This window comes from Caretta caretta, chromosome 10 (genome assembly GCF_965140235.1).
Source record: "Caretta caretta isolate rCarCar2 chromosome 10, rCarCar1.hap1, whole genome shotgun sequence".
Classification (NCBI taxonomy): Eukaryota; Metazoa; Chordata; order Testudines; family Cheloniidae; genus Caretta; species Caretta caretta.
Window position 1 is genome coordinate 69,515,824 of NC_134215.1, and position 72,089 is coordinate 69,587,912.

General features: G+C 42.6%; 2 protein-coding genes across 3 annotated transcripts; both read left to right on the plus strand.

Moving 5' to 3' along the window:
* The first annotated feature begins 6,408 nt into the window (after nt 1–6,408).
* Nucleotides 6,409–9,579, plus strand: BCL2A1 (BCL2 related protein A1). The gene is made up of 2 exons (XM_048867026.2): nt 6,409–6,900; nt 8,742–9,579. Exons 1-2 carry the CDS (start codon nt 6,481–6,483, stop codon nt 8,847–8,849), a joined length of 528 nt encoding a protein of 175 aa, XP_048722983.1. The 5' UTR covers nt 6,409–6,480; the 3' UTR covers nt 8,850–9,579.
* Nucleotides 9,580–20,599: 11,020 nt separating this feature from the next.
* MTHFS (methenyltetrahydrofolate synthetase) lies at nt 20,600–50,917 on the plus strand. Of its 2 annotated transcripts, none has more exons than XM_048867534.2 (3): nt 20,600–20,780; nt 25,075–25,336; nt 50,430–50,917. In XM_048867534.2, the coding sequence occupies exons 1-3, from the start codon at nt 20,667–20,669 to the stop codon at nt 50,651–50,653; spliced, it is 600 nt and encodes a 199-aa protein (XP_048723491.1). In that variant the 5' UTR covers nt 20,600–20,666; the 3' UTR covers nt 50,654–50,917. The 2 variants fall into 2 exon arrangements, with proteins under 2 accessions (XP_048723491.1, XP_074989266.1); XM_075133165.1 differs by lacking the exon at nt 20,600–20,780 and adding an exon at nt 20,834–20,892.
* The last annotated feature ends 21,172 nt before the right edge of the window (nt 50,918–72,089 follow it).

Genomic DNA, 72,089 nt, shown 5'->3' on the forward strand with positions numbered 1-72,089 from the left:
TATATGCTATGGTTAAAGAATACCCATTAGTTTGTTTCAGAGTAACAGCCGTGTTAGTCTGTATTCGCAAAAAGAAAAGGAGTACTTGTGGCACCTTAGAGACTAACCAATTTATTTGAGCATAAGCTTTCATGAGCTACAGCTCACTTCATCGGATGCATACTGTGGAAACTGCAGAAGACATTATATACATAGAGACCGTGAAACAATACCTCCTCCCACCCCACTCTCCTGCTGGTAATAGCGAAGCGTCAAGCACCAGTTTTGCTTCACTCTTGTTTTATGGGATACCTTTTACTTTTATAAAGTTGAGAGTATTACTATGTGCTCAATAACACAGTGATGAGTTAGGGGACGAGAACTGAGGAAGCGTTGTTCTAAGTCAGCCATAAAAATGTTGGCATACTGTGGGGCCATGCAGGTACCCATAGCAGTGCCGCTGACTTGAAGGTATGTATTGTCCCCAAATGTGAAATAGTTATGGGTGAGGACAAAGTCACAAAGTTCAGCCGCCAGGTTTGCCGTGACATTATTGGGGATACTGTTCCTGACAGCTTGTAGTCCATCTTTGTGTGGAATGTTTATGCGAGGCTGGTGCAGAGATCATTTCTGCAACACGCAAGGGCACAGAGGCAAACTGGTATGGCTGCTCAGGGGACAGACTGCCCCACGTGTTTTTTCTGCACAGAACCCAAACCAGATCATGAGTTGTTCTGTGGATTTCATCCTGCTTATACAGAGCCTCAATTCTCAGACTGTATGTGGGTAGAGTGAATTTCACCTCAGACGCTTTGAGACCCTGGGAAGAAAGGGGTTACAGAAATTGAAAGTGCAAAGTAGTGTCACGTGTTTCTGATCTATTGGGTAGATTACAGGGTTTTGAAAAGAGCATGTAAATGTTCAAGATTAGCATCTTGATATTTTCATGAAAGGATACATATAGGAAGGCAATCACATTCCTGAAAAATTTCTGAGTTAGGGTTTGTGAATATAAGTTTAATATGCTACATGCTTTATTTATTTATTTATTTTCAACATACCAAAATTAGTAAAACCACATTCTAGATTTATCTCTTTAAACATAATTTAAATTCAAAACAGATTTGGATGGATTAAAGAGTAAGAAGTATCTCTAAATAGTAGATTTGAATTTTTCTGTGCTTTAGTAACTCAGAATAGTTCAAGATAATTTAAAACAAATGTGCTCCTGGACTGAAACTCTGAATATAAAGTTTTTCCCACAAGCAAACTTTAAGGATGAGCTACGAACCTCTATCAATACTGATTTATAATGGAAGTACCGGTATTGATACAGCTCTCTTTATAGTGTTGTGAACAGAAATGATATTATAGAAGAGTGATGAAGGACTGGATTTGGTAAAAGAATATATTTTCTATCTTCTAAAGGAAGATATTTGATTTCTGAATCACTAGCTGTGTGATAGGGTGTACAACCCCCACTCTGGGGAACAAGGAGCAGCTCTGGTCATAAGAGGCTCTGCCCAGCCGTGCCTGCTGAGTGTGCTCTCTATCGACGTGGAGCTTAAAAGGGTGTGGCACAGCTCAGTCTGGGTGGTCAGTGGAAAGGAGCGGACTTTCCTGGTAGTTCCTGCTAGAATACAGCAGGAGCCCCATGCTGTACCATGCTGCCCCAAAGAAGTCCTCAACTCAGAACTGCAACCCATTGCAAAAGAGAGTGGAACTTCTACTTGTGAGTTGGGGAAGGAACCTCCTAACCCTCTTTCTGGTGGAATATGTTGTGGACCAATGGCCAGGCCTTCACCAGGACTCTGGAGAGGCATGAATACAGTTGGAAGTGACCGGGGGAGTAGGCTGGATGGTACCCTTACATAGGTTGCACACATGAACTGCCTGCCTCAGGGCCCTGAGTTGGAACCCAGCGAAGCATGAGGGCCTTGGTTCCCTTACTGCCAACCCTGGACTTGAACCACTAGGGGATGTGTTCCATCACAAGCAGTTACCACTTATATATAAACTTTTAGTATGAAATAAAATAAAATTTCAAACTCACTTACGTTTTTAGCATTGGCTATTTAAACCTGTCCTAAAAAAATAGAAATAGTATCTTAGGCCCAGTTCAGCAAGATACTCAAGCACATGCCTTACTTTAAATATGTCACTAGTCCCACTGAAGTCAGTGGCTGGGACTCTTAAAGAAACTTAAGGAAGTTAGGCACTCAAATTTCATTGAAAATCCTTGGGAATTTTGCACCTACTTCCCCTTTGTGCCTTTGAAAAATCTCACCCAATGCTTAAAGGTAAGCATGTGCTTAAGTAATTTGCTGAAATGGGGCTCACATGTGGCAAGAGTTATCTATTGACAAATCACCATGTAAAGTACCTTTGTGCTCATGCACACAGCCCAGCTCTAAAGCATTTCCGACTGCAATAACACTCTCTCTCTCTCCCCCCTGCTGGCATTATAGTTAGATGTAGCCCTGAACCAATGCTATTGATCCACTTGCAAGTGAACTCTGCAGGTGTCCAAATTTCCCTTGTTTTATAATAGGCCAAACCCAAACTCAAGATCTGAGAACCTTAACACTTCGAGGTGTTTGAAAATTTTGCTCTTGGATCTAATGCTGCAACATAATGACATTGATTCCTGCAGGTCTTTTCCTTTGCCATGTAGTACCATGTTGAGATGGATATTTAGAATACCAGAATGAATTTGGCTGGAGCCTCAAATTTACCAGTGACACATGAAGTCTTTGTGGAGAGTTTGTAGGGCTCTAACAGGGCTTCACTTAGAATCATACTCCACTGCAAGAGAGACTTGAAGAGACATGTATATTGTTTGTTTCACCATTGGTAAAATATAGGGATCATTCAAACTGGCTCAGTGCTGGGTAAAAATCTGGAAAGGAAGATGAGGGAGGGCTCGAACAAAACCACACATAGAGGAACACTCCAGAACAGTGTCCCCTGGTTACCAACCACTCCAAGCTCCATCTCTGTATCTTAATGATGAATTTTGGTTCTGGGACCCAGTATGTTGCCATGCCTCACCTCATGATTACGAGGCTGGGTTTGGAGAAAGCTGAGTTTTATTGTGGGTGAGGCTATGTACTGTTTAGTGGGAGGTGGCAGGCAATGAGTAGTAGAGCCAGCCCCAGCCCCTGCTATGGCCTCTTTATGCCATTCTAGTGGAGGAGAGAGGTTGCAAAAGGGACCTGCATGAGAATTCTTTCTGTGCAGGGGCAGAACAGGAGCAGCATGTAGCCTTCCACTGGGCATCCTTAGTCTCTGGTGTCTGGGCATGCTGAGAGCAGATGGATTGTTTCAGGGACGGGAGGGGGAATGGCTAGAGTGCTCAACACCTGGCAACGGTGGGCTCCACTGCAGCCCAATGGCAGCTGGGCAGAAGCTGCTGTAAATCAGAGGAGCCCCTCTGGCTCCTCTAATTCATGCTGGGATCCACATTGGCCTGCACATTATCCCAGAATATGTAAGGGGCAAGAGGAGCTTGTCTCACCCACCCCTAGGGCTGTGCTACCTGGGCTGCATCTCCTGAGAGGTGCAGCACAGATTCTGGCCCCTGCCCACAGTCTGGTGAACTGGTTCAATTGTCTTAAGAAGCTGAGAACTGCTACCCTACTGCAGCTATTTCCTCTTCCATTTCTCTGTCACATAAAGATTAGGAGAAGAGAAATCTTTTACACTGAACTGGATGCACATCTCTATTTAAGGAGATGAGCATCCCAAAACTTTGGAAATGAACTATTTAGTGTGTCTAGATTGACTGAATACCTCAAGAGATGCAAAAAATAAAAATAAAAAATCATCTAATCATTTATAGTGAGAGGCAGTGGGTCAGCACAAATACCATTGTGTTGCTGTTCCTCGCTGTGCACACAGACAGACACAATACACAGAACCCCTGAACAGATAACTGCTGTGACATTATTTCCTATATGGCTGGAACATTTCTGGTCATGCAGAAATGCTTGCTGCAGGCAGGTGGCAGCACACCACTGAGCAAACCAAACCATATTTTGCTTGACAATAACATAAATTAACCATTTGTGCTGTCAGAAAGGTTGCTTCTGATGTATTAATCATTTTCATTAATTTAGGAGGGGAAGTCACTTAGACCTCGCAAAGGACCACAGGTCGCCTCTGCTTCAAGATCTTTTTGAGGGGTAACAGCTAATTTAGACCCCATCATTTTGTATGTATAGTTGGGATTATGTTTCCCAGTGTGCATTACTTTGCATTTATCAACATTGAATTTCGTCTGCCAGTTAGTTGCCCAGTCAGCCAGTTTAGTGAGATCTCTTTGTGACTCTCTGCAGTCAGCTTTGGACTTAACTATTTTGAGTAATTTTTTATTGTCTGCAAATTTTGCCACCTCCTTTTCCAGATCACTTACGAATATGCTGAACAGCACAGATCCCCTGCAGACTCTTGGCAGTGGCGTAGCCAGGTGGAGAAAACGGGGGGGGGGGGATTAAAAAAAGGTGCCACCCGGCGGCGCTCAGGGTCTTCAGCAGCACTTCGGCGTCGGGTCCTTTACTCGCTCAGGTCTTCGGCGGCACTGAAGGACCCCCCCCCCCCCCGCCACTGCAATGCCGCTGAAGACCAGAGCAAGTGAAGGACCCAACGCTGAAGTGCTGCTGGAGACCCGGGGCGCCGCCTGACCCATTGCCGAAGACCCAGAGCGCCGCCGGGTGAGTAAAAATTAAAAAGGCACCAAAGAATTTAAAAGGGGCCACTTCTGCTCAGTGGGGGAGCGGCCGCTGCCCCGCTCCTCCCCTAGCTACGCTACTGATTCTTGGGGGACCCTGCTATTGACCTCTCTCCATCGTGAAAACTGACCATTTATTCCTCCCCTTTGTTTCTTAACTTTTAACCAGTTACTGATCCATGAGAGGCCCTTCCCTTTTACCCCATGACAGCTTACTCTGCTTAAGAGCCTTTGGTGAGGGACCTTGTCAAAGGCTTTCTGAAAGTTCAAGTACACTATATCCACTGGATCCCCCTTGCCACATGGTTACTGGCCTGCTGTAATTGTCAGGAACTCCTCTGGAGCCTTTTTAGAACTAGGCGTTGCATTAGCCACTCTACAGTCACTGGGTACAGAAGCCGATTTAAATGACAGATTTCATACTACAGTTAATAGTTCTGAAATGTCATGAGTTCCTTCGGAACTAATTTATCAGTTGTTTCACAACGTCCTCTCCTGACACCACAATCTGGGAGAGTTCCTCAGATTTGTCATCTGAAACGAATCACTCAGGTGTGGGGATCTGCCCCACATCCTCCGCAGTGAAGACGGATGCAAAGATTCATTTAGCTTCTGTGCAATGGCCTTCTCTTGCTTGAGTGCTCCTTTGGCATCTCGATTGTCCAGTGGTCTCCCCGACTGTTGGGCAGGCTTTCTGCTTCTGATGTACTTACATTTTGTTGCTGTTAGTTTTTGTATCCTTAGCTAGTTGCTCTTCAGATTCTTTCTTGGCCTGCCTTATACTTTTATACTTGATTTGCCAGAGTTTATGCTCTTTTCTATTTTCCTCACTAGGATTTGGCTTCCAATTTTTGAAGGATATCTTTTTGGACAAGTCAGAGTTAGAGGAAGGCATGGTTGTTGGCCCCTACCATCCAGAGACCCTGCTCTTCTCTTCTGCTTCCCAAGAACCCTGTTGACACTGGGAGTACCAATATCTTTCTCAGCTGCTGCCCAGTAAAGACCCCTGTAATTTGTGTGTGTTCACAGTACAGTAGGCCATATCACTTAATGCTGACTGGATCAGTATTCTCTCATACCTGGATTCCCTGAGGGATGGAGGAGTTGTGAGGGGGAAGAACTTTGTCACAGTCAGTCACTCCATTCCAATCTTCAGAGTCTGATCTTCACTCACATGGGGGCTTTTGTAGGAATAAGGTCAGCGGTATAATCTTATAGAGCTGACACCCCTTCTTCCATAGGCAAGAGGAAAGATATACCAGATTTGGGTTCCCTTCTATCACTAACTGTGAAGATTTAGCCATCATCTCCATGCAGTTCAGAGTGAAGCATTGGCCACTGCCTGTGGCAGAGTATTTCTCAAGAATTGCATGTTCCAATAGTGTGCACTTTTCTTTTAAAAAGCAAAATGTGGCAGCTCCTCAATGGGTGTAAATCAGCACAGGTCCATTAAAACTACGCCAATTTACACTAGCAGAGGATGTGGCCCCCACTAATGTATTCTTGTAAGGCCTCACTTCCTGCATAATACATAATTTAGGATAAAGTTTTTTATTTTTTGCTTCTCTTTGACCTCAGTGAGAATTTTTCTTTCATTTCTGAACTCATAGCAACAACCCACACATTCATTTAAGGAAGCTTTAAGTCAGTGGGTTGTACAGGAACTTCTGTGATGCAAGTGCCTAGCTTGTAGTTATTTAGTTCAGCTTTCACAGTGGATTAGCAGTTTCACACTGGTCAAAGGCTGTGCTTTGCTCTGAGTCTGCTTCTAAATGGAAAGCTCTGAGTACCGCTATGTTTACTATTTAGTCCAAGATTATCTGAAATACATTCTTCAGGAACCACAGCTTGGACCAGCCCCAAGCAGAGTTGCTCATGTCTTAAGAAACGCTGCATCCTTTCTGCAAAAGGAAAATGAAGAGAGTCTGAAACCATGTTTGGACACACTTGATATTACCTCTGTAGATGCTGCCAGAAGAATTTTCACTCAAATCATGGATAAAGAATTTGCTGATGGAAACACTAACTGGGGACGGATTTTGACAATATTTATGTTTGGAGGAATTCTTTCTAAGAGGCTTCAAGAACACAGAGTTCAGCTTACAGGAGATAATAAAGAGCAGATTTCTTATTTCATCACGGGGTACATTATAAACAACAAGGCTGAGTGGATAGAGGCAAATGGAGGTTGGGTAAGTTTCAGTGCTGTATTTTATAACCATTTTTCACTGCTGTCTACATCAGGAGAATTTTCCTTAATAAATTTTTTAAAAATGCTCTTTTAACTACTGTCAAAAAGAATTGTCAACTTAGCCAGGGCTTTACCATTTGCTTTATTTAAAACTTTTATATCTTGAATTCTTCCTTGAGACTTAAAGCAAATATCTTGCTTCCGATATAAATTAGCAGACAATACAAGACCTTTTTAAGGTGCTTGTGACAGTATAAACCACTAAAGTAAGCCCTGAATCATTTGTACAGTACACTTTCCAAACTGAAATTAAAGTGAAAGGACGCAATAATAATGCTATGGTCCAGAGCCTTTTCAAGTCAATGGAAAGGGAAATCTTTATAGGTTAAATCCTGTCCACACTGAAGTCAATGGGAGTTTTGCCACTGAGCTCCATACAGCCAGGTTTTCATCCCCTGTCAACTTAGTTGTATGGTCTGATAATTAAATATAATTGGGGTCAAATCCTTCTAACCTTATTCGTGCACTGAGACTACTTGTGTGAGTGGAAATTGGCTGAGATATTCCTAGAACTTCCTCATGGTTATTTTACAAAAATGAGTAAAGTATCTGACAAACAAGTATGTCTCTTTTTCCAGCTTCAATTATATGACCATTTAATTAAAGTCCCTGTGCTGATGCAGAGGAAAGTTGTAGGAAACTCCGCTCTTCTGCTTTGCAGGGTTTCATCATGCAAACTAGATTTTCTGTAGGAGTTTAGGGGAAGTTGATGGTAAATGCCATCAGAGCCTGAGATCCCCTGGTATTCTGTGTGTGTGTGTGTATATATGCAAATGCCACTTTCTCTTTATATCACCTCTTTGGGCCTGATTCTGCTCTCAGTGCAATGACTTTTGATTTACACCATTGTAGATGAGCTTAGAATCAGGCTTATTTTCTCCTTTCTCACCTGTCCCCCTTTACTACTGTCTTTGTCCTTTCCCACACTTTTCTCTAGCTTGCTTTTCTCTGTTTCTGTTGGGTAACAGTTGCAGTGAGTTAGTGGTGCTTCATACATCGCGTTTATAGAGGCTCCTTTGCCTGCCTCTTTCAGTCAAACCTGTTTAAGATCAGCATCTATTCCTGCCATTTTTTTCTCCCAGTATCTGGAATTTTCAGTAAGTACCTCATAACACCAGAAAGAGAAGGCTTAAAGGGGGAATATTTATACGCATAAAACCTGGATTTGTGCTGGAAATGGCCCAACTTGATTATCATACACATTGTAAGGAGAGTGATCACTTTAGATAAGCTATTACCAGCAGGAGAGTGGGGTGGGAGGAGGTATTTTTTCATGCTTTGTGTGTATATAATAAGATCTTCTAAACTTTCCACAGTATGCATCCGATAGCTTATGCTCAAATAAATTGGTTAGTCTCTAAGGTGCCACAAGTACTCCTTTTCTTTTTGTGAATACAGACTAACACGGCTGTTACTCTGAAACCTATAAGCATATTAAAACTGAAACACAGACAGTTATGTTACTTGCAGAAACGAGCCCGAACTCCAAAGTTTAAATCCAACCTAAATAATGAACCTTCCCCAGAAGGGAGTAGGCAGGGAGGGAGCAAATTTGGCCATGTTATAATCTGGAGATGAGACAGGCATTGCATGATTTGCAAATAGTTTCAGCTATTGTTTTTAAAGCCCAGTTCATCTTTTTCTGAGGTAGTTGTCGGTAAACCTGTCTCTATGACAGCTCTATTGAACGGAAAGCCTCCTGCTATCATGAAACAATGGTGCATTTTTCACGAGCTCATTATTTTAAAGATATAACCAGACTGTACATATTCTTCTCCACAGGAAAACGGCTTCCTACCTATGTTTGAGGAAAAACGATCATGGCTGTCCTTATTCAACATTAAAGCAAAAATCATGGATGCTTTTTCCTTCTTCAGTCAGTACTATTGACAAGATGGAGATCAGCCTTCCCCATGTAAACTGGATGTTGCCACAAGACTCATTGCAGTGGCTTTCTTCAAGCAAGAGGAAAATGAATCAGTCTTCTAGAATTAAGGATACGTTTTCTTGCTTACATTATATTTTAATTTACGTATTTACTAGTAAATGTTTAGGTGCTGGCTTATTTGACAACACTGAAGACTAGAGTCTTCCTGCCATCCAAGAGGTACAGAACTGACCCCCAATATGCCTCAACCCTGACCTGGAGGGAATACCTCTTGGAGAGACAGAGAGCAGTTCAGTGTCTATCGCCTCTGATGCACCCTCAAAGACATGCATTGTTTCACCTACGTATAATCCAATGGGTTAGGAACAGTATCAGTTTTAATTCTGAATTTTAAAAATTTTGTGAATTAAATTTATTACTTGATTGCATTTTGTTGTTTGCTTTATCAGCAGAAGACTTCTTAAATAAAGGGGCTAAAGCACTCACTGATGAAAGCACATGCAAGTTCATGAGATGGATCAAATGATCACTTGGGATCAGCAATTTAAAATGTGTGTATATATTCACTAATCAGTACAATGGCATCTGTTTAATAATTCCTTTTTTTTAAAAATGTTCTTCATATGCATGGTGCTCTTTCCACCTGCAATGACCACTGACTTATTTGTTTAAAGAGATGCTTTTAAATGGCCAAGTGCAAAAAGTTTATTCAAAATCAATAAACTATTTATATCTTCGATAATTCAAATGTGATGAATGGGGTTTTGGAAAAAAGATTAAAATATAAACATATACTTAGGCTGAAAGTTTATTTTTACCAAGTTTCATCTCTGAAAAAACATTTTTTTCTATTCAGATGAGTTAGATACACCTGGTAAAGCAAGTGTAGGCATAGGTGCAACTCTAGGCCGTATAGGCCTGATCCAAAGCCCACTGAAGTCAATAAAAAGACTTGTTTACAAGCCAGTCTGTAGCATTTTTGGTGCATTATCTGGCAACGTGTATGAGCAGCCTGTTAGATCTTGATGAAATAATATATATGGATCAGATTTGGATGGCAGTACTAGATATTTAGGGGATACATTTAGTGAATGAAGTTGGAGCCTCTGAAAAGTCACAGGAACACCCTCTTGTTAAAGATTTCAACTTATGCTAAGTAAAAGACCTTTTCTTTAACTGTTAGGACCCTAGGATTCTCCTGGAATAGCTGATGAGAGTTGGGACTCACTGGTCTCCTTCCCTTACAGGAATGGAGAGAGTGAACCGGGGTAGGAAACACCAAGTACATATGGGTGGGGAACAGTGGCTCTGTGCCATGCCACTTCCTCTCCGAGAGCCCTCTATATAAGCAGGGTTCTATGGTGTAGGATGTGCCATAGCAGGAAGGCAAGTAGTTGCTCTTGGAGGGCATGTTCTCTATGTGACGTGGTGGCTTTTTGATAGAAAATACTCAACTGTGAAAAAAGAGTTAAAAGCAGAATTAGCTCCCTCCACAGTTTCTCTTCTCACTTGAAGATGGGATACGGCACAGCTGTGAGGGTATGTTTACTGACAGTACAGCTCCTGGAGAATCTAGCTGCTGTTAAGGAGGCGGACTCTTGAGAGCACAAAGAGGTGGAAAGCCATCTTCAAAGATAGCCCGGGCTCTAGATAACGTGACATGCCTTTCCTGTGGATCCTTGGCATCCCTGGGATGTGCAAATCCAGCTTCATGTGACGAACCTCATGGAGTTTCTGTAGCACATTGTCTCTTCCTACAGGAGTCCTGGTGACTAAGTCACTGACCCTGGTCATTCACCTGCAGGGAGTGGTGCCTAAGATCTAAGAGTCCAGATAGTTGTATTCCTTACACCATGTTAGATCAACAATTGTAGCAGGGAAAATCCAGAACCCCAAAAGCCTGGATTCAGGTCTCTTAACAGGTATATTTGTCTACATATCACGAGTGCATTATGAATGCATTAGAGAGAAAATAGACAGATGTGAAGGAGGATAAGTGTCCGTCATGGGATTTTACCTTTTCCTCTGAAGCACCTGATACTGGCCACTGTAAAAAGCAGAATATTGGACAAGGCAGTTCCTATGGCTTTTTAAAAATAAAATCTTTAATGTATTTATTTGTAATCTAATCCTTCATATATATGTTCTGTTAAGGATTAGGGATTTTAAAGCATTTCAGTTCACCTTCAGACACAATTCTCAATGTTTATTTTAGTTGTCATTATTATTACTATTGTACAGGCAAAGAACTTCAGTAATTCCTAGGAACTGTAGATCAGCAGCAGGGAATCAAAAATGACCTTACCGCTAACTGTGAACAAAGTGGTTGTAAATTAAGTGTTTAAAGATTTGTATTTAGTTCTCCTTGTGAACTTCCTCTGTCAACTAAATGACACATTCATTGACATTCTTTGGGTATATTTTGCCCCAATGGAAAAATACAAGTTCATTTTTTGTCTAATAACTTAATATATTAAATATACAAAGCCAGAGTTGGCCTTTTATATAGACATAGAATTACAGATAGACAGTGTAATGGTTTTAGTACTTGTCTTTCATCTCTAAAACATGTGTTTAAATAAAGGAAGGTAGGATTATCCGCTAAATGATCCATTGGGACTATGGACTATCTTCACCAATAACAAAATCTATAGCTGCTCTGGATTTAAGAAAAAGAACAGCTAGTATATCTTCTTTTTATTATTTTATTATTCATTCTTTGTACTATTGTAGTTTCCAGGAGCCTTAGGCATGGAACAGAACTCCAGTGTGCTAGAAATGACAGACCCTGCCCCAAGGATCTTACAGTCTAAGTAAAAGACAATAGACAGCAGCTGGATACAGACAGATGGGGAGTTTAGGGAAACAATGAGACAATATTGATCAGCATGAGAGGCAGTAGTCAGCACCCCAACAGTCTAACCATTGTCACGTTTTTGTAGGCCTCACGGCAAGAGTTTTTAAGAAGGGTTTTGACTGAGAATAATGAGTTTGTTTTGCAGATGTTTACAGGGAACTTTTCCCAAGGCTGAGGGGAAGCATAGGAGAAAGTACAAACATGCTTGTTTGAAAATTTAAGAAGTGGTCAATAGAGGCGGGCATTATGGGCCAATCGGAGGCAGAGGTCAACCTTTTGATAGTGAATGAAAGATGATAGGTAGGGTGGAGATAGGTCATGAAGGGCCTTCGAAGTGAACACAAGTAGCTAACATTTGATACAATAGAGGAGAAAGTCAGTGAAGGGATGCACTTACGCTGGTATATCTTGATTTCTATGTGGTATCTAAGTATACATGTAGTATATTTTAATGCTACTGCCTCAATCGTGTAGAACACTACTGACATTGTTTGGTTACTGACATCATGTTATGCACCACCACATCTGCAGTGTATCTATACCACAGCCATTGAAGACATCACTTCAACTGTCAGGCAAAATATTGGAGCAGCAGACAATGCTCTGTTTCTGGAGGAAAGGCCAGTCAAACGGCACTGGAGCAGCACAGAAGATGAATACATCAGTACAGTTGTCAGGTAGTATCAGGATGTCACTGCAGCACATGATGGCATTGAGACCTACCAGATCACCTAATCCCATTTTTTTACCAATGGAGCATTGGTCATTATTTACTAGTATTTACGAGTGTTTGGTCAGATGTTTTAAATGCCCCAAGTGATGTGGCTTCTGCCCCTTTCCCTGGGAGATTGTTGCACAGGTTAACACATGTTCCTGACAGGCATGATGCAAGACAGCACAAGCCACAGAAGCTGCTGACACATACTGAAAAGGAGGAATCACATTGACAAAAAAAGCCATCGTCCATTTCCTGTAACTCACAAAATTCCCCTAATGTTCCAGACACTGTCTCCTACTCTCCACCAGTTGCCATTTAGTCAGTATGAGGATGGGAAATCACTTGGTCAATGGCTGTTAAATTATATTAAGTTGTACTCCCCCTTTGGATAGCAAAACCATGATGGCGGCGATTTCTTTATGATGTTCTGTCTAGACGAGGCAAACATGATTTGCAACCAAGTGTTGGATGGGATGCCTTTCTACGAACACAACAGTCAACTTCAGACTGCTCTAAATTATGGTGGGGGGTAACATTAAAACCATCTTTGCCACCTGCCTCTGGTCCTGTGCTGAGCACAGCTCAGGCAGGGCAGTGAATCTGGAGCAATATTTCTAATAGAGTAGCAAAAAACCCCAAAATACAGTGAAAAGTACCTTTCATGTCTCTTCATTCATCAGAAAGAAACAACACAGGTCCCGGACATCTTCCAAAGTATTTTTGACAGTCACTTTCAATTGGTTGATTTAGTAGTAGATGCTAAAGTCTGAAGCATTAAAATAAATCTCACAGTAGTGAATCACCAGGCATTCTAAAATCAGAAGTCAAATCATGAGATTGGCTTAAAAATCACAAGACTTTAGTTATTTGCCTGGCTTCTGACTCTTTACGGTGCACTTGGCTCACATTTTCAGACTGTTCTTTGGAACCATGAGGATTAGAATTTTCTGAAAGCAGAGACTGTTAGTCATCACTCAACTCCAAAAGCTACAGGTTTAAGAACATCAACCACTGCACCACTGGTGATAAAACCAGAAGAGCTGGCAAGGCTGATTTCAAGCTTACAAGGATTTGCAGTCAGAATGGGTGGGTCGGGGTCTCATGGGTGTCCAGAATCACAGAATCATAGGACTGGAAGGGACCTTGTGCGGTCAATCTAGTCCAGTCCCCTGCACCCATGGTAAGTATTATCTAGACCGGGGTAGGCAAACTTTTTGGCCTCCCCAAACAGCCTGGCCCCCGTTCCCTATCCGCCCCTTCACTGCCCCCCTCAGAATTCCCAACCCATCCAACCCTCCCCCGCTCCTTGTCCCCTGACCGCCCCCTCCTGGGACCCCTGCCCCTAACTGCCCCCCTGAGACCCTACCCCCATCCAACCCACCCTGCTCCCTGTCCCCTGACTACCACCCGGGACCCCTGCCCCTTATCCAACCACCCACCCCGACTCCCTGCCCCCTTACCATGCCACTCAGAGCACCAGGACTGGCAGCTGCACTGCCCAGCCAGAGCCAACCACACTGCAGCGCAGTCTAGAGCACCTGGGCAGGCTGGTGGCTCTCGCAGCCGCGCTGCCCAGCAGGAGCTCACAGCCCCGCTGCCCAGAGCGCTGGCAGCATGACGAGCTGAGGCTGCTGGGGAGGAGGAACAGCAGGGGAGGGGCCGGGGTCTAGCCTCCCCGGCCGGGAGCTCAAGGGCCAGGCAGGACAGTCCCATGGGCCGGATGTGGCCTAGGGGCCGTAGTTTGCCCACCTCTGGTCTAGCTCCATCTCTGAACTAAATAGCACAATAGAGAACAGAACATATGACTTTACTACTTGAAACTGGTCTCTACCATTTGAGCTAAAAAAGAATCCCCAGTACAGTGAAGTAATAGGGCTCATAGAGCATCCTGTTTGTAGGCCTGTTTCTAGGGTCAGCCAGCTACAAAAACTTGGCAAGTCTCAAATTCCATCCATCCAATGAAATGTTAAATGGGGCATAAACAGACCAGCCTGGAGGCATTACACAACAGTGTAAGACATTTTCCATTTTTCTCCTCCCACATCTCAGGCAGACTCATTGAGCTAGTCAGGCTCAAGACTTATACGGATTCTGCAGAGAAACTGTAATGCAGGTTCCCTTGTTCTATGTGTGGGGCTGCCCCTAGTGTAAATTGGGTGGTCTTGCACTAGCCAGTGCGGGTGTGTACTTGTCACCATTGTCCTCTATGTTATGTTCATGACATACACTCAGAGAAGTTAGATAAAAACATAAACATAACAGACTGACTGCTGCTAGGCCCAGATCCTAACCTGCAAGCAAGGTCAGGGGAAACCCCCTGAAATTTAAAGGGACAGCCTACAATTGTAACACAGTTTTCAAAACACCACACACTACAGGATAGAATGTCAGGTGACCCAAGTTTCTGTGAAACACAGAACCCTCCGTTGCCTTATCTGCAAATGGGCTAAAAGCCATATAATTGCTGATGGCAAACGATTCTTCTTTAGTTCAATATTCCCATACAGCGCAGAACAGCATCAGAGATACACAGTGCAGATTGGAGCAAAGACTTTCACCCTAGCATGTATTTAGTTGTGGTTGCCCCATATAAAAGAGAAAAAAAGGCTGGCACTATCATTTTAGCAAAACCCTTTAACTGTCTGTGTCATTCAAACAACAGTAGGATGAACTCCCAAGTTACTTCAGGTCAAACAATTCCATATTCTGTAACGGTTTGCAGATCTGCTGAGGAGTTAGCTAATTGTATGCAAAATGCTAGGAAGGACTCAAGGCTTTCCGAGGTCTGGGGCAAGTCTGTGAAAATTTTTGTGCTCTTCAAAAGCCAATTCTTGCAAATAAGCCCATTTCCCCTAAATTACCGCATATACAATAGCAGATGTTGTACAGCACGCTCTAGAGGGGAAAAAAAAAAAAGAAATGTTCCCACTACTTTCCCATCTGATGGTAATATTTGTTTATTTTATTTTATTTTATTTTAGTGTGTGCTGAGATGAGTCAGAAAGAAGAGAAAACTTTCATCCCTTTAGGAGAGTGTCAGTACTGTATCAGCTTCTGCCGTTCATTCTGTAATCGATCAGCTCCTGGAAATTGGGGCCGGGGGAGGAGGTTCAGGAGGGTTGACATTTTGCTATTCAATAGTGACACCTGCTCACTGCCCAGGAACACCTTAATGGAGGTCTCAGAAAACACAGTTCAGCCCTAATGGCTGACAGACAGATATGGTGATGTGAGTTGTGTCTACAGAGGTGGTGGTGGTTTTTGGGGCGGAGGTGGGAATCAGAGGAATATGGGGGAATACTGAATCATTTAGGAAATTACATTAATGTCCAACTAAATTCAGTAGCAGAACAGATTGTAGGGAGACTAGCTCTGTTGTATCTTCAGATTCTCAAGTGAGAGAAGGCAGGGAGTCCATCATAAGCTCAGAAGTTTTTCATGGAGAGCAATCTGTGACTGAGTGAGATTTGCCAAATAGGTCACCATCAGCAGGCCTCAGAGTAGCAGCCGTGTTAGTCTGTATTCGCAAAAAGAAAAGGAGGACTTGTGGCACCTTAGAGACTAACCATTTTATTTGAGCATAAGCTTTCGTGAGCTACAGCTCACTTCATCGGATGCATTCAGTGGAAAATACAGTGAGGAGATTTATATACACATAGAACATGAAAAAATGTGTGTTTATCATGCAGACTGTAAGGAGAGTGATAACTTAAGATGAGCTATTACCAGCAGGAGAGTGGGGGTGTGGGGAGGAAGAAAACCCTTTGTAGTGATAATCAAGGTGCTGGAAATGGCCCACCTTGATTATCACTACAAAGGGTTTTCTTCCTCCCCCCACCCCCACTCTCCTGCTGGTAATAGCTCATCTTAAGTGATCACTCTCCTTACAGTCTGCATGATAAACACACATTTTTTCATGTTCTATGTGTATATAAATCTCCTCACTGTATTTTTCATTGAATGCATCCAATGAAGTGAGCTGTAGCTCACGAAAGCTTATGCTCAGATAAATTGGTTAGTCTCTAAGGTGCCACAAGTCCTCCTTTTCCATCAGCAGGTCGTTGATACTGCTGTTCAGCACTGTCTCAAAGTCCTCCAGTGAAATCCTTGGCACCTGGTTAATAAGATCCATCAGGAAGTGCCCAACAGTGTTGTCAGCAGCCACTTTATCAGATAGCACATCCTCTGCGTACTGTAGCACTATGCTCAGGGTATCCTGGATCCTGGCTGACGTTGCCCCCACCTGCTGCAAGTCACTGGACAAGCCAATCACTCAACTGGTACTCAAAGAGGTGGGGGGGTTGAATAATGAGCATGCTAAGTGCTTGATAAAAGCACAGAGCTGACCTGAGCAAAGCCCCTACAATCAGTGCTGTATCTGTTTGCAACTCTGCATGTGCTACATGTGTAAACCATATTGAGTTGCTTCTCTAGACATTAGGGACCATACCTGGAGACCCTTACCCAGGCAAATCTCTCAGGACTGAGTAAGGACTTCAGGATTTGGCCCTGTGCAGAATGCACTATTGCAAAGATAGCAGCTGGGAATTCAAACTTCTACAGCAAAACAAATGGTGAGACAGTGCAGCTCAGCATCCACTGTAAACTGCTCTCGATTGTTCATAACTCACCCCAAATCATTCCCATTACTGCCAGAACTTCCTCTCCCTCTCGCCTACTGCTGCCACAGCTTCTGTCACTGGGGCCAGAGGGGGATTGTTCAAATGTTCAGCAGCTCTCTACTCCTCCCACCCCCAGCAGCTGCTTCTCTCACGGGGGCCAGGCTGCTCTTGAGTGGCTCTCCAGTCTCTCAATCCACCCCAAGCCTGTGTTCCCTCTGGGAAGGCCATTAATGCTCTTTTGGGCAAAAAGAGTCTGAAGGGAAGGGACAGACTGCCCAAGAGAGAAGAACTGCTGCAGTCTGTCCCTTCCCTTCAGACTCTTTTTGCCCAAAGGAGCATTAATGGCCTTCCTTTATCTGCTCCCCTTGAGCACTAAAATGGAGACCCAACAGGAAGGACAGCAGGTCATGACTCCCACTGAGGCCCCTCTTGCAGCCTGACACAGAAAAGGCTGAGAAGGGACAGGGAAAGAGAGGGGAGACGGAAGCTGCGAATGGGCGACAGAGGGTGGATCACTTGATGATGACCTGTTCTGTTCATTCCCTCTGGGGCACCTGGCACTGGCCACTGTCAGAAGACAGGACTGGGCTAGATGGACCTTTGGTCTGACCCAGTATGGCCGTTCTTATGTTCTGATGAGACTATCACAGGTCAGAACGAGAGTTGGTGATGGAAGTCTGTCTGGCAGCACACGTCTTTAGTGTGAATCTGGTGAATTTGCATCTCAGATTTACTTATGTTTCAATGAGTCGAGCAATTGTCTTTTTATTATTAGTAATTGGTGATTTTCTGTTTCTTATTTGAGGAATCTCTAGTCACCAGGTTTTCAGTTATTTTGGGAGGAAAATATACACATTTTTTAGACTAAAAACCCCCCAAACCTACTTTTTTTTTTCCACATACTTTTTAAAGTAAAACTTGAGTTGATGGCAGTAGATTTACACAGCCAGCAGAATTTGGCCTAAAGTTCAAATGTGTAGTCTAATTTTCCTTGATTTTAAAGATTTAAATGTCAGCGTGGCTGTTTCCACAAGAGTCAGCAAAGCCTTGTTGAATCTTGATAGAGTTTGCATAAGGCTAAATGCACATTTCTGTTTAAATTACATGACTGTAACATGTGAATGGAAGCCCGAGACTCATCTCCACTGACTGTAAAAACCTCCTGGAGCTGATTTAATGATGAAATGAAACAGAGTTATTCAGCATTTTCCAAGAAGTGGGGGAAATGACATGGTGCAAAAAAAAGTAAGCCAATTGTTTTTATGAGAAAATCGAGAAGACAATGTGACATATGAATGTGACTTACACATTTCTAAGCAATAAAACAACCCATTTTCCTAGTTTTGTGCTCTCAACAGGTAGGGTCTTGGCCAGAGGTGGGCAAACTATGGCCTGCGGGGCACCTCAGGCCAAAAAGTTTGCCCACCCTGGTTTAGCTGGTCATTTGTTGGAGGAAGAAAAAAAAGGAAGGAGATGTTCGCATGTACCTCACAGTTAAACTAGAAAGCCACCAAAAGCTGCAAAGTGTGTCTCCAGATACAAACATCCACATAATTAAGAGATCTTCACATCTGGATTTTAGTTTGACCTATTATATAAAGATGAGAGTCAGGGAATATTTGGATCTAGGGATTTTGGTCTAGCTCGGGGATGGGCAAATTTTTTGGACTGAGGGCCACATCGGGGTTCCAAAACTGTATGGAGGGCCGGGTAGGGAAGGCTGTGCCTCCCCAAACAGCCTGGCCCCCGCCCCCTGACTGCCCCTCTCAGAACCCCCAACCCATCTAAACCCCCCTGCTCTTTGGCCCCTGACTGCCCCCTTCCGGGACCCCCCACCCCTAACCACCCCTGGGACCCCACCCCCTATCCAAGCCCCCTGCTCCCTGTCCCCTGACTGCCGCTATCCAGACCCCCACCTTCTGACAGGCCCCCCCGGACTCCCATGCCTATCCACCCCCACCCCGTTCCCTGTTGCCTGACTGCCCCCCAGGACTCCTGCCCCTTATCCAACCCCCCCACTCCCCGCCCCCTTACCATGCCACTCAGAGCACCAGGACTGGCAGCCGTGCAGCTCAGCTGGAGCCAGCCACACTGCCGTGCAGTCTAGCACACCGGGGCAGGCTGGCGGCTCTCGCAGCCGCACTGCCCAGCAAGAGCTTGCAGCCCCGCCGCCCAGACCGCTGGCGGCATGGCGAGCTGAGGCTGCAGGGGAAGGGGGACAGCAGGGGAGGGGTTGAGGGATAGCCTCCCTGGCCGGGAGCTCAAGGGCCGGGCGGGCCGGATGTGGTCTTTGGGCCATAGTTTGCCCACCTCTGATCTAGACCATACCTGACAGGTGTTTGCTGAACCTGCTTTTAAAAATCTCCAGTGATGGAGATTCCACAACCTCCCTAGGCAATTTATTCCAGTGCTTAACCACCTTGACAGTTAGGAAGTTTTTTCCTAATGTCCAACCTCAACTGCCCTTGCTGCAATTTAAGCCAATTGCTTCTTGTCCTATCCTCAGAGGTTAAGGAGAACAATTTATCACCCTCTTATTTGTAATATCCTTTCAAGTACTTTAAAACTGTTTTAATTTCCCCCCTCAGTCTTCTCTTCTCCAGACTAAACAAACCCAATTTTTTCAATTTTCCCTCATAGGTCATGTTTCTAGACCTTTCATCATTTTTGTTCCAGAAGGGTCCTGTGCAAGAGCTTCCATTTTTTAAAGACAGTAATACATGTTAAAAACAGCTAGGAAGAGTTTACATTACAAAATCACATTGGACCCATGTGTCGCCTTACCATTGGCCCCCCACCCTGCAAACACTTCCAGGGGCTTAACCCTCAGCATGTGAGGAGCCCCAGAACACTGTGGGCAGCAGGAACCTGGGTGCTGGGCCCCTGGAGTCAGAAACCCCCTGGGCAGCAGGAGTGTGGGAACTGGGGCTCCAACTGGCACAGGGAACCTACTAGAAACCCCCAGGGCAGCGGGGGACTGGGTGCTGGGGATCCCCCTGGGCAGTTGGGTCCTGTGGATGCTGGTGATCCCCCTGGGCACACAGAACCAGAAACCAATCCGGCAGCGGGGGCCTGGGCGCTGGGGATCCCCCTGGGCAGGGGGAACCAGAAACCAATCCGGCAGCGGGGGCCTGGGTGCTGGGGATCCCCCTGGGCAGGAGGAACCAGAAACCAATCCGGCAGCGGGGGCTTGGGCGCTGGGGATCCCCCTGGGCAGGGGGAAGCAGAAAGCAATCCGGCAGCGGGGGCCTGGGCGCTGGGGATCCCCCTGGGCAGGGGGAAGCAGAAAGCAATCCGGCAGCGGGGGCCTGGGCGCTGGGGATCCCCCTGGGCAGGGGGAAGCAGAAAGCAATCCGGCAGCGGGGGCCTGGGCGCTGGGGATCCCCCTGGGCAGGGGGAAGCAGAAACCGATCCGGCAGCGGGGGCCTGGGCGCTGGGGATCCCGATGAGATCTCTAGCGATCAGGGCCCCTGGCCTGGCTGCAGCCCCCTGAGCAGCAGGCCTCGGGGCAGCGGGCGCTGCGGGGCGGGGAGCGGCGCGCAGAGCTGCGAGCGCCCGGGGGCTCATTCTGCGCACGGAGAGCCAAGGGGCGGGACCCGGCCCGGCTGGCGACTCCGGCGAGATGGCAGCGCCGCTGCGAGCCGCCAAACAAGCGCTGCGAGCGGAGCTGAAGCGGCGGCTGAGGGGGCTGAGCGAGGCGGAGAAGCAGCGCCAGTCCCGCCTGCTGAGCCGCAAGGTGGGTGCCCGGCGGGCTGAGGAGCGGCCCGGGGCCAGGACCCTGCCTCGCTGCCCTGCAGCTGGGCCTCCCCCGGCCTCTGCCCGGCCCTAGGACTAGCAGCAGCAAGCGGGTGAGGTCGGTGGCTCACGGGCTTCCCGCGTTTGCGGGGCAGGGACGGAGGCCCCGCCTGCGCCCTTCTCAGCCCTGATCGCCTTCGGGGCCCGCGGGCTCCAGCGTGCCCCGATACCAGCCGCAGGCCCTACCCGCCGCTCCTGCCCTGAGCGGGCCCCGCGAGTCCTCCGGGCCAGGCCCGCGCTGGGCCAGCCTTGCTTTGGGGCCCCTTCCCCGCGCCCCAGGTGCAGATGAGCCTCACGCTGCCTGAATCTGCTGCAGAACCGCTCCCCCGTCTCCCTTAAACCTCTGCTCTCCACTCCTGCCTCCAGACCTATGTCCCACAGGGGAGATGATCTCCAGACCTCTCTCCCCCCCGTTCATATCCCACCCAAAATATATATTTCTTCCTCCACGCCTACAAGTTGCGAGTTCATAATATTAAAATAATGTAGAACCTTTAAATCAGCTCCTCTGGATTTTCCAGTGCAGCCTGTTAACTATGGGCCTGGTTAGAATAATGATGTATTTCTTTAATAATAATAATTAATAATAAAAGGTAGCTAAGCTAGCACGTGTTCTAACACGTTTTTAAACACTACTGTAGTGAGGGGAGCGTGCATAGAGTTCACCTCAACTAATTAACACACATTAAAATACAACTTGCCCTGTCTCCCTTAGGGTTTAAAAACCTGTCAGCTAGCATATTCTAAATATACACCTTTTATTCCAGTGTGGACAAGCCCATAGCCTCTCTTCTACCGAGAGCTCTTTCGACTGATTGCTGCTGTTTGTGCCTTGAACAGTACCAACTAAACTGATGCTGCTAAACGCATAATTTAAAACCAATGAGAAGCTCAGAAGCTTTACAACAGGCCTTTAAATGAATTTGGGCTGAGTTGTGAGACCCTGATAATGCAAACATTTGTGGGTGTCCTCAACTTTACTACTGTGAATAGTCCTATTACTTTAAGAGACTGCTATTCATGATGGTAAAGTTAAACTCTGTGTGTGTATGTTTACAGGATCAGGGCCCAAGTTTGTAAAGAAACCCAAAAGCAATGGCATTTCACATGGTTTCAGGTTCTGTTGTGTATGTTTTATTCAGCTCTAAATTAATAGGCTGTGCCTAGCAATATTTATAAATAAACATCTAGCATGTGCTGAAATGATTTCTCTCATCTTTGCTTTTATTTTTAACTCTATCTGTACCTTCCACGTTTTTCTCTGTGTAATTTTATTGCTAATGTTATCATTTAAAAGCTATCATATTGTATTTACACAAATAATATGCTAACACAGCATGCTAATAGTTTGTATTTTTCAAATACCCAGTGCATATGGATTAACAAAGTTGTTTTATAGATATTTTATTGTTTTAATAAACCGCATACAATTTTATTTTAAAGTTGCTGCATGTAGTCAAACACAGGAATTCTGGGGGAATCACATTTGTATTGTGTCTTTCAGTCAAAGGATCTCAAAGCACTTTATAGACTCCAATTAGCACCAATTGCTTCCACCTCTGGAGTGCAATGTGACAGCACACAAACATTATGTAAGAAGTATAGATTTCTACCAAGTCTGAGCAAGTGGAACTTAAATAGGTTTCTCTCTCTGGGAATCCTATTCTTACAATATTTAATATGAAACATAATTTAACATGAAAATATAATTCTGAGTGAAGCTCAAGTGCTTAACTTGCAATCTTTGAATTTCTTTAGTAGGACAGTGTGCCCTTAGTTTTGTTGAGAAATGTACATAGCATTTCCTGCCATCTTTATAAATGGTTAATTCATGAAGGGTACAATTTTCAGCAGCACTTGGCACTTACCTAATTCTGGTCCTATTGAACTCAGTAGTAAATCTACCATTCGTATCAGTGGAGGCAGAGTTATGGCAGTGCTGAAAGGTTTTGAACATCCGACCTGGAAGTGATAAAGCTGGGTTCACCTAAAGGGAAGATACTGGACCACTGTCTAGTTTGCAACAGAATGTGTAAACTGACTATGGCCTGAGTCTGCAAACACACAAGTGTTTAACTTTACTGCCGTGAGTAGCATGTGTAAGAGTTTGCAAGGCCAGGGACTTAAATATTTGCAAAATATACAGTGAAAATCTAAATGCAAAGCTCTTTTCAAACAGATTTGAAGTGGTAAATGGAGATAAAGGAATTACCTTCATTATCAGGAGACAAGTGTAGTGGGCATCGAGAAATGTTTGAAAATGTTGAGAAAACATCTTGAGCAAAGGCTGAAAAATTAACTTCATAACAGATGATAGGAATTGCAGCTGAGAAGGATAAAAGAGACTTGGCTACTTTACTTAGAACTTGAAGAATGCCTTTACGTAAATTCCCGTCTTCGAAAGATCTTAAATTCAAATTGGAATAGCTGCACTAGGCTGACCTTCTTACTAGTATTTAATTAGCTACTGCATGACTGCGCTTGCTTAATGTTTGTGTTCCTGATTAAAGTCATGCTGTTTGCATGCTCTGATTCTGCAATAATAGTCATCAGCTAATGTACAAAGGTCAAAGCATTTTCTCTTTGGAAACTTCTGGGGTGTGACAGGAGCTACTGTCTGGGCCAGGGAGACATCTTCAGGCTGTTGGTACTAATGTGAATGACTGTCTGATTGTATTTGTCTTCAAGGGCACAATGTAACTGCACAATGCATTGATCGTACTATGAATTTTCTACACTGTGGAAGGGGAGGAATAGGTGGAAGAGGGAACCTGAAGAGAGAGAGAGGAAAAGAGTGGAATGGGATAGTTATTTTTAAAAAAAGGCAATAAAGGGATACAGTTGATTCAGTTTTTATATATAACACACACAGAAAGGGGGGAATAGCCAAATAACGATAGGCTTTTTAAATAAATGTAAGAGATGTAGTCAGAGTTGAGGGAGAAAAATTAAGCAAAGGTTAAAAACAGGTGCAAGTAGAAAAAGGAATATAGGTGAGAATTAAAGAACTATAAAAAAAGGAAAGTGACAAGGTCAAAGCGTAGAAAGGCAATTAGCCCAGGATTATACAAACACACAAAAGTTAATTCTAATTCTGGTCTGAATACTCCAGTCCCATTAAATAAGACTAAATTAATAAATGTAGCCCCTATATTGCCCTGCACTTTGCCATTTGCACCACTATAGAGTTGAGTGCAAATCACTTTCAAATCAGAATGGAAGCATATTACACTTTCTTTGTACTGTTGTAAGTGATGACACAAGGTGCAGGGCAATCAGGACCCTGGCCTTAAAAACCCTTTTTTAAAATTTCAGTGTGGTTCAGGAGGGTGTTATGCAAGATCTGAAACTTTTTACATTTTATCATGCACACCACATATGCAATTTCTAATTCTCTTCCCTTGTCCAGCTTTTTGGTTTAGAGGGCCGCTTTTAGATCAAACATTCCCTAGATCATCTAGAAGAGCGGGCAGCAGTAAGACTGCCTATCAGCAGAAGCATTTAGGAAAACACTTTTGGGACCTCAAACTCCTGTACAGAGGTCAGTTCAGGCTAAAAAACTAAGGGCCTGATCTCACAAGACATTGAGCCTCAGTTTATTTTCCTAGGTAGGCAGGAGGAAACAACTTTTGCCTGAGCTAAAGCTTTTTGCTAGTGTTTTCTTTTTGAGTTTTGGACATTGACACTGTCATTGACGTACTTCTCACCTGTCAAGACCCACATGTGGGACAAAATTTATGACTTAAAACATAAATGAGAAATACAGACACTTTCTCTGCTCTGTGGACTAGCATCTCCCCATCCCATGCACTTTTTTCTGCAGTGATGTTGTTTGTCTGAACATGCTTATACTACACACTTTAAAAATACATAAAATACAAATGGTTGTAGGATCAGCAAAATACGCTGAACACTGGTCCTGTGCCAGTGACAAGAGGGAAATGTTCCATCCATGAATTATCGCACAAATGCTGTCCCAAAACTATGTTGTTATATCCTCAGTAATGCTAATATGGTTTATAAACTGAGTATATAAAATAATCTATGTTAATTTCACTTTTAGTAAACAGAGGGGTGGAGGGGAAAAAGTTTTCCTGATATGAAACATTAAAGAGGGAGTTTATATTTTCAAACTTTTCACGGAGAATATTGCTCAAACCTGATTTTTTAAGTAAAAAAAATAAGTGGATCTTTTCATAAGCTTTTAAACCTCATTGCAATAATTTCCCATGTAGGTGATTGGGCATTCCAAGTACCAAGAGTCCCAAAGAATTGCAGTCTTTCTGAGTATGCAAGACGAAATCGAGACAGAAGAAATCATTAAGGACATATTTCAGAGAGGGAAGGAGTGTTTCATTCCACGGTACAAGCCCCAGAGCAGTCACATGGATATGGTCAAGTTAACTTCTGCTGAAGAAATTTGTTCACTTCCTTTGACATCTTGGAACATTCATCAGCCTTGTGATAATGATGTAAGGGAAGAAGCGTTGTCTGTGGGTAAGTGTTTTCTTCTTTCTGATGCTGAATCTCGGGTGATGCCTACACTAGAGAGCTTACTCCAGCCCTCACAACTGGCGGTAGCTCTCCCACTGACATAGCGCTGTCCGCACTGGCGCTTAAATTGGCGTAAGTTATGTTGCTCAAGGGGGTAGCTAATTCAATCACTGAGTGACACAGTTTATGATGATTTAAGCTGTAGTGTAGCCATAGCCTCAGACTCAATGAGCAGGAGTTGCCTTGGGTCAATAAGAAGCTATTAGAAGGGAAGGACAGTGTGTTAGAATGCACTCTGGTTCCTGATATCCTAATTTCTGGAAGTTGTAGGCTGGACTGTAGGAATTTTTATAGAATCTTGGATCCTAAATGTTGTTGTGTGTCGATGTATCCTAGTGTCTTCGCAGAGCCTGCAGAACAGCTTTCAGGATTAAGTTCTTAGACTGCAAAATAAAAGCACTTTCTACTAGAGCTGGGTGAATATTTCAAATTATTTTGGGTCATTATTCATTCACGTTTTCATTTGTTTGTTTATTTCAGCCTCAGGCTCTTGGCACTTTACACAGATCTAAAAGTTAGTCTGTTTTATAAGTCAATATAAAAATTCTAGTCTGTAGAAAACTAATTTTACTGCCATTTGACCTCCAAATCAAACCCCACCACATCCAGCTCTTCAATCCAACCCTCTCCAACTGCCCACAAATTATAAACAAACTTGCTTTGCCTTTGTTCACATTCCTTCTTTGTTTGCTTTCTGCAGATATTCCAGTGAACATCTTCACTGGCAGAAACATTTAAGAAAATTAATGGAAAGCAAATGCTGAATTCATGTGAGAAACCTGATTCTGAGGGTATGTTTACAGTGGTGAGTTTCTGCGCAACAAGTTACGCCACTTTTATTAAAGCGCTGGAATTAAACCACTGTTACATGTCCACACTGTGCTCCTTGTGATGGTGGGACCCATCCACATTAGCAGCTCTTGCATTGTGCAACTGTGCAACTGGCCGCAGGGTGCTTTGGGAAGGGTTTGCAATGCCTCATGGGGCAGGCACAGTGTCACATGATATTGGTTTCCCAACCACATTGTTCCATGGGCATCCTACTATGTTGCCAGGTGCTTTTCAAGGGCAGTCAGAAACAGAGCTTTGAAAGTGGAGGGATGCATGCCTTCATGGCAGCTGGCCGAGTTCAAAACAATGAGCAGAGCGGTCACTTGAGGGATTATGGGACACTTCCGGAGGCCAGTTGATTGCTTTCTGTGCTGTAATGTGTTTACACTGCCAATACAACGCTGGAGCCTCTGTGCTGTAAGGCTTCCGACTCTTGTCAAGGTGTTTTTTTTGCAACGCTGCAACTGAGGAGTTTCTGCGCACAAAGTGGCTTGGCAGTATGTACACCTCGGGAGTTACACCACAGAAAGCTGCTTTACTGCACAGAAACTTGCCAGTGTAGACAAGGCCTGAGAGTTGCTCACCTATACAGAGACTTACCAGATTGCACACACTGGGTGAAGTTGCCAACAGCTCCTGTAAGTTGGATACTGCAGCAATTCAAACCAATTCAGTTTAACTGGATTTTAAATGTTTATTATTAGCATGTTCTTTTCCCAGAAGCATTAGTTTTCTTTCATGGGAATTCTCTTTAGTCATTTAGTGTTATCAGCATTAGCACCAGTATTAAGTCTCCATCTATTAGCATATTCACTTTATTTTGCTTCAGTTGATTGACTTGTTAATTTCTTCTCTTTTGTCCATCCTTCTCACTTTAGAATTCTCTATATTCACGTTAGATGGCAGATGATTTCATTTGCCTCCTATGGTCATTCTTTCTTTCCCCTGTATCCAGCATTTTTTTTGTTACTTCCTTTCCTGTTGTCTGTCTTACATGAAATTCTGTAAATTATTAATCAGCAGGTTTGAGGCCTTTGAAAGGTGGCTTTTAAAATGTCTAACATTTTATTTAGTTAAGCTTAGTTCAGCCATAAGAGACAACTTACTACATGTGAACTATGGTTAGTTGCATTTAACAAGCCTAAGTTAGAGATCAAAATGAGAAAACAGGAAAATCATAGGGCAAAACTCAACTACAGTTGGGGGGAGGAGAATGGCAAGGAGGGGTAATGTAGGGACCACTGTAGCTCTTGTGCACTGTGGAAGGAGCCTGGCACAGAAGTCTGCAATAGGGCATCCCGGGGAGGCAAGTTTACGTGGATCCTGTACCTCCCACTTCAGGTAGTGCCAGAGGGGCTGGCATAGCAGCTAAAGCTGGACAGAGTTTTTCAAATTTGAATGTTTTGATGGAAGTTTGAATTAAAAAAAGAATTAGGAAAAAATGTTCCCAAGTTTCAGCTCTCTGTAATAATGACTGGTGTGTGTGTGCGTGCGTGCATGGCAAAACATGTTTTGGTCCTGGGTTAAGGGGGTGGAGTTTTCTTCCTCAATCTTCATGTATGGAACCTTATTATTATCTATTTGTGGTATCTTTAGATGAGTTCAGGGGTTATCCTGTTCAGAGACTGGAAATGCAGACCTCCTTCCTCTTCCCCTGAATAGCTTTTGAAAGGTTAGAAAGTGCATTTAGGGTCTTTGAGGCTATTGCATGATGAGACACGAAGTAGACAGACTATTCCTAACAGAAAAACATACAGAACCTGTGCAAAAAGTTGTTGCCATATTTTTATTATGGGTGTTGCCATATTTATTAAACTTTGGTCCATTTGCAGGAATGCCAAACTGCTTTGTTACCACCCTTATCATCCATTGTAATTATGAATGTCTGACTCCTTTATCTCCATGATCTGATCAAATACTGTAGTGATGCATGGTATTTACATTGTTATAAGTAGATAACATGGTGTTTTCATAGTAAAGTTCCCATTGCTTGCATATATTGCAATTTATTTTCCATGAAATATCTTGCAGGTACAGCAATAAGTTATGTCACCACTGACTATATTCATTTATACATGACAAAACACAAAGCTCAGATCTAGACTATCCGTAAAACTTCTTTGCTTCTCACAAGTCTTACTCTTAAGGAGGATAGCTCACTGTCTATTCTGTGCATGGTGTTGTTAAACCTTGGGTATGCATTCCAGGTTCTAACACAGAGGTGGGCAAACTACGGCCCATGGGACCATTCTGCCCAGCACTTGAGCTCCTGGCCGGGGAGGCTAGCCCCCGGCCCCTCCCCTGCTGTTCCCCCTCCCCCACAGCCTCAGCTCACCATGCTGCCACTCTGGGTGGCGGGGCTGTGAGCTTCTGCTGGGCAGCGCGGCTGCGAGAGCCGCCGGCCTGCCCTGGTGCTCTAGACTGCGTGGCAGTGTGGCTGGCTCCAGCCAGGCAGCACGGCTGCCAGTCCTGGTGCTCTGAGTGGCATGGTAAGGAGGCGGGGAGCAGGGGGTTGGATAAGGGGCAGGGGGTTCCGGGGGGCAGTCAGGGGAGAGGGAGCAAGGAGCGGTTGGATAGGTGTGGGGGTTCCGGTGGGCCTGTCAGGGGGCGGGGGTCTGGATAGGGGTTGGAGCAGTCAGGGGACAGGGAGCAGGGAGGGGTTGGATAGGGGGTGAGGTCCCAGGGGCAGGGGGTCCTGGGAGGCAGCAGTCAGGGGACAAGGGGCGGGGGGTTGGATGGGGTGGGGATTCTGAGGGGGGCAGTCAGGAGGCAGGAGGTGCGAGGGGGTGGATAGGGAGCGGGGGCCAGGCTGTTTGGGGAGGCACAGCCTTCCCTACCTGGCCCTCCATACAGTTTCGGAACCCTGATGTGGCCCTCAGGCCAAAATGTTTGCCCACCCCTGTTCTAACAGATGGATACTCCCTTAATTATAGTCCTTTCTCTGTTAGATCAGGATTGTCCATTTTCATTTTGGCTGTGCACAGCATTACACACATTATTGATGTAAAAATAGGTCAAGACAATTTCTCTAAGAGGAAGTCTTTCATCCTCTCTACCATGTAAAAATTACACAGGTCATTTGTCGTTTACAATGTTGCTTTCTGTTGGCCTTTCTAGATACACCGGACCCTCGCTAGAACGCGGGATTTGGGATCCATGCCAAGTACCGCATTATAGCGGGGACTGCGTTAAAATGAAATTCCTGTGTACAGTAAATGTCACATCCATAAAGTATAGAAAACCTTAGAAAATAAACTACTTGAAGGAAACAATAAATGAGAAAAAAAGTGTTGCTTTATTCGAGATTTAAAGTAGACATTACAATAAACTAGTCTAGTTTTTCTTAAAGAAGTCGTTAAGTTGCTTTTGCTTCTTGCTGCTGTGCTGCTTCCGCTTAGCAAACTGCAAAAGGCTACGTAGCTGCATAATTTTTATAGGCTCAACGTCTTGCGTCTCGAACCATCTCAAAGCAGTCTCTAAGCCGGCTACAGTCGCAGTTGACGTTGGAACAACGTCCACTTCATCTTCCTCTTCTTCCACATCAAAAGCCAATTCTTCAGCTTCTGGAATGTTGTTTGGTCGTACTGCCTGAAGAATTTGGTCATCCGTTAGACTTTCAGCAACAGGACAAAATTATTCTGCTTCATCGGCGCCTCTTATCCAAGACTCAAATATTTTGTGGCAGAACAGTTACCCCGAGCGTGGACAGTTGCGGGCACAGCTCCTGCATCTACTCCGTGTCTGTTCTTCCAACTTCCTCCTCTGTAAATCCCTTGAAGTCAAATTCCTCGTCAGACTGATCTGCTTTCTTCATTTTCTTCCAGGAGCGGGTGGCCAAACGACTCTCTCAGTCCCACCATCCAACAGCGGTTTATTGTTTCAGCATATAATAAATTCCAGGAATCGCCGCCAATGTAAAAGAAGTCTTTTATAGTCAACTTCTTCAGAAAATCGGTGACAGACAACTCGCTTTCTATCATGTGTCGTACCAAGTTCCGTTGATAGTGCAGCTTAAAAATGGCGATAACACCTTGATCAAGTGGCTGGATTTTGGAAGTCGTGTTTTTAGGTAAGTATACAACCCATATTTTACTGTCACAGGTTCTGAGTCTTTTGGCTGGAGGATGTGCTGGGCAGTTGTGTAGCAAAAGAACAGCCTTTTCTTCTAAGCATTTTGCCCGCAAATGCTTTCGCATAGAAGGGACAAATTTGGTGAAGAACCATTGTTCAGAAATCTCTCTTGTCATCCAGGAAGTTCTGGAGTTCTTGTACGAAAACGGCAGGCAATTCACATTTACGTGATGAAAGCACCAAGGCATGCAAGACTTTCCAATGCACAATGGTTTTAATTTATGCTTGCCTTTTGCATTCACACAAAACAATAAAGTAAGGCGATCTTTTGCCTGTTTATATCCTTCTTTCTTATGTTCATCTGTTCCGACAACCAGGGTTTTATCGGGCAACATTTTATAATAAATTTCTGTTTCGTCTGCATTGTAAACCTGTTCCTCCGAGTAACCCTCTGCCTGTAAAATTTCCCTCAGTTTCACAGGGTACGATTGTGCATCGTCATCATCAGCAGAGCGTTTTTCTCCCGAAACTGCAATCTGAGAGATTTCGTGTCTTTTCTGAAATCGCCATAGCCAGCCTGAACTCGCCTTAAAATTGCTGAATTCACCATTAAGTTCCCAGTCGAATTTTTCCGCTTGTATGGCTTTTAGAAGACTAGAGATCAGAATGCCTTTCTGCTGTTCTTGCACAAACCACATGTACACCACAGAATCAAGATCGGCAGCATTCGATAAATGGGCTCGTTTTCTTTGAATGCCATGCTCTTCATCCAGGTTAGGAATGTAACTTCCGAGCTTGTCAGCATTCTTTAGTCATCCACGGAAGGTGGACTCATTAATGCCAGTATCATGGCTAATCTTTGCCTGGGTTTCGCCATTTCTAAGTCGTTCGATAGCATCCAATTTCTCCTGCACTGAGTAAGCCTTCCTTTTGCCTGACATTTTTGACATCTTTCTAAAGATAAATACAGTACTGTACCTGTACATTTTTATTACATTACATTTGTATGGCATTCTAGGCCTACAGCAATCGTCTTAGGGCTTGTCTACACTACCGCGCGGGGTCGATCTAAGATACGCAAGTTCAGCTACGGGAATAGCTGATGCTCTCTTGTCAACTGCACTTACACTCCTCGTTCTGGTGGTGTACTAGAGTCGACAGGAGAGCTCTCAGCGGTCAATTTATCGCGTCTATACTCAAAAAAAATTGTACTGTGCTTACTTAAAATTGGGATTCATGGCCGCGACTGCGTTATATCCGAATTTGCATTACGTAGACGCGCGTTCTAGCGAGGGTCCGGTGTACTAAGCAATAAAATGAGCGAAGGTGCAACAGTGGCAAAGTCAAAGTTCAGCCCCCTTGTGAGTCTGCGTTATGATTCAGTCTTTAATTACATGATAACTTACTATTTTTAACACACAACTCCTGTCTAATTCAGTGCACAGGATAGACTTGCTCTGGGGATGCATTAGGGTTGCGTAGAGCTGCTTACACCAGTTAGCATGATCCCTTTGAAAGGAAAATGGATACTTTCAATTTACAATTGCAGCAACCCACTGGTAAGTACTTTGAAATTGTTACTGAGGGAGCATTAGCCCCATTTCAAAGTTTGCCATTGGGAACTACCTTGTGGAAATATTTTTAGCTGGAAATACTCTGTTTTAGTCACCTTTTAAGTCCTACTATTTATTTATGTTGCACTCACTGCACACAGGACTTTGGGAGCTATAGTCAGCTCAGAATTCTTAACAACTTAAAAATATATAGAGCCTTTAGTGTTGAGACATATGGATTGGCAATATGTTCTTGAGAGGATCACATGAAACATATGGCTACCAAAGAAAGCTGGCATTTTAAAAAAGATAAGAGGCTGAATTTTAAAAACAGTGCACCAGGAATAAGAGAACTTGGAAATATGAGACATATAAAGGAGTTTAGAAATAGAAAACAATATAAGAGGAAAATAGTATAACTGAAAGCAAAGTAAATGTCTTATATGTCACTTCAGACACACTAGTTGTTCAATAGCTATACATAAAAATATGATGGTAGCTTATAAAACTGTGTTAGGCATTCTGAAATAAGACACATTGCATACAATACTCTGGGGGTTACTGAGACAGACTGAAAGAAGATATGTTCTGAATGTCAGATGAATGGAATGTACATATGTTGGAAGCAATGATGTTAAATATTACTGCATAGTGGGAAAACAGAAGGCTCCAAACAAGATTTTAAAGTGATTGAGGGTACTAGTAGATTGTCTTCTCTTTGGGGAGACTTGATTAAAACTTACAGTACAATATATGTCAAGAGATAGATTATAATTTGAAATCTCTTTAGAATGGTCATAAAAAGAAAAGCTGAGACCATGGCATGAAACCAAATTGAAAATTGAATCTTAGCTCTTAATGTAATTTATTTTTTAATGAAATGATTTAAAGTTTGGATTGAACTTCTACTTGAAGACAATGAGCCATAGTGTATTGTTGCATAGGAAGAGTCAATTCAGTTCTAGTGAGTTGTTAACATTCTGGTGTTGACTTCTTTGGTGAAGAGATGATTCGTCCTCCCTTGTAACATAGGAATTGCCATCCTCGATAAGACCAGTGTTGCATCTTGTTCAGTAACCTGTTTCTGACAGTGTCTAATATCAAATACTTACTTCAGGGAAAGGTGCAAGAAATCCCTGTGTGTGTAGCTATGTAATAATGTGTCCATATTTTCTTTCTTTCTTTTCTTTTGCTCTCATCATTATTATAAGAATCTAATTCTTTTCAGAATTGTAGTTAGCTTTTTGTCTTAATCTTACCTTGTGGCAATGAGTTCCACAGGTTAATTATGTGCAATGTAAAAATATATTTCCTTGTATCAGTTTTAAATTTTCTACTTTTCAATTTCATCAACTGGCCTACTGTCCTTGTATTATGAGAGGGTAACTATGACCACCTGATTTACCTTCTCTATACTATTAATTGTTCTTTTAAAGCTCTATCCTATCACCTTGTATTTCTTTCCTCTCTAAACTAAACCATCCCGGTCTTTCCAGTCTCTTTTCACAACCGTCTTCTCTGGGCCGCTGATATTTCTTCCACTGGTCTCTGAACCCCTTCTATTTCTGCTATCTCCTTTTAAAGAGAGGATGACCAGAATGGAATCCAGTATCTGAAGCAAAGGTATATGTAATTTGATTTATGTAATGGCTGTGTAATATTTTCAGTATTATTTCTTTTCTATTTCTGTATACACCCTAATGTTTGCTTTCTGACATCATCTGCCCACGGAGCAGTCCACATGGATGCCCAGGTCTTTTTCCTGAGTTGTTACAAAAACTACCCTCCATATCCTCTAGGTCCATAAAATACATTATTTGTTATAAGGTATGTCTACATTGGAGCTGGGAGTGAGCCTTCCAGCCTGGGTAGACAGACTTTACTTGGCTCGAGCTTTCCTAATGGGTAAGGCTGGAATAACACCTGTAGCCAAAACAGTACAGGTTTGAGACCCAGCCATGACAGCAGCCATGTCCCGCTGGCCTTCTTTTGTTTTCCATCCTTTGGCTGAGTGATGGGGACTTCTACCACCTCCTAATATGACATTCCACCAGCTGGCTCTTGGACTGAGGACATGAGAGTCATACAGAGTTGCCTGCTGTTGATCTGGCTTCTTCACTAGCTTCTAGCACAGGGGTGGGCAAACTTGACCCAAGGGCCCCATCTGGGTATGGAAATTATATAGCGGGCCATGAATGCTCATGCAGCTGGGGGCTGGGGTGTGGGAGGGGGTGAGGGCTCCGGCTGGGGGTGCGGGCTCTGGGGTGGGACCAGAAATGAGGAGTTCAGGGTGCAAGAGGAGGCTCTGGGCTGGAGCAGGAGGTTGGGGTGCGGGCTCTGGGTGGGGCTGGGGTTGGGAGTGCAGGAGGGTGCTCCCGGGCTGGGACGGAGGGGTTTGGAGGGTGGGAGGGCGGATCAGGGCTGGGGAAGGAGGTTGGGGCACAGGAGGGGGTCAGGGGTGCAGGCTCCAGGTGGCGCTTACCTCAAGCAGCTCCTGGAAGCAGTGGCATGTCCCCACTCCAGCTCCTACGTTGAGGTGCTGCCCCGTCCGCAGGCGCTGCCCCTGCACCTCCCATTGGCCGCAGTTCCTAGCCAATGGGAGCTGCGGTGGCAGCGCTCGGGTTGGGGCAGCGTGTGGAGCCCCCTGGCTGCCCCTACATGTAGGAGCTGGAGGGAGGATATACTGCTGCTTCCAGGAGCTGTGCGGAACGGGGCAAGCTCCTGACCATGCTCCCCAGCTGGAGCGCCGGAGCAGGGAAAGCCCTGGACCCTGCTCCACAGCAAAAGCTCAAGAACTGGATTAAAACGTCTAAAGGGCCGGATGCGGCCCCTGGGCCATAGTTTGCCCACCCCTGTTCTAGCAGCTACCTGAACCTGTTTAGTAACAATCAGCACCCACTCCTCTGGATTTTTATGTGCACTTTTAGTTGTGCCCTTAGCTCTTCTTGTGCTCAGAAACACATATGATACTAAAGTCCCTTTTCCCTCACCACTTCTGCTTTCCCTTTCTTTGGAATGTAATAAATAAATGAACTCCTGAAGTACAAAAGCAGGTGGATTTCATTGGCATCATTCTGTAATGTTTTAAACTTCTTTACTCTGAACTCATTTTGTGTAGCCAGTAGAACATGAACAAAATATGGCTTAATTCTAACAGCACATCTAACCAACAGCGTGTTGCTGAAGTTCTAAAAGCATTTGGAATATTAAAGCTGTTCACTCTTGTAAAGTTCATTAACTCTTTGAAAGATTGCTGTTCCTTCTAATCACACTTAAGTGTTGTATCACTATTCTCCTTGCATAAAATGTCCTTGTTAATGTCTCTCACTCAGCAAAACAACCGAAAAGATTACTTCTTCTGTAATTAATTGAAGTGTAAAGGAAAGTGGAAATGGCATAGTAACAGGTTGTAAATACACTGTAAGTGGCTCTGAAGTGTTTTGTCTCAAAGAGGGCTAATTTTATTACAGTGTGAACAATACCACTGTTATTTTCTTGGTACTGTTTCCTAGATACAGAAGTCTTTCAAAAGCAAATAACGGGTTAGCATTTGTTCTGGATTATGACCCGAGACATACATCAGAGTTTTAAGAGAAAAATTTGAACATGCGAGTATTACTTTCTACCTCCACGAGACTAAAGAGAGAGATTTTATCTTCATTGCTTTTATTCTACAGATTATTTTTGTTCATGACTTTTGGAGTAAATGTAGAGCAGGACTGGCAGCGTTGGAGCCTGGACCCCTCTCTTTGTCCACAGAGTAGAGACAGTATGGGCAATAGGAGTGGATATGTCTCCATGCTGCCCAAGAGTGTGCTTCAGCCTGGTCTTGGATGCACCATCTCTAGGGAGGGAAGATCTCCCTCCGTGGCCCATTTAATCCTCGTCCTCTTTGGTGAGATGACTAACAGTGGACCAGTTTGTAATACAGTTAACTCACAGGACCTCCTCATTATGTACACTGGGAAGTACCTTGGAGCCTGGAGAAGGAGGACTCCTCAGCGCCAGAGTGCGGGATGGTTCTCCTGCTGCTTCATAATGTGAGTAGGGATATAACTCAGCGTGAGCATCACATTCCGGTTCAACAATTCCAGCTTGTGCTGACTCTATTTATTTTGAGTATTTGTGATGTGAAGACCCATCAAGCCAGCACTTTCGTGCTCTGAAGTGATGCAGTGATTTCCCTTTACCAGCAGGTGTCAGGATTCTACAGATTTAGTAGCGTGAGCTAGTGTCATTTTTGCTGTCTCCTGTAATTAAAATCTTGTTTAGGCATTGCAGTCACACACAGGGGAGAGCAAATGTTCCAATCTAATGTCTAAAATAATGAGCTATCACGGAGTGGGTGCTGGGATTCTAGGTGTGATCTTTTTTATAAAGCTGGTCGTCTGTAAAAGGCTTGTGTGTAAGAAATTTAGTGGGAGAAAGCAGCCATTCTCAGAGTCATTGTGATGATAAAACATGTCTGACACAGATGGTAGTGGTGCAGTCACCTGCTGATTACATGCACAATAAACTTGCCATATAAACTTTCCTAACCTTTCTATCCTTGGACTAACTCTTTAGGGGAGTTATGTTTATGCATCAAAGAAGAAATTAATGGCTTACATCTTAATGGTTTATATTTCACAGACAATTTAGTTGGTCCAGCAATGGAGTAAAAATATTGATAGTAACACTGCATAATCTGTTATAAATAGTGGATAGTTTGGGGATTTTTTTTTATCTGTCATATTTCCATTTAGTCATTTTTATTGATTCTAAAGTGTACAGATAATAACAATACAGAGAAGCAGAATAATAAGATCTGAAAATGTCATGTACACTGGGGGCTTGTTCCCACATACAGCACTGCAGAGGTGCAGCAGCAGTACTTAATGAAGACGCTACCTATGCTTCTCCTGTCAGCATAGGTACTCCACCTCCCCAGAGGCAGTAGCTGTGTCAACAGGAGAAGACCTCTTATCTACCTAGTGCTGTCTATACCAGGAGTTTGGTCGGTATAACTATGTCGCTCAGGGGTATGGATTTTTCACACCTCTGAGCGTGACAGTAATACAGAAATAAGTTTGCAGTGTAGACCAAGCCTAAAATCCTCATATTTTTATACTGTTTTACAAGTATAAGGTCCATCCTGGCATGAACACTTCAAATGCCAGTGCTGTTGCAAGTTTCTTTAAAGCAGAAGCTTTGTGACTAGCATTTGCTGATCTAACAAAAGGTATCAACATATTGCAAAGTTGCTCTTGCACAGATTTGTCCTCCTCCTTTTGGCTCCTTAGCAAGTGCTCTGTATTTTGCTGTCTTTACTTTGCATTTTGACCCAGGTGCAACCCCTTAACGCCAGAAAGCTTTCACTATCTGTGTTTTCCCAGTCAAGTTATTCTAGCCTTTTTGCTCAGGAATAGGGATTATGGGAGCAAATAACTCACCTGTCAAAGAAGGAAGTATTAAGGCAGATAACTAGAGCCTTTCTAAGCAATTATTTCTTTGACTTTGGACTTGCAAAACCAGAGAGTGTTTTAAATGGCTTTAAGTGAGGAATGTGGCTTATATGCTTTGCTTACGTAATATACTTTATGAAAATACTTCAAAGAACCACCCCAATTAAATTGCATTTCTCCTAGCAAATTCTGAAAAGGGGACGTACTAAACTTTAAACCTGAGCTGACATATAGCTTAAATCACAAGTGAAAGGCAGCATGTGATAGTTTCAGTCTGATCCCTGACATACTCTTTTTCATATTGTGAAACCAGCTACAGTTTTGGCTCAAGTCTTAAAGTGATGCCACCAGAGGCCATGATTGTAAATGAAAGGATATTTATTGGTGAAGCTAGTAGGAATGTCTGTAAAATGCAGACATGTACTCCATACCTGGCTCCAGCCAGTGCTGTAAGTCTCTCCCATTCTTAGGTACTAAATTTACAAGAATGTATTTTTTAAAAAGGGAATAAAAATGGAATGAGACTGTTTATTTGTATCTCAGGATATTGGAATAAAAGCTGAGCAAAGAGCATTATTAGTGTATTTTGCAACTTTATTAATGAAAGAATTACTGCCACTCATCTGTTTTAAACCTGTATGACTGATGGGGATCATGCAGTTTCTCAGGGAGAGGTGTAAATATTTTATTAAGCCATAGTTCAGCAGGACAAGTGTGAATTGTGAAGACTAATGTTTCATGCTGACACAAAACATTGGCATGGATGAGTAGATGGATAAATGATGAGTTGCTCAATACCTGTTTGTTGAGTCCACTGATGATTCTGTTTTCTGCAAAATATTTTATTCAGGTAATAACAAAATATATTTAACTTACTCTGAGTCATTGTATTGGATGGATATACTTTTGGGGGATTTTAATGTATAAAGGGACAGTATTCCACTGGGATTTTTCTGAGTGAATGGTATTGCACAGAGAATATGTCAACACAGGTCACCACCACCTCTTGTGGACATGCACAAGGCATTGCCTGCAGTGTAGCCAGTGTGATTCCACTGCTGGGGGGCAGGGGCTCCAAGGGAGCACATCTTGTGAGCTATGGAGCCCAGCTATGGAACTTCCTGTGCAGTGGGGACTTGGCAGTGAGGAGGGCCAAGGAAGCAGCTGTAGCAAGGACTGTGGACCTGCTGTGATATGAATTCATTGGCCATCCCTGCTGCAGGAGGAGTGGTGCACAGTCACCACAGAACCTGTTCTGGCCTTGAGGTTGGGAGCAGTGTTTCCGAAGCAGCAGCAGAATCATCCTGCACTGTGGTGGTAAGGAGCTCTTCTCCAGGCTCCAAAGAACTTCTCAGCATACAGTGCAGTGACTTGGGCTTTTGTGCTGGAGGAAGGGCTGGGCTGGAGTGCTTAAGAAAGAATTTTGGTTTTAGCCCTTTAAAACTCAGGATGCTGCTTAACATTATAAATAAATCAAGTGCCAATAAACTGATCAAGAGAGTACTGGGATTCACATGGAGAGTAGAGGGAGGAATTAGTTATCTAGTATTTTCTACTCTGATAGGCCCCAATTCAGCAATGCATTTGAGTATGTACTTAAGTCCTAATAAAGTCATTGGGACTTAAGCGTGTGCTTTAGGGCCTGACCCACAGCCGATTGACTTCAGTGGTCTTCAGAAGGAGGCCCTTACTCACTAGGGATGGTTTGCTGAATTGGGGGTCTCACTATCTAGCATGAGGTTGCCAATTGTCCTTTTATTATAAGGGATATCCCTCGTTTAAATAGAAAACTGTCCATACTAAAAATCAGTATGGCATGCCTTTTATCTCATATTTCAACCAGGATCGTAGTACTGTCGTACTGGTCCAGAGTGTTGCTCCAGCATCTGAAATCCAGCAAGGAGCAGCACTTTACTTTGCAAAGTGCTGCTGATTGGCAACTTGACGTGACGCCCCAGGTCACACCGCCACTCAGATTTGGCCTACCACCCCTCTGTCTCCAGACCACCACTGCAAGTTACCCCTCGCATTGAAATCTGAAACCGTGTCCCTGAAGATTGTGGGCGTAGCTTCCTCCAGCTTCTGCCTTCCTCTAGTCCACACCCCACCCCTTCTTTCAGCAGCAGGCAAAGACCAGCCACTGCAGCTTCCAGCTCAGTTCCTGGTACTTGCCTGAGGTCCTGGGTTCTCTGTGGCACCCAATGCTGGAGAGAGAGAACCCCTAGGAAGGACTGGGGAGGAGATGGGACACACCCCTAGAGGCTCAAGGGAAGACTGAGGTCTGTGCCATATTTTTGGTATACAGTGGTGGGAACCCTAATCTAGCAGTTCGTTTTGAATGGATACCCTTGAATTGGTACCCTGGCATGTGTTGAATAAATGGTAGTCTCTCTTGGGACCTCATTCCAAAGAAATAAGTGGACATCAATAATTAGAATAATTAGCATCATTATTAATAAACAAAATAAATGCTGCCAAAGTGCCTGGAATACTGCATTGTTAAAAACATTCACTGCATGTCACACATCTGGAGGGAAAGGCATTTAAATAGTCACCATTTAAAATTAGCCATGCTGGTTGGTTTTTTCAAATAAAATCAGATCTGAAGTTTCGTCTCATAATACAAATCTGTTTGAGAGTGTAAGGGAAGTATGGCAGTGAGAACTATAGAAATGTCTACACGAAAAGCAGCTTAAAATCCCCCCAGCAAATACCTAAAATGGCAGAAAAAGAATCAATGATTTTTCTCACGTAGGCAACTTGTTTGTTGTGTCTCACATGCAGTTCATTATCTCAGCACAGCAAAGTGGAGACAGTGTGGAGCTATGCGGATTTACCCCAGCCGAGGATCTGGCCCTTTTTGCTTTAGGTTACTATTTCCAAGGAGGTGTGAATTTTTGCTGAGTGACGGGTATTGATTTTCAAGGGCTTGACTGTGTGAGCTAACATGAGTTATTAGATATGAATTTTCTTTCTGTTCAGGGGAGTCTTTCTGCTTTTTAGCAGACTGGCTGGGGGAAGTTGAGATACATAATTGCTGGTGTTTGTGTAATCACTTGCATTATTGGTAAATGGCAGCATAATTGGTTCTGGATGAATAACTTTTCCAAATAGCTTATTAATTGCAGCAAAGGGCAATGTTTTTGTCTCCTTTCTCATTAGATCAGGGCAGATTGATAAAACAATACATCTCCCACTGTTAAATGTGTATACTACAGGGCATGGGTTCCACACACAATGATTTGGGAAAGTGCAGCATAGCTATAGGTTTCCCACAGTCAGGGTCCTTCAAGTTTGCTCTCAGTACTGATTGCTTTAGCTGTTTTTATTTCCTCCCTACCATTTAGCCAGAAGGGCAGACAGATGGTTGTCTCTGAAACTGAGCCCTACAATTCTGGGACCATGTTCCCAGCTCAGGATTGTGGACTTGTTCCTGTTGATCTCAACATGCTCAGGATTAGGCCCTAAAGTGAGCAGGTTTCTCATTTACACCCGTCATCTCAGATAGTGCAACCTCTGCAATGACCAAGACTCTGATTTTGAATTCAAAGATTTCCACAAAAGCTCAGGACTTTTCTAAACTTCAGAGCTGAAGTATTAGTGTTATTAACAACTGCAGCAGCTGTGCTGGCCTCATCCCGACTATGCAGGGAAAAGGCTCCTCAGCCTAGCATCACTGCTACTTATCAAATTATTTATTTATTTAGATATACCATTATTCTTATCTATTTATTATCTATATTGTGGTAGCACCTAACAGCCCCACTTGTGGAGCTGGGCACCATTGTGCTAGGTGCTGTACAAACACAGAACAAAAAGACAGTCCCTGTCCTAAAGACCTTACATTAAAAAAGAATGCCCATACAAAAGCTCCCAGCACCCTGACAATAATTAAACTTGCAATAACCACCCAAAAGCATTAATACTAATATACAAATAAATTAACTTCATTAATCGAAGGTAGCAATTTACCTCAGTCAACAGAAGTACAGATACTCCAGAAAAGCCTCTCACCTTCCCCCAGTCATGCCCAGGCACATACCCAGGTCCTTCCCCCAAAACCCCACCAAACAAGTGGCTGAGCTAGGAAAATTTATATCAAAGGTAGTCTGGGGCTAAGCTAGCATGGGAAAGCACAGCACTGGAGACAAGTGAGTCTCTGAGCCAATGAAACTTCCAAATAAATGTCGGTAAACTTTGTGTGTGAATGAGGAATGATGTTAAGTGATAACCATGAGTGTGCCCTAATTGGCTCAAAAGGAAGTACCCCACTATTAAAGAGCACTCCTAGATTACTCACATCATTATTACCCATGGCTGGATCCTCCAATCCACAACAAATCATCTAAACTTCATCCCCTGGATGTCAGTACAAATGATGTCTTGGGTCAGGTGTTCAAAAGAGCTCTGCTTCCATTTAGGCACCAAAATAAGCAGCCAAGTTTTAGAAGATAGATTTTAAAGAGTTCAGCATCCTGTCTGAAAGAGCCATAGTGACAGCTACTAAGTACTGCTGGAAATCTGGCTCCATGTCTAGTGACTGTGTAGCACTTTGTGTATTTCCCGCTTCCATCCATTTGTCACAACTGGGCATGCTGTTGAATGGGTTTATCTTGGGTAAAATTTTGAAAAGCACATTGGTGATTTAGGAGGCTAAGTCTCGTTTTCAAAAATGATTTAGGCAGTTAGGAGCCAAAGTTTCATTGAAAGTCAATGGGTTCCTAAATGACTAAGTAATTTTTGAAAATGAGTCGTAGAATGGGATTTTCAAAAGTGCCTAAGCAAGGTAAAGTGCCTAACTCCAATGGACTTTCAATGGCACTTCTGCAAATCCAGTCGTAGTCCCCTAAGTCACTGAGTCCCAGATTCTCAAAGTTACCTCCTGACTCCCATTGAATATCTTTTAGGATCTGGGCCTTACATGTTTTTGAAAATGTTACCCATGTTTAAATGAATCTTGTGCTAAAATTTAGAGAGAGATTATTTTTAGAAGGAAATAAAGAATTTCAATATGTGATGAGGTGCATAGATAGAGCCTTTGCAAGCCGTTAGCCTTTAGTATTAGAACTTTCCCAAGCTAAGCAAGCCCTATCTCCAGCTGCTGGTACCCGTTTCTGTGTTTTGTATGCCACCAGGGTGGATATCTTTAATGTTAAAGGCAATTGAGTGTGTTAACTTTTGTTTCTATGCAATCAGAATAGAACTGTAGGCAGAAAGCAGTTAGAGTTTTTTCCCTGTTTGAAAAGTGAAGTTTTACAAAAAAATAAATTGTAGATATTTTTATTTCTGTGATCTGCCACCCAGCTGAGTTGTATAACTCGGAGATCAAAGAAACTTTTCATTCCCTGATGTTGGATAGGTTTTGAAAGCAGTCAGCAGTGAATGGTGTTGGAAAGGCAGGCACATAAACTGGTCTTCTGTTGCTTATGGTGTCCATTCTATGGAGAGAGAATATCTTTCCAGGAGGATGGCTTAAACACAAAAGTAAATGATGCTCTCTGGGATCGATTCTCCATTGATCTGCAATCATTCACAGCTATGAAAGTGAGTGGCAAATGCTACCAAATCAATGTGTGATCTAGGGATTGAAAGCGCTGTATAACAAATAAATATTACACAAGCTGCAAGGCCCTTTGTGCGGATGCAAGAATTAGGGCTGTCAATTAATTGCAGTTAACTCACACAATTAACTAAAAAAAAGTAATCACAATTAATCACAGTTGTAATCACATTGTTAAACAATAGAATACCAATTGAAATTTATTTAATATATTGGATGTTTTTCTACATTTTCATAGATACTGTATTCTGTGTTTTAATTGAAATCAAATTGTATATTATTTTTGATGATAAATATTTGCACTGTAAAAATGATAACCTAAAGAAATAGTATTTTTCAATTCACCTCATATAAGTACTGTAGTGCAATCTCTTTGCTGTGAAAGTGCAATTTACAAATGAACATTTTTGTTTTGTTACATAACTGCACTCAGAACAAAACAATGTAAACCTTCAGAGCCTACAAGTGCACTCAGTCCTACTTCTTGTTCAGCCAAGGTGTGGATCATGCTTTCAGAAGTCTTTTTTGAGCGACACACTCATGTGGAAACTACAAAACCTGAACAACCAAAAAAGAAAACCAACCTTCTGCTGGTGGCATCTGACTCCGATAATGAAAATGAACATTCGTTGGTGTACACTGCTTTTGATTGTTATCAAGCAGAACCCGTCGTCATCATGTACACATGTCCCCTGGAATGGTGGTTGAAGCATGAAGGGACATATGAATCTTTAGCACATCTGGCACTTGAGACGCCAGCTACAACAGTGCCATGAGAACACCTCTTCTCACTTTCAGGTGTCATTGTCAACAAGAAGCAGGCAGTGTTATCGCCTACAAATATGAGCAAGCCTGTTTGTCTGAGCGATTGCCTGAACAAGAAGTAGGACTGAGTGGACTTGCAGGCTCTAAAATTTTACATTGTTTTATGTTTGAATTTAGTTTTTTGTACATAATTCTACATTTGTAAGTTCAACTTTCATGATAAAGAGATTGTACTACAGTACTTGTATTAGGTGAATTGAAAAATACTATTTCTTTTGTTTTTTTATGGTGCAAATACTTGTAATAAAAATAAATATAAATTGAGCACTATACACTTTGTATTCTGTATTGTAATTGAAATCAATATATTTGAAAATGTAGAAAACATCCAAAAATATTTAAATAAATGGTATTCTATTATGGTTTAACGGCGCGATCATTTGCTTGACAGCCCTAACAAGAATATAAGCAGCACAAACGCTGTACTTCAGGAAAATGGTTAAAATGCCAAATGGCTGCTGTGAAAGGTGGAGACGACGGTATATAGAGCTGGTTACTATCTGAGCTTTTTTAATGACAGGTTTCAGAGTAGCAGCCGTGTTAGTCTGTATCCGCAAAAAGAAAAGGAGTACTTGTGGCATCTTAGAGACTAACAACTTTATTTGAGCATAAGCTTTCGTTAGCTACAGCTCACTTCATCGGATGCATGTAGTGGAAAATATAAGTGGGGAGATTTTATATACACAGAGAACATGGAACAATGGGTGTTACCATACAGACTGTAACAAGAGTGATCAGGTAAGGTGAGCCCAACAAAGAAAATAGAACAGCACTAGCCATCACCTTCAGCCCCCAACTAAAACCTCTCCAGTGCATCATCAAGGATCTACAACCTATCCTGAAGGATGACCCATCACTCTCACAGATCTTGGCAGACAGGCCAGTCCTTGCTTACAGACAGTCCCCCAACTGGAAGCAAATACTCACCAGCAACCGCACACCACGCAACAAAACCACTAACCCAGGAACCTATCCTTGCAACAAAGCCCGTTGCCAACTGTGTCCACATATCTATTCAGGGGACACCATCATAGGCCTTAATCATATCAGCCACACTGTCAAAGGCTCGTTCATCTGCACATCTACCTATGTGATATATGCCATCGCATGCCAGCAATGCCCCTCTGCCATGTACATTGGCCAAACCGGACAGTCTCTATGTAAAAGAATAAATGGACACAAATCAGATGTCAAGAATTATAACATTCAAAAACCAGTCGGAGTACACTTCAATCTCTCTGGTCACTCAATTACAGACCTAAAAGTGGCAATTCTTCAACAAAAACACTTCAAAAACAGACTCCAACGAGAGACTGCTGAATTGGAATTAATTTGCAAACTGGATACAATTAACTTAGGCTTGAATAAAGACTGGGAGTGGATGTGTCATTACACAAAGTAAAACTATTTCCCCATGTTTATTCCCCCCCCCCCCCCCCCCCCACTGTTCCTCAGACGTTCTTGTCAACTGTTGGAAATGGGCCACCTTGATTATCACTACAAAAGGTTCCCCCTGGCCCTGCCCTCCTGCTGGTAATAGCTCACCTTACCTGATAACTCTCCTTACAGTCTGTATGGTAACACCTATTGTTTCATGTTCTCTGTGTATATAAAATCTCCCCACTGTATTTTCTACTGAATGCATCCGATGAAGTGAGCTGTAGCTCACGAAAGCTTATGCTCAAATAAATTAGTTAGTCTCTAAGGTGCCACAAGTCCTCCTTTTCTTTTTATCTGACCTTTTGTGATCCTAAGCTCAGGAGGCTTATGTGCTGAGAGCATGCATTTTTGACATATGTTGCCACTCCCTTGCAGGGACACAGGAAACGCTGTGATTCTACCTCTGACTACCAAGGCCCAGATTCTGCCTCGGCATTGTGTGGGTGCAAGGGGGCAGGGGAATAAGGAGTCTTCCCTCACGCTTTGCATAGCCCATGTTAGGGACAAACAGAATTGCAGGCCTTGTGCTTTGGGGAGTAGAGGGGCTGCTCTTTCCCTGATTCTAATGGCATATACGAAGCCGCAGAGGGGACAGGAAAGGTGGGAGGAGGTGAGATCATGCCTTCAGACAGCCTAATGAGGGCAAATCCACCACAGCAGTAAGAGAAAGCGAAGCCTCATTGTATCACTGTTTAAATCAGCTTAGAGTGGTATCCGTGTTTCAGCCCACCACTGGCAGTGACTGTGACCTAACAGTGATTAGGGCAGGGGACTGGAAACCTGCGTACCAGGTTTCTGTTTCTGCTTTTACCACTGATTTGTCAAATCCTTGGGCAAGTCACTTCACCCCTTTGTGTCTTATTTTGCCCATCCGTTAAATGATAATTGTACTTTCCAAACCCACTGAGGTGCTGTGAAGCTTGTTTAATGTTTGTAAAATATAAGGTCCTTGGAAGGAAGATGCTATATCAGTGCAATATGTTATTGTATAAGTAGGCAGTGAATACTGCAGATTATATATTTTATGTATTATTTTATTATTAAATGTTCTCATGCCTTGTGACACGAGGCAACCCAGTGTTTCCGCCTTCATGTGTCTAATGCCATGTTTCTTGCTTCCTCGTAGTCTGTTTCCATGACAGCGATATCTTTCTCAAGGGTGTTCTCATATGTCATCTGTTGTCCTTCTCTTTTCCCTCTTCCTCCAAGTGGTATCCAACGAAGGTTTTGTCTAGGAATAGTTTTTTGACATCAGTACAACATGGCTAAACCGCTTTAGCCTTCTTTCTCGAATCATTGTCACTATAGTCTTTTGGCCAGTCCTTCGTAACACGTCATCATTACAGTAGAACTTCAGAGTTACAAACACCAGAGTTATGAATTGACCAGTCAACCATACACCTCATTTGGAACTGGAAGTACACTATCAGGCAGCAGCAGAGACCAAAAAAAAAAAAAGCAAATACAGTACAGTACTTCGTTAAACATTTTTACTTTACTTGTGCTGCGTGAGTTGTTTTGAAATCAGACAGTACATTGTGAGTCAGGGCAAAGAAATTCTACAGCACTCTGGCATATTGAAAAGTGTGAGGGTGCCTATTACAATATTTACAGCATAATTTTTCATATTGAAGATTTGCACAAGCTTGTTTGAGTTACTCAGCATAAAATCAATGATTGCAGAGGGGCATACTGATTAGAACAGATTCTGGTTCTCTAGAGATCCCAGAAAAAAATCCAACAGTTTCTTAAACTAATACATCTAAATTCATTGAAGCGTGGCTTGTGCCACCAGTGAAGTAATACAGAAAATGTATTTCTTCCAGCATTGTCCCTGCCAATTCCCTCTTTCCACAGCACTCCCACTCGCAATGCCTTCTTCCTGCTTGCAATATACATATAAAGTAAAAGGAAAGTGACTGCGTAAAATGCACCTTGTTACTCTGGAGATTTGCCCCTTGTATATATTCATATCTGCTGACTTTAGTGACTAAAATAAGTTTTTACTGCTCTTTGCCTTATGAGCTCAAGTGAGCTGAGAGAGAGTGCGCTCGAGGCTATTCCTTGTGCATCGTCAGCATAATTGTTTTCTAAGTTCCAGTCGCAGGGTCAGTCATTTATACTCATGCAGCCCCAATGAAAGGCAAGAGATACCGGAGGCATAATTTGAAGGGAATGGGCTGTACAGGGGTAACTGGGGGGAGAATTTGACCTTTATTACTGGTGACAATGCTAAAGGAGGAAAGAGATCACTTGACTCTTAGGGTATGTATACACTGCAATTAGACACCTGCAACTGGCCCATGCCTGCTGACTCAAGTTCACAGGGCTCAGGCTCACAGGACTGTTTAATTATGATGTAGACACTTGGGCTACAGCCCAAGCTCTGGGTCTGTACCAGCTCAGATCCTAGAGCCCGGGCTCCAGTCCGAGCTCAAACGTCTACACTGCAATTAAACAGCCTCTTAGACTAAGCTCCACCAGCCCAGTCAGCTGGCATGGTCCAGCTGCAGGTTTTTAATTACCATGTAGACGTACCCCTAGATCCCAGACTGAGTTTGCAGGCTTGTCAGCAAATGTATCTTTTGACTTGTAAACTGAGCACATATGATCTCCAGTGGCTGAGACACCATAAACATGGAACTTCGTGATGCTGTTTTTACAGTGTCACTTTTTAAGGTACAACTGAATTTTAAGACCTCCTGCTCAGCTCTTCTGTGTTCCTATTTTACTCTTATTTGCCATTTGTCTCCCCTTTTAAATCAAAATGTTCAGAACTCGACAGTGCTCTCACTTCCCCTTTTATTTCAGGTCGGAGGGAACCAATAAACATTTCACAGACTTCCCATTGGCCAATTCCCTGCTGTTCCTCCCTTGGCTTTTTTGAAAGCAAGATGACTAAACTGGCTCAAGCCATATTTGCGAGATACAACTTCCACTATCTCACTTTGCATTTTTTATATTCTAATTAGACAGAAGGGTAGAATGGATGGACATTCACACCAGTAATTCTTCTTTCAAGAATGATGAGCAGTGAAAGGAAATCGGACAGTCTGCTCTGTTTGTGCAAATGTATTGTCCTGAGTGTATTTTTTAACTTACTTTCCAGAGTTTAGTACTTGTACATGGCATCAGGTGGATACCCTGGAAACATCCCTACTCACCTGTAGCACTTCCAGTGTAACCTTCCCTACACCGCCTTGTGTGTTAAGCCTCATCCCTGACTCACAGATGGGAGGTAGTGCATTATCTGTCAACTAGGTGTCCCGTTTTGATGTTGGTTTGAGATAAGAACAATGCAATTCAAGATGGTGGCAGATGCTGTTTTGCAGTTAGGGCAAGATGTAAAAATACCTGGAACTAGTGAAGTAACCAAAGTAACTTTAATAAAACACCACTGCTGAAACACCATTATTGGGATGCAAATAAGGAACAGTAAACAGGATGTTAATGAATGCCCTATCCAGATTCTTACAGATCAGCTGTTTTCTAGGCTTCACCCTATATTTCTGTCTTCCTCATTTTAATCTTTTTTTCTGGCACAGCAACATCGGACAGAACACTGTTTCCTTACACTGTGAAACAATAAGCATGATGCTCCTGGTTCCAAAGAGCTGCACTAGGTTAGCCAGGCTTATTTGTTCAGACGATACCTTTGCAGGACTTTTCATACTCGCAGGACAAACAGTCGTGCTCTACATGTTGTCTGCCTCTAAACTTGGCAGCAGTTCAGCATAGTCGGTTTCCTTTTTCTGCCTGGCAGAGATGTGAATCATCTTCCAAAACAAGGTGGGCAGCAGACTCTAAATTCTAGTTGTCCTACTGGTTTGACCCCCCAGACCACATCAGTCTCCAAAGTATTACTAATGATGGAAAAATGGTTAATCTGATCCTGAATGTACTGTGCCATTTTTTCTAGTCTGGTTGGGTGGATCACCTGTAAAGGTTTTACCATTTACACATTAGACCACATATCTGTTTTGTTTAGGAGAATGACTTCTTAGCCAACAGCAGTTTGGTTTCTCTCCTATCCAAGCTAACTGCTAACCCACTTGGGATTAGAAGCTCAGTCATGAAGGGATAAACTCTCCCCTCCTGTGGGAAAAACATGTAGAGAAAAAAGCTCTTGTAGAATTTCAAGAGGCTGAACTTCTGGGGTTTCAGAAGACTGTTGCCCTCACTGGGGAGGAATGTGAGCATCATAGAGGGGCAGGGGCCTGGCCTTGAAACCCTCAGGCTCTGGGGAACTCAGTACCAAAGCTGACAGATCCTGATGCAACCACAAGGAGAGTCAACATCTTTGTGCTGCTGCCTGGAGCCCCTAGCAGCTGTTCACTGTTGCCCACCCCACTGCCTCCCAGAAAGGGATAGGCCAAAGAGAGGAATTAATACCGCTTACAGTAGCATTGCGTCCTCTGTACATTTCTGCTCACAAATCCTTTGAACTTTGGGGAACATGCCATAGAGAGTGGCTGCTCCATGGCTCCACGATGGTGCCCCCTTCCACACAAACTCAGATATCCTTGGGGAAGGTGGGGAAGCATGCATCCATTCCCACAATTTAGCCCCTATTTGGCCTTTGCTCCCCACCACAGAACAGAATGGGACCCCATAGCATATAAGCCAAAATTTATGAATCAGGGAGATTGGGAGTAAGAGGGACCTGGTTGTAGATTGAGCCATGGGAGCCACAGAGATGGCTCAAGCAAGATTATTACTAGTACCAGTGTTTTTTCCCCCAACCCAATAACTGTGGGTAATCATTTAAAAAAACCTGACCTAGCTAACAAGAGCATACACTGTGTCCTACATATAAAATAAAGTAGCAAGTTTGTCACAGTGGCCTATGTTTAGAACATACCACATCCCTTGGCTTGGTTTATGGGGAGCCAGGAGGAGGTTCAATTACAGGAAATTCTACCACTGTGCTGAGAAGTTTCCTCCCACTATATCTTTTCTTTTAATTTCTTTTTCTTCTACGTTTTATGGCTGGTACTGTGGGTTGCTCTTCTTCTTCTTCCCACACTTACTAGGGCTTGTTTGAAGATAGGTGTTTTTTCCCTTCAGGCTTTTCATAGGCCTAATTATTTTTGCTGCTGATCTAATAGGCACTTGATAAGGTGACTATGTAAAGTTTCAGATTTAATATTCAAGGTATTTTTCATCTATGCAAGAAAAAGGAGGCATTTGGCAAAATATAAAACTTAATGTCAGCAGATATGTGTAAATATTTAAGCCATAGGGAAATCCACAGCACTGGTTTGTTAATCCACTATTCTTTATTTCATTTGATGTATTTTTTTTTCCAACAGGAGGCCTTGACCTCATCCTCATGCCAGGCCTTGGGTTTGATAAAAGCGGCAACAGATTGGGAAGAGGGAAAGGATACTATGACACCTACCTTGAACGATGCATGCATCATCCCAAAGGAAAACCTTACACAATTGCCTTGGCTTTCAAGGAACAGATCTGTGACTCAGTGCCAGTGGCAGAAAATGATATCCAAATAGATGAAATCCTTTATGAAGATAGCTAAAAGCATCTGGATACCGCTGACTACAGACTGACCAACCAAAGATTTCATATCAAGGCACAAACTTGTAATAGTCATACGTTATTTTTGTAGCAATAAAATACACTATTTTTAACAAAACAAAACAAAAAAGTCCTACATTCATGTTAATAAGGACTACATTGATCTCATTCTAATTATCAAATATCTATTGTGAAGTCTTATTCTAGAATCAGTAGAAACAAGAATAGGTGACTGTTTTATTAAAATAAAGATAATTTAATCTAATTATGTTTCTGTTTGTTGAATTACCCAATATTTAACATGACTGTTTTATTGCCCTTCTTTAAAATCAAGCTCAGTTACTAATGAGATTTCATGATCCAATCTGAAAGCAACTATTTGTTGGAAATAAAGTTTCAAATATGGCCATAGCACTTACCAATTATGCATGACCATCAACAAAACATTAGTATCCAAGAAATCACCGCTTAAGTCATCACACTAGCATGATCACAAAGGGGTAAATAGAAAAAGCCTTTGATTGTAAAATCAATTTAGATTACATACTTGGTGGTGTGACGGGGCAAGGCCAGATGGCTATAGAAAAGTAGTGGGAGATGGATATATTAGCTCCAGGCTAAACAAATCCCTGGTACCAAGATAAGTGAAATGGCAGCTGCTCCAGGTCAATTAAGACACCTGGGGCCAATTGAGAACTTTCCAGAAGGCAGGGAGAATGCTTGGTTGATTGGGACACCTGAAGCCAATCGGGCTGGCTGAAACTGGTTAAAAGCCTCCCAGTTAGTCAGGTGGGTGTGCATGTCAGGAGCTGTGGGAGGAAGTTGTGCTGTTGGAGAGACTGAGTAGTACACACCATATCAGGCACAAGGAAGGAGGCCCTGAGGTAAGGGTGAAGCGGAGCTTGAGGAAGTGAGGGCTGCTGTGGGGGAAGTAGCCCAGGGCATTGTACATGTCATGTTTCTAAAAGGTCAGCTACCATAGCTGATACTATTAGGGTCCCTGGGTTGGAGCCCGGAGTAGAGGGTGGGCCCGGGCTCCCCCCCCACCTTTGCCCCCTGATTAATCACTGAGACTGGGAGACAACAGAGACTGTGCAAGGAAGGATAACTTCTCCTCACCTCCCTTGCTGGCTTATGATGAAAATGGCTCAGTAGACTGTGACCCTTGTCTCTAGAGAAGGAAGGGTTACGTGCAGGGTCACAGTGAGCCTCTGAGGCTAGCGAAATCCGCCAGGAAACGCGGGACCCACGGAGGCAAGGACAGAGCTTTGTCACAGTGGTTAAACCATTGTCTAATTGTAGAAGATCTGTATGCTAGCAACTCTGTAGTTAGGGATCTGACCATGTTTTTAATATATACCCAATCCATGTTTTTAATATATACCCAATCTCCGTGTTTCAAATATAAACCCATAAAAATTCCCTTGGGCAGAAACTTGGTAGATGAGTTCTCAAGCTGAGCATTTTTTTAAACTATAACTCAGAAATGGTTTTGATTTAAAACCTACAATTTTTGATGTCATTACTCCATAATGTATTGGACTAGTGCATGACATTTGGGTACAATATGTTGAAGAAAGGCAAGAGAGAAGCCTAGAGGAATTACAGGGAGAGCAACTAGTGTAGGATGATAAGGTTTAGAAGGGATGGATTCAGAAAAGGTTAAAGGAATGAAATAGGTACAAATTGGTGAAAGGGGTTATTGGAGATGGTGGAAGGGAACGTTTCTGGAATGCAGAATAACTTACATAAAGGGAGAGAGAACAGGATAAATTGTTCTCACTAGTTATGGAAAAAGGACGAGGGGGCTGATCCAAAGCAAACGGAAGATAATGGAGTCTTTCCATTGATTTCAGTGAGATCTGGCTTCAGATAATCTATTCTTATGCATAACAATTCTTTGCTTCTTCAGGGCTGAATCATGGGAGAAGGAAGACCCTTACTCTCTTCCATGGGCTATTTATGCTACAGGTAGCAGTGTAGGAAGGGAAGTGGGCAGTGCAGAGCTGCTCTGTCCCTTACCCTGTGCAGGTGGGTGGGAAAGTGTGGAAATGTTCTTACTGGCAAAGCTACACTGGGTATAGACCTCATATGGCAGGGATCAGCAACCTTTGGCACGCAGCCCGCCAGAGTAAGCCCCCTGGCGGGCCGGGCCAGTTTGTTTACCTGCCGCGTCCGCAGGTTCGGCCGATTGCGGCTCCCACTGGCTGTGCTTCCCTGGAACAGCATAGAAAGTGGGAGGAGCACTGTGCGCTCTCCTTAGCGGGCTGCTCCAGTGGCAGCCCAATAGGATGTTGCCCCTGGCTCAGGACAGATTCGATAGTCATGATTTAGCCCATCCTGTGGGTATTTAGATTTATAAAATTGTCTGTGCACAATTCAGCACCTAGCTTTTTTGTAGCACTATGCCAGATAGCTCTCTGTCCATGTCCCAGGTAAGAAATAGCATTGGAGTGCACCAAAATATTCCCAGTATTGGGCTCTATGCACCATCCAAAGTGATTGTGTGAAGACTGAAAAATATCCATTGAAAGGATGTGGTGGTAGTTAGCGTTTTAATGTAATATTCAGATATGGGAATTAAAGAGAAACAGAAGGTAACAATGAAAGGGAACACAATCTTCATTTTATTTCAATCCTACCCTTGCCTCCTTCAGAACATTTTTTGTACATGTATAATTTCTTTCAACCCGCACATTATTTCATTCATTTTAACCAATTCAGTCTGTTTGCACATTAAAAATTCTATGAATTCTCAAGCACTGATTACAGAACAGAAAGCCCTTAAGACTTCACCAATAATTTTTGTGAACTAAATCATGCTTACAATATACATGGGCTTTTTAATCTAGAACTGTTGTATTCAATTTCACTTCTATTTTTGATACCATAGTACCTCAATAACCACTTGTTAAAAAATCCTATGTAATTGTAAATTCAGTAGATTTGAGGGTTTGCTTCAGGATGAAGTTAAATTTCTCCCAAATATAATGACGGTATCCATGGAATGGAAAAAGCCACAAAGAGATCTGACAGAATTCTCTGTTTTGAAACAGTCCAGGAGGGTATTTGCATTTGAAAGGTCCCAATGCAGATGCATTGCTGATCAGCTCTTTGGAAAGATCTGTTGCTGCAAAAAATGATCAACTCTTTGAGTTCAACCTCCCAAATAGATAGAGCTCCTCAAATAGTGGATGCATCGGCTGATAATGCATATAGGGCTTAATTATACAACCCTGCTGTCTTTGACCAAATTTCTTGCGTGAGTAAGGATTGCGGGACTGGCCCTCTTGAATTTAACCAAAAGGGCAAATTTATCTTGAAGAAGATATGAGTAATAATAATATACTGTCATCCTTATGGGATTTTTAAGTGAAATTGAGTTGTACCTCTAGAAAATGGAATCTTTAGAGAGAGAGAACATGAAGATGCTGGATAAATATGTACTGATGTGAGTTTGGGGTGGTCACATTACCCACAAATGCTGAAGCAATGAGTGAGTTATGCAGATCATTGCAAATGAGTGCTGATAAACTAACTGATAAGCATGACTGCTATATGGAGACCTATCAGAAATGAGTTAGTGGTCTCAGGCTAGTTCTTAGTGAACTGATGCCCCTGCCATAAAGTCAGCCCTTTAATTGGTAGGAGCTGGTGGTCTCACTGGCAGTCTCAGCTTAGAAGGCAATAATGGATGAAACGTGGAGAATGAAGGACTCTGAGGCCACCTAGAGGCAGTCCCGACAGAACAGGGTTGATAATATTGTTGGGCAGCACAGAGATGCTTGTATTATCATTGCCTGTGTCCAAACAGAGAACTCAACCTTCCAGCATTAGCAAGCTGAAAAATTTCAGGAATAATACTTAAGTGTATATAATATTAAATTGCTGTGTCAATGCTCATTGTTTCATATAGGGTCTATTTTAAAGGCTCTACCTTTGGGTAGGTAAATATATAGATTAATTCATACATCTTAAAGCCAGAGGGCCATTGCATCTTCAAGTCTAGCCTCCTGTATAACACAGGCCAGGGAATTTCACCCAATTACTCCTGTACTGAGCCTATTTACTTGTGTTTGATTATGGCGTAACTTCCAGAATGGCATCCAGTCTTGATGTGAAGGTTTCAAGAGCTGGAGAATCCTTCAATGCTTTTGGCAGTTTGTTTCAATGGATGATCACTCTCACTGTTATAAATTTGCATTTAGCACTGATTTGAAGTGGTCCGGCTTTAACATCCAGGCACCGGTTCTTGTTATGCCTTTCTCAACTAGGTTAAAAGAGACCTTAATACCTGGTACTTTCTCCCTGCGGAGATACTTACACACCATAGAATGCAGTCAGAATGGGTGGGTCGGGGTCTCATAGGCAGCCAGAATCGTAGGACTGGAAGGGACCTCATTAGGTCATCTAGTCCAGTCCCCTGCACTCATGGCAGGACTAAATATTATCTAGACCATCCCTGATAGGTTTTTGTCTAACCTGTTCTTTAAAATGTCCAATGACGGAGATACTGTACCTTCCCTAGGCAATTTATTCCAGTCCTTAACTACTCTGACGGGAAGATTTTCCTAATGTCCAACCTAAACTTCCCTTGTTGCAATTTAAACCCATTGCTTCTTGTCCTATCCTCAGAGATTAAAGAAAACAATTTTTCTCCCTCTTCCTTGTAACTACCTTTTATGTACTTTAAAATTATTATGTCCATCTTCGGTCTTCTCTTTTCCAGACTAAATAAACCCAATTTTTTCAATCTTCTCTCATAGGTCACGTTTCTAGACTTTTAATCATTTTTGTTGTTGTTCTCTGGACTTTCTCCAATTCGTCCACATCTTTCCTGAAATGTGAGTCCCAGAACTGGCCATAATACTCCAGTTGAGGCCTAATCAGTACGGAGTAGAGTGGAAGAATTACTTCTTGTGTCTTGCTTAAAACACTCCTGCTAATACATCCCAGAATGATGTCACCTCTCAAACTTCTTTTGTATAAGCTAAACAGTGTGAGCTCCTTAAGGTTCCTGTTTGTGGGTGGATGGATGGATAGATGGTGTAAGACCTAACAGAATTAGTGGTAGCAATTTTTGGTATGATATAGTTAATAAAATTATGGCTCCCATGCATTAGTATCTGATTTTTATTTTTCAGTTTTGTAAACTGAGTGCAGATAGATTTTATTAGAGAGGATTTGCGTTTTATGAAAGATGAATTATGCACCACTTTATCATGTGCATTGAACTCCTTTGTTTGGCTTTTGATGTGCTGATGATCTTTTGGAAATACAGGATTTGAATGTAATGTAAATGTAATGTATGGCGTTTGATTAATGTCAGCCTTGTGCATTATTGGATGGAATTTAATAAAATGTAATTAATGGTGTTGTAATGAAATGGATATTTTGCCATTTCATATATAGTCACTTTATAATATTGAGGATTTGGATTCAGTTAATATATTTTATATGCTCTAAGAAATGACTCAGGAAATGGAACTGAAACGCTCAACTATGAACATAGTCTGTAAAAACAACGCAGTGAATGTTCATTTTTCTTTGCCTTCAATCACTTTCATACCAAATTGGCTCAGTTTACCAGTGAAAAGATGATTTTTCTAACTTCCCATTTTGCTAACTCAGCCTGGGATCTGAAAGTCAAGCTGGGTCTTTCTGTTTCTTGCATCATAAAGACTGCAGCCAGAAGGCTAGCTGATAATTTTGGTGATGATGCCCAAAGGAGAATAGTCTCCAGCTTGCTGTTCCTTACCAGTATTGGCTGGCAGCTGTACAAACTTGGTTATGTCAGTAAGTCAGGCAGGTACAGTTCAAGACACGGACTAGACATGCTGAGTGAGAAGATGCAGATTTGGTACAACTCCTGTTCTGACTATTATAATCCTTTTCCCATCACTGAACTTATGTTAATGTATGAAAAAACGGTTGCAGCATGTTTGTGAACATTAGTGTGCAGGAGTAGAATTCTAGCTTCTTTTTGCGGACTGATGCACACTGCTCATTAACCCCTTGTGAGCACTCAGCTGTTAGGAGTTTGGGAGCAAATTCTTCTCTGTTATATTGGTGTGGTCAATGCACCTGCACTTGTGTGACTGAGACCACAGTTCAGCTAAACACTTCAAGCACAATCTATCCTTATTCAGCAAAGCACATGCTTAAATCCCATTAAAGTCAATGGGACTTCTGCGAATGCTCTAGTGCTTTGCTGACTATGGATGGTTTGCTGAATCAGGATTTGAAAACAACATTAGGAGCTTTGCCTTTTTTGTTAGACACCTAATTTTGACTGCACCGATTCTCTTGTAGTTTCATATTATACATAAAATTAAGAGATCGCACCAGTGAAACAGAACATTGTCAGAGGATAATGGTTTCCTGTTGCTACATAAATGCTGAGGCAAAGCCATGGTGTTTGTTTTCAAACTAGGACATCATAATCTTTTGACCATGTTCTATTAGAATGACTTATTTCATTTAAACAGGATGACTGCTGTAGATTGAAACATTTTATCTGATGCCTGTTCGCCCAGTGTAATAATGGTTTCAGGATGTACCATTGATGTCCTGCGGCATTCTTTATAGAAGAGATTGATTATTGTACCTTAGCCAATTAGATATCTCTTTATTCACAAAAAATTTACTATCACCTTTTTGAATAAACTCTTATCTGACTGGTTAGAGTTTGATTTGTTAACTTTAATAAATGAATAATGGCCAGGCTGACTGGTACAGATTCCATTCGGATTATAATAGGTAATCAACCATGTTTTAAAAAAGTATTATATGATGAATAGGTTCTGGGGACAGCACAAAATACTCAGCACAGGAACAAAGTACTGAGATGGAGCTAAGGGCTCTGTTATAGATTTTACTTCGTGTTTTTGTTTTGTTTTTCATGTGGAAATTTGAGGGGGAAAATGGAAGAATTTGAACTAAAAATATAGGCCCCAATCCTGCAAAGACTTGTGCATACGCCTAACTTTACTTGCAAGAGCCAACAGAAGTCAGTGCAACCACCTAGTGTACAAGGTTAAGCACATGTGTAAGTCTTTGAAGGATTGGGGCCATAATTTAGCAGGGGCTCTCAGACTTCTTATATTGCGGACCACATTTTAATACCGCGATTCTCCCATAGACACTTTCCCTCCCAGTCCCAGTTGCAAACCATTCCCTGGCTATTACAGCAGTTGTTTACATGGGAAAGTATTCCATGTATTTTTGCTTGGGAACAAGCAGGAGATGTTAGTACTATGTGCTCAGCCAGCTCTCAGTGGATCACCAAAGGTGTTTTGTAGGTCAACAGCGCTCCCTTGGCCATAGTTTGGGAACCTCTGGATACTGGTTATTGTGGGTGACTCTTTCAATTTGACGCTTGGTGAATTCTGCTTCACAATGATAGGAAGAGCCGACATCGAAGGATCAAAAAGCGAAGTCACTATGAACGCTTGGCCGCCACAAGCCAGTTATCCCTGTGGTAACTTTTCTGATTTGGTGATAGAAAAACATGAACTTATATTATCTTAACAATTGTGGAGCTCCGAGTCATAACTAGGGCATTTTAGCACCCGGTGTGAGCGAGCATATTTGCATCCCCTACTGTATTTTTCCTTCATTTCTCTGCCCCATTTTTCCACCTCCACGGCTTTGCGTCGTGGGTGGCTGCCCCATTTGTCCTGTCCTGGTTACAGCCCTGTTGAAGCTAAATAAATGCAACAGCTTTAATTGGACATCCAAGCCTTCCTGCTGCCACTCAATTTTTTTTTTTTTGGCCATATACCCTGATATCGTTGTCAGCTTTACAGCATATAACAGTGTTTTCATGGGACAGGGTTAAGGAACTGGAATGCAGGTCAGAATAATTTAAATTTACTCAGCATACAATATCACTTGGGGGAGCAGGGCAAACTGCCAAAACTGAATTGACTGGTTCTTCTACAGTATCCATTAATGCTGGAATGTCACGTTAGGAATTATAAAAATGTGTTCTAAATGGTTTAATCTTTCCCCAAATGGGTACGCTACGGTCTGTTTCAGTCTCCAAATACAGTGAACATCATTATCGCTCTTCTCGTGACAAAGCAGTCGAAGCAGTAAAGTTCCACCTTGTTTGTAAACAAGTCTGCCTGCCTTGCATAAGAAATGGATAGTTTAAGGGAAAATATCATTACCAAAGAAATAATTATACTTCAGTATCCCAGCAGGGAACGCTAGCTATCGCAGAGTTTTCACTAAGATCTGACCAATGGAGGAGTTAAAATTAAAAACTGTCCCTGGGGAGAAACTCGTAAATTATTTATTGCAAGGGGCTTTTCCAAGATATTTTAGTTTAATTACCCTCTCCCCAAAAGAAAGGCCTAAGAGACAAATTAACTTAAAGGTTGAAAATGACTCTTTTTAAAAGCACATTCATGTCTATGCGAGGTACAGATTCTGTGAGTGAGGCGCAAATGTAAGGCAAAATCACTGGAGGCTTAAATTATTTATGATTTAAAAGTGGTTTGCACAATAATACATGGTGTTATACGCCTATGGGCCTGATCCAAAGCCCACTGAAGTCAATGCTCCCATTAACCTCTGTGAGTTTTGGCTGAGGTTCATAGGCCTTATCCTGCAGTGAGCCTATTGCAAATGGACACTTGCTCATAGCTGGGACTCTATTGACTTCACTGGGGCTTTGCAAGGGTGCAGATGTTGGCTTGTGAGGAGCTCTTTGCAGGATATGGGATCACAGATGGACATAAAGAGAGGCGGCTAGGTGCCAGTGGATGGACAGACACAATGTTAATGGCTGGTTCATCCACTTGCAAATGGGTGAGGTTTGGTTATTTTGCCCTCTTCTGCTGAACAGATATGGTTGGGATACTTGCCACTCAAGCTTTTCAGGTGTTGAACACTTCCTGAAGGGAGGCAGAGAGATTTAGCGCTTTGAGGAGAATGGGAAGTCAGGAGACGAGAACTGTTTACCTGGCCCTGCCACCCTTCGGGAGCGGAGGGTGGAACATCTAACTCTCATCTATTTTGCCAGAGGATGAGCCAGCCCTTACTACTGAGTCTGCTCATCTGTTGGTGCATGTAATGTGGTTCCAGAGCTCGCCCGTAAAGTCACTCCCCTGTCCTTCAAATTCCTCCATAAGACACACTTCTACTGTGATGACACTAGGAAACTGTCAGCTGGTAACTAGGGCAACTAAGTAGGGACTTCTGATTTTTATCTTATTTATGGACCTATGTAAATGCATGTTCTGTTCCTCTCTCCCTTGTTCTCCTTCCCACAGTCCTTCCAGCTGTTTGTTGCACGTACTCGTAGCTTCTTGTTTTAATTAGACTGTAAACTCTTTGGGGCAGGGTACATCTTCTCCTCTTTGTTTGCATAGCACCCAGCACAATGCCAGTTCTGATTGTGGCCTCTAGGGGCTGCTGTAATGCAAATAATAACTCTCCACCAAGCAAGTTGAATAGAAATTGACACACAAAAGCTGCTTAGTCATTCATCAGGTAGCTGAGATCTTAGTTTTTACTTTGTTATGGTGTAAATTTGCTGCTTAGTTTCTCAGCCTTTCTGAAAACTATTGAATCATGAAAAGAAAAATGCATGTAGCAAATGCCATCTTGTCTGTCACCAGGATAATGCATTAAATGGCTTATCAATTCCAGGAGAAGACTACAGTCCCTGTGAGACTGCTCCGATGCATATTTAGGGAACAAAATATGTTGACGACTTCAGAATAGCTTTGACTGCAAGATTATGGTGCATAAAATAAACACATATTTTATTCTACCACATCCAATAGTACCTGTGGGAATAAGAAAGGCATGCCGACATTTCTATAATTTAGCTTATTCATGGGAAAGTGACAAATGAAAAATGCATGCAACACAAATTTGAAGAACTGTTATTTAATGGATAGCGCTCTATGGCTTGAATGTTATCAGCTGAAAACAAAGAGATTTAATTACTAGGAGTGGCAGATCTATATTAATACATATGGAAATGTCCTATAGAATATAATAAAAATGAAAACCTTTCTATAGGTTTTTGTTACCACCTTATAGAATTGAGTAGAGAATTATACACTTTCTATTGAAATAGTTACAAATAAAACTGTTGAAGAGGATCATTTGCTATTAAATATTACAGGTTTATAGAGTAATTGCTATAGAGACCGATTCAATTGGATATTACTTTTTCATTCTGGATTTAGATAGAAATACAATCCATATTGGATTTATATAATTCCTTTTACAAATCTTCTTGCTTTTGTCTGAATTTCTTTCTTGTCAGGAATTTGTCAGGATTTTACAAATAGAGAAACTGGCCTAGAGAAGTTGTTTCTTACTCGGGATATTACAGCTGGTGATTGACATAGCCAGGAATAAAACCCTGCTCTTCTTATTTCCACTCCCAAGCCCTATCTTCTGGTCAAGGCTCCCATCAATGTGCTTTAGCTCTGAATTGTAGGGATGATCTAAATTGTACGGGACCATCTTTTTCTTCTATGTGAATATAGTACACAGCACAATCGGGTTCTGGTCTACAACTAGGACTGCTAGGCTCTATAGTCATTATAACAATTAATAAATGAGCAGCTAGTTCAGTCTCAATAAGAAGTACAAACCTTGGTCTCCAATGAGAGTGCTAGCCAAGTGGCTAATTACTGCTAGCTGTAGCGGTGGTTTTTGTCATGTGGACACTTGTGGTTTGGGGACTGGACTGAGACCACTAAACTCACATAGGCCTGCAAACAGCCATCAGATGTGACTTCTGGTCACAATTGGCTTGGGTTGGATACAAACTAGGGCTGAAAGGCTCTATCCCAAGCTGCTGGGGCAGCCATACCTTCAGCTGTTGTTATTGTCTTGGGTAACAATTCCACAGATCGCTGCACAACAACACTAAAACAGTCACGTGAACAAAATGGAGTTTAATAACAAAAAAAGGATAAACAGCAAATGCCACAGATTTCTGTTTTGTTTTAAAGTCACTCCTAGTCCCCATAGAGAAGGAAGCCAAAAGACGGAGATCCTGACTGGAAAATCTACGTATAATAAAAACAGCAAATGCAGGGAGAGCAGATGAGTCTCTGAACACAAGCTATGAAGGAGCCTGTTTAAAAGTCTAGTCTAAAAGAACAAATAATTCTGGAGCCGTTATAATCAATTACAGTGTAACAAAGACACACTTTGAGTGCAATGGAGACCAAGACTACCACCTTCCAGCTGGCTAATCAGCTGCCATGGCTCTGTTTCCCCAGGCCTGGGGCTGCAGTTTGTGACTCGCTCTCTCTATTCATCATTAAAAGAGGGAACTTGCCCTTCATGCCAGAAACCTGCTGCGGCTCAGACTCATCTAACCCCGTGGTGAAGGTAACAGTTCAGGCAGAGATGTTAACAACACACTAGGAAGGTGTGCTGTATTTCCTCTAGCTAAGGATTTGGAGCTGCCATAGCTGTTATGGAGATGTGCCGTCCAATCAGGCTGTGCTGTGGCTCTGGCAATGGAGGATGACTGTCATCTGGGGCTACAGAAGCAGTGATGAGCTGCCAGAAGCTCAAGAACCGGTTCCTTCACTTGCTCTGCGTCTTCAGCGGCACTTTGGTGGCACGTCCTTCAGTCCCTCCAGGTCTTCGGCGGCACTGAAGGACCCGCCGCCGAAGGCTCGGAGTGCCACTGGGTCAGTAAAAATTCACATGGGAGCCTTCCCAGCCGAGAGCTCAGGTGGGATGGACAGGACAGTTCTGTGGGCCAGATCCTGTCTGTCCCGCCTGAGCTTCCCCACTCCTTTAACAACCGGTTCTAAACCAGCTTCAAAATTTAACAACTGGTTCGTGCGAACCGGCTCCAGCTCACCACTGTACAGAAGTGTTAGTTCTTTACCATGTCAATCTTCTTTTTAGGGTTTTTTGATAATGTCTCAGAGAGAGGAGGAATATGATCAATAATCTTTAGGGGGCATCATTTTGTGAACCCATCAACCCTTTAAAAAGATTAGAGATGATAAAAAAAAAAACAGAAATCCAAGAAATTAAACAGATGGAGGGGAAATGAAGCAAGTCATTTCCTAGTTGTTCTGCAAATCGCCACCTGGTGATTCCTCACAGATCCTGGTGTGCAGATGTACACTACTCATTCAGTTTCAGGATAAATACTGTTCTTTCTGCAAGTGTTAAAAGCATCATTACAGCTTATTAAGTAGAAGAAAAGGCTTGTTTCCCTGAAACTTTTGCTGCCTAAAGTGACTTCACTTTAATATGTTTTCTCTGTTTTGAGAGTATGTAGCCTTGGAGAGGTGATTTAATAGCTTTGCCTCAGTTTCCGCAGTGGGTAACTGAGCTCTCAGCATTAATAGCAAAGCCTCTTTATTTAATGTTTGTAAAATACTTTGAGATCATTGGTTAGAAGTCTCTACAAATGCCTGTTTTCATTGTTTTGCTCTGCACTGCATCCTGAAATGAAATGGGCCTGTTACAGCTCCCAGTAACCACTTACGTGACAGCCACCATCTCGGCCAGCCCCAGGCATTGAATCAGGGATCTTGGGAGCTGAAAGTGCAGATTTCCACACAGCTTGAGTTAAGAAGCCAAGCGCGGTAGCTAGAGGCTGTAATAAACTTGCCTTTTCTGTGAATCAGGCACAGAACACATGAGCAGTGGGGAATAACAAAGGCAGTTGTTGGTTTGTAGAAAATAAATGTAAATTAAATTTTAAAGTCAGTTTTTGGCTAAAATTAGAACTTGTGGGCCTGATTTGCTGTAATTTGTAACAGGGGACATCTCCAGTTGTAAACTAGTTTCCACCATGCTTGCATACTATTGTGGCACTAGGGTTGCCAATTTTGGTTGGACATATTCCTGCAGGTTTCATCACATGACATAATCTTTAATTAAAGATTAATCTTTAATTCCTGGAGACTCCAAGGCAATCCTGGAGGGTTGGGAACCATATGTGGCACACAGATTAACATTACTGACTAAATATGAAACGTTATTTAAATATGAAGCCGTGAAGTTCTGCCTCAGATCACTAGATCACTGTGAAAGCAGGGTAGAAAATGGTTTCTAATCTCTGACTCAGGGTGCCACATCCTGCCAGTGTCCATCAGCATGGTGACTGCCAGTAGGAGGCTGTGAAATGGTAGTTTCAATTGGCTGCTTGGTTTGCAGATGTGCTTTATAACTAGAGCAATGTGTATCTCTGACAGCTAAACTAAGCAAAGTGAGTGCACCGCAGCTGCCTTACAATAGATCCAAATGGGCTAAGCCCAAGCGGCCACATCCTCCTACCTTGATCCAGCACAGGAGCCCCTCTCCCACACATGGATCTCTCGTGAAGAAGCGGTGAGTACTGCCTCTACACTAATGCCACTTCCCTTGCTGAAAGGCGCTGTGCTGGAGCGTCCCATGGCTGGCACTTTACAGCCTTCCAGTGTGTTTGGACGTAGTGAGGAAGGAGAAGGATGGTGTGGTGCTTGGCGCAGGACCTATCGTGTTGGAGAGAAAAAGGTGGCTTTAATTCACTGTCCAACTCTTCTGATCATTGACCAACCCCTAGCATATCTTAGAATTCCCCAAGGACTACTGTAAGATACACTGTCTACAACAGGTCCTAAGGGAAAGAATTTAATAGTAATATGTCATCATTCTGCATCTCTGTGAGGCCCTTGTTTGCTGTTCATTGGTTCTATTTGGTCTTCCACAAAACAGTTTGTTGTCTGTAGCCTTAAATGTGGGACAAGGTGAGTGTGTATACTAAACCTTCATCGCTCATTACTCTGTCCTATTGAATCTCATATCCCAAATGGCTGTAGTGCTCTGCTTTTTATACACAACATTTTGCTAAATATAAACTCTGTTTAACAAGTGAACAATGCTGTTGCAAGGCATACAAGATAATGACTTTCAGCCTAAGAAATAGTAATGGTGACATGCCCAGCCACTAAATCAGGAAGATCTGATTTCAAGGCGGTGGCTATAACTGGTTGAGTTTGGTAATTTCTTTCCCCTCCCATAATTTGTATGAGTGTAGAAAGTAGGTTACTAGCTTAATGAGTCATAGCCCTATTGACTGAGGACTTTGAGAATGATAAAATTAAACTCTGCTTTAATGCTGCTTTGCTTCTCTGCAAGAGTGCAGCAAGTTAACCCACCACCAAAGTTTCACTCTGTTCTTGTTCATCTAGAAAATATGTACAGCAAGTGAAATATGTGCTGATAATTATTTCGACAGCCTTCATGTATGTACATCATAAAGGATTAGCACAGACAAGCATGGGTGGAACAAACTTCAGGATTACAATAGCCTGTGACAATTGCAGTGATTAAGAGGAAGTTAATTAGAAGGCACTACACAAATAGACCCTAGAGTTTATTTTTTAAATTTGCATTTGGAATGGGAGCCTCATTTTTAATGTGTGTGGTTAGTATTCCCTATGGACTTCCCTGGCAGTTATACCATTTCTGTTCACACCAGCAGGTTATATTCAGTAACCCATAAAAATAGTGTCTTTCTTTAAAAAAAAAACAAAAAAAAAACCGAAAGATTTTTCCTGGTTCTCACAAGAGACAGGCATGGGTGGAACCACTGTACAATATTTATGTAAGATCAGAAATGCTCCAGGTTGCTTGAGAAAATGTATCCAATCATTTTTGTTGGTGTTGCCTGTTTTAGATGAAAATTGGTACAATATCACGCACATGCAGCTGAAGAAGAAAACTTCCTTGTTAAACAGATAAACACTGGATTTGGGATTTATGCCTAGCAGATGGAAGATCCCACTTGGATTTTCAAGCATGTTTTTCTTACTTATTATTGGTGGTCATCGTAGCACCCAGGAGCCCTAAATGTGGAGCAGGGCCTCATTGTGTTAAGAGCTGTACAAAAACCTTGTGCATACCTCTGCATTATGAGGTAACCCACTGGTGAGTTTGTGTTGCAGGTGCCACTCTGTGCAGAACCCACAGAGGATATGGGTTGCTACAGGCCCACCTGGAAAGCCTTGGCTCTTTAGCCAAACTGTAACAGCTTGTGCTTTTGGCTATGGCGGCCTTCCATTCAGTCCCTCAAATGTTAGCCGTTAGTTGTGGGCTTATGTTATCCCTGGAAGGAGCAGGTTGGTTGATATAAAAAGATCCATGAAATAAAGATAAGCAGACAAACATTTAAGGCTGTGATGTTTCACTTTACGCACTTAAATAATCCCATTGAAGTCAATAAAACTACTTGTGTGTCTGTATAAAGTGTCGCACACGGTTAACTGTTACCAGGATTGAGGCCTAAGCTTGTGTTTATGTTTATTTTCAGCAACCAAATGGAGAAACTGGCCTTTCTGTATCTCATAGCTTTGCTGCAACTAAGCCCAGGGAAACAGCAGCCTGGAACATCTGCTCTGCAGTAACACACACAGCTGGCTGAATGGTAGAAAGAGTGGATCATATGCCATCAGCTTTTAAGCAGAGCAAAATGATTTCAGTAAGAAGTTCTGCTCAATAATCTGTGTTGTGATATGGCCCTCTAACCTAAATACCTTCTGCAGGTATAAAGTACTGTTTCTAGTCCATAGCACATTAGGAAATATTAACAGTTAGGAAAGGTTAAAAAACGGGGCATGTTTAGTCTTGAGAAAAGAAGACTGATGGAGGGACCTCAAAATGGTCTTCAGATACATTAAAGGCTTTTGTAAAAAGGACAGTGATGAAATTGTTCTCCATGTCCACTGAAGGTAGGACAAGAAGTAATCAGCTTGATCTGCAGCAAGGGAGATTTAGGTTAGCTATTAGCAAAATCTGTCGAACTATAAGGATTGTTAAGCACTGGAACAGGTCACCAAGGGAGGTGGTGAAATCCCCACTGTAACAAGGTGGTTTGCCTAGCGGCTGGAGAGCCTGAGGCTAGCCGGTCAGGCTTACAAGATGAGTCCCATGGTCCCACCAGAGAGGAATCTGCTGATCCAATGTAAAAGGCAGCAGGAAGCTGCAAGGAGGGAGGTGGCTGAGACTGCCAGAGGCAGGAGGTCTGGCAGTAAGCTGGAGAAGCTCAGGGAACAGGAGATTGTGTGGAGCTAGGTCTGATGGAAGGAGCAAGGGAAAACTTGGGCTGAGTTTATATTGTGCATCCTGCTTTAGTGAGGATTTTTGATCATTTATACTAATTTGAAACACATTTCATCCAATCTCGCCCATTGTATTGACCTTCCTTCCAGAATATCTAAGCAGATGAGTTCCATTTTGTGCTCAGAAATCAGTATTATTGTGTATATTACAGTAGCACTGAGGAGCCCCAGTCATGGGCCAGGGCCCCGTTGAGCTAGGTGCTATACAAACAGAACAAAAAGATGGAATATATTTCCATATATTTTTCTTACCATACAAGCTTACTGAGAATCCTTCTGAGCAGAGGTTCAACAGTGCTAACTTTGAGCAAACTTGACTTAAAACTAATAATTTATTAAGAGGCAAAAGGGGGGAAATAAATTAGCTCAATTCCAAAGTTTGTGAGAAACTGTAAAACAAAGAATATAGAATTTAAAAAAATACTGCTAATTTTGGAACACTTATCTTCATAAGATCCACTAATTTTAGAATTAATTCTGTTTAAATTGCAGGGCACTGGACTTGACCTCTCAAGGTCCTTTCCAGTCCTAAATTTCTACGATAAACCTTTCTTCCTTTTATTGAGATTTTGCATTATTCCCAATCGAATGAAGAAAGATGGAACACTTTTTGAATTATTTTTTTCCTTCCAAAAAAAAATCCCTTCGTTTTGAAGATCACATTGTAATATGCAAGAATCCAGCCAAGGACATCTTATTTTCATTTTAATGTATTAAATGTTGCTTAGATTTCAGCTGAATATGTAACCCTTTATTAAACTATGGCTAATGAGATAGAACTCAGTTAGGAAGACTAAAATATAGAAAGATTAAGTCAGAAGACCAGAATGAACACTTGTACTCCTTTACTTTTATTAAATCCATTTAAAACTAACTTTTCCATTTATCTTTCTTGAGATTTTCATTACTTTCTTATCCAGTGAGGACCAGATGCAGTTGTTAGTTTTATCGTTCATTTGTCTAATCTTCTCGTAGCTGTTGGGGCATTCAGGCATTGGATGTGATATTTCACTGCCAGTCTGAGATATTGTTTTATCCCCTTCCTTCCACTATATCCTGTCTCCTCTTACTGGCTGTCATTACTGAGTCTTTCTTGCAGTTAGGAGGATAGAATATCCATCTCTAAGATCCTGTTCAGAGTCATTCCAGAAAGGAGCTAGCAGAAGACGCTATAAAAATGGCTGTTGGCCATCCAACTTCCCCCTAGAAGAGTCATAGAATCATAGGACTGGAAGGTACCTTGAGAGATCATCTAGTCCAGTCCCTTGCACTCAAGGCAGGACTAAGTATTATCTAGACCATCCCTGTCAGGTGTTTGTCTGACCTGTTCCTAAAAAGCTCCACCGATAGAGATTCCACAACCTCCCTAGGCAATTTATTCCAGTGCTTAACCACCCTGACAGTTACAAAGTTTTTCCTAATGTTCAACCTAAACCTCCCTTGCTGCAATTTAAGCCCCTTGCTTTTTGTCCTAGCCTCAGAGGTTAAGAAGAACAATTTTTCTCCTTCCTCTTTGTAACAACCTTTTATGTACTTGAAAACTGCTATTATGTCCCCTCTGAGTCGTCTTTTCTCCAGACTAAACAAACCCAATTTTTTTCAATCTTCCCTCATAGGTCATATTTTCTAGATCTTTGGTCATTTTTGTTGCTCTTCTCTGGACATTCTCCAATTTGACCACATCTTTCCTGAAATGTGGTGCCCAGAACTGGACACAATGCTCCAGTTGAGGCCTAATCAGCGTGGAGTAGAGCAGAAGAATTACTTCTCGTGGCTTGCTTACAACCCTCCTGCTAATGCATCCCAGAATGATGTTTGCTTTTTTTGCAACAGTGTTACACTGTTGACTCATATTCAGCTTGTGGTCCACTATGGCCCCGCAATACTCCTTCCTAGGCAGTCATGTGCCATTTTGTATGTGTGCAACTGGTTGTGCCTTCCTATGTGGAGTACTTTGCATTTGTCCTTACTGAATGTCATCCTATTTACTTCAGACTATTTCTCCAGTTTGTCCAGATCATTTTGAATTATAATCCTATCCTCCAAAGCACTTGCAACCCTTCCCAGCTTGGTGTCATCCGCAGACTTTATAAGTGTACTCTCTATCCATTATCTAAATCATTGATGAAGACATTGAACAGAACAGAACCCAGAACTGATCCCTGTGGGACCCCACTCGTTGTGCCCTTCCAGCATGAGTGAACTACTGATAACTACTCTCTGGGAAAAGCTTTCCAACCCACCTTATCGTAGCTCCATCTAGGTTGCATTTCCCTAATGGTGTGTGAAGAAGGAAAAAGGGATAAATTCATAACATGTTATTTGCAAAGAATAATTCTCTCAGTTCCATTCCTCTGTCACCCCTCCCTGTAAATAATCAGCTGCTGGTGCAGAAGAACTGAAAAAATGCTGTAGCAGTGTGTGGCAAGGAGAGACTGCAAGAAAGAGCAGCAGAGCACAGATCTGAGAAATAGAATACTGGGCCAAGTTGCCCAAGCCTCAATCTCTACCTTTAGAGATCCGGGGTCTGCACCTTCCCCTACCCATTATTATAGTGAAAATAGTGCCATGCACACACAATAAAAACAAATGTGTATTCTTATTGTTTCACTCTCAACAGCTAGATTACGTTGGTTATAATAGCTCAGCAATTGTTGCTCGGAAGTGATTTACATTAAACTGTTGCTTATTTTATGTGAGGTTTCCTTTTCCTTTTAAAGAAACCGCTTGATCAGTAATAATTATGCTTGTAGCAGTGTACTGGCAATTGGGTTATTTTCCATCAAGAGACCCACACTATTATTTAATGAAAAGAAACCTGAGTCTAAGGCCCCAGTCCTTCAGTGAGGCCCACACAGATATCCAGGACATAAATCATTTGGTCGGCTGCTCAGACAAGTTAGTGAGGACTCAATCACTGTTTTTTCAATGTGCATGGCTGAATATTTCTCATAATTCCTTGAGAGATAGTAATTAAATACCATCACATACGAATTATTTAAGCTCAGTACCAATGTGGACACAAGAACAAATGGATATAAACTGGCCATCGGAAAGTTTAGACTTGAAATTAGACGAAGGTTTCTAACCATCAGAGGAGTGAAGTTCTGGAATAGCCTTCCAAAGGAAGCAGTGAGGGCAAAAGACCTATCTGGCTTTAAGATTAAACTCAATAAGTTTATGGAGGAGATGGTATGATGGGATAACATGATTTTGGCAATTATTTGATTTTTAAATATTCATGGTAAATAGGCCCAATGGCCTGAGATGGGATGTTAGATGGGGTGGGATCTGAGCTCCTACAGAGAATTCTTTCCTGGGTATCTGGCTAATGAATCTTGCCCATATGCTCAGGGTTCAGCTGATCGCCATATTTGGGATCGGGAAGGAATTTTCCTCAAGGGCAGATTGGAAGAGGCTCTGGGGTTTTTTCGCCTTCCTCTGTAGCATGCGGCACGGGTCACTTGCTGGAGGATTCTCTGCTCCTTGAAGTCTTTAAACCATGATTTGAGGACTTCAATAGCTCAGACATAGGTGAGAGGTTTATCTCAGGAGTGGGTGGGTGAGATTCTGTGGCCTGCATTGTGCAGGAGGTCAGACTAGATGATCATAATGGTCCCTTCTGACCTTAATATCTATGAACCAATGCGTCCCATCTAGAGAACAAACTCATGCTCGTAATTATTTAGCCACCGCATTAAACAAACTAGCTCCTCATTAAAAATAGATGCAGAAGATTCAATTAGATGTAACAGTGTATTGTGAATTTTATGAAGTGCTGGTTTTATTTCTACTGGTCCTTGGCAATAATGAAACAGTCTTTTATATTTACACAGGAGGAATATTTTTTCTTTTTAAATACTCATTTTCTTCTTAATCTTAAAGCCACGGTAAACCAGTTCTACCTTCTCCAGAAGCCATAGGGCAGGTAGTGGGAGAAAGCTTTTCCTTGCATTCCAATTACATTTACCCTCCATAAAGTCCAGGAGTCCCAGTCCATCACCCAGGCTCTGAGGTGCTACCACAGTACATATGATAAATGATTATAAGAGTGGATCATCAGGGCCTCTCATCTGGTTGTACCAAGCTCAAACTCCACTGAAATTAATGTAAAGACTAGAGAATCAGTCCCATTACAGAAGAGTGTTGAATATATGGAATTCTCTTAGCTGTTATTCTCCCTCCCCTAGCTGTGTATGTAAGCTTAATGCCAGTAGAGCAGTGTGCTATTCTGTCCAATCAATCTCCCTGGATGACAGATTTCAAAGTTCCCTGGTGTCTTTATTTTAGTGTATGTCCTGTAACATCCCTCCAGCCATTGGCTGCCTATGTATCAGAAGACTACAACTCCTTATTAATCATTACAACAGACCTTTCTCTCACCAACCAGTTTTTGTCTCTTGCCCTAGCCCTTGTGCTTTGGAAGCACATTACCTTTTGCCGAGAGATTGGAATTACACCCAGATCCATAAGGGCTGCCCTTACTGCTCCATGAAATGCTAGATAGGAAAGAAGTTGTAAATTGGACTTGGAGCTAGGACACTCTACCCACACCTTAATCCATCAACTCTACAGCAAGTGCAGCCCCTACCAGCCACTGGAGTGAAGATCAGGTTTGCTCTTTTTCTTAAGCTCCTGCATGGCACTAACATAGTTATGAAACTCTTTAAACTACATTTATAAAATAGTCTGATACAACCGCTGTTAAGATGGAAAACTAGGCACAGATCAGAATGGAAAAGTATCTCAAACACAGGAGGGGTTGGATCCTTGCATACAGTTTGTATATCAGTCTTGTCCTTCCTTGAACTGCTGTGCTTGAAGCTGTGAAAGTGGAACTACGAATTTCATCACCAATTTGAACAACGCCTGTTGGCTTATGTCATTACATCACTTCACAGAGATGCCACCATCCAGAGACGGTACTTTTGGAAATATGGTGAATCCTAACTGCTTTGGGGAGTTTGTAATGTTGGTCATTTAAAGGACTGTGGTCATCTGAGTGACCATTGGGTAGCTCCTTAACGACCCATTTCTCGCTTCTACTTCACAAACCAATAAGCTCTAGAAAATAGCATAAGAGTTAAAGTTGTCCACACAGTATGTTAATCTGGAAGGTGATATGGAAAGAGGGAACATTATAAGTAGTTTCACAGTCAAATTTTGGGTTTTGCTAATTAGTTGTGTCTATATTTAGATGCCAAATTTCTCTTGCTTTTCAAGGTGGGTAAATGTTGTAATGTGAGAAACATCACTGAGACATATTTAGCTTCACTAAGCACCCACATTCCGGGAGTGTTGCTGGAATGAGAAGAAAAGTTTAGT

Coding starts and splice junctions, on each gene's coding strand:
- BCL2A1 (XM_048867026.2), top strand. CDS start 6,481: ATGGAAAGCTCTGAGTACCGCTATGTTTACTATTTAGTCCAAGATTAT. Junction 6,901..8,741: donor TAGAGGCAAATGGAGGTTGG/GTAAGTTTCAGT, acceptor TCTTCTCCACAG/GAAAACGGCTTCCTACCTAT.
- MTHFS (XM_048867534.2), top strand. CDS start 20,667: ATGGCAGCGCCGCTGCGAGCCGCCAAACAAGCGCTGCGAGCGGAGCTG. Junction 20,781..25,074: donor CCCGCCTGCTGAGCCGCAAG/GTGGGTGCCCGG, acceptor TTTCCCATGTAG/GTGATTGGGCATTCCAAGTA. Junction 25,337..50,429: donor GGAAGAAGCGTTGTCTGTGG/GTAAGTGTTTTC, acceptor TTTTTCCAACAG/GAGGCCTTGACCTCATCCTC.